At 38.0% G+C, this 72089-nt stretch overlaps 4 protein-coding genes and 2 non-coding genes across 9 annotated transcripts; 3 read left to right on the top strand and 3 right to left on the bottom strand.

The window, feature by feature from the left end:
• Window positions 1–18443: 18443 nt before the first annotated feature.
• On the top strand, window positions 18444–18551 carry LOC130958482 (small nucleolar RNA R71). Its single transcript, XR_009077601.1, has one exon. It is a non-coding gene; the product is annotated as a small nucleolar RNA R71 (small nucleolar RNA).
• Window positions 18552–24715: 6164 nt separating this feature from the next.
• LOC130957206 (uncharacterized) lies at window positions 24716–25216 on the bottom strand. Its single transcript, XM_057884079.1, has one exon. It carries the CDS (start codon window positions 25214–25216, stop codon window positions 24716–24718), a length of 501 nt encoding a protein of 166 aa, XP_057740062.1.
• An 8880-nt stretch (window positions 25217–34096) lies between these two features.
• Window positions 34097–34204, bottom strand: LOC130958767 (small nucleolar RNA R71). Its single transcript, XR_009077873.1, has one exon. It is a non-coding gene; the product is annotated as a small nucleolar RNA R71 (small nucleolar RNA).
• A 2423-nt stretch (window positions 34205–36627) lies between these two features.
• Window positions 36628–39639, top strand: LOC130955535 (uncharacterized). 2 transcript variants are annotated; one of them, XM_057882414.1, is made up of 3 exons: window positions 36628–36786; window positions 36893–36992; window positions 37823–39639. In XM_057882414.1, exon 3 carries the CDS (start codon window positions 37850–37852, stop codon window positions 39440–39442), a length of 1593 nt encoding a protein of 530 aa, XP_057738397.1. In that variant the 5' UTR covers window positions 36628–36786; window positions 36893–36992; window positions 37823–37849; the 3' UTR covers window positions 39443–39639. The 2 variants fall into 2 exon arrangements, with proteins under 2 accessions (XP_057738397.1, XP_057738396.1); XM_057882413.1 differs by having other exon boundaries at window positions 36679–36992.
• Window positions 39640–39759: 120 nt separating this feature from the next.
• LOC130955533 (probable receptor-like protein kinase At1g49730) lies at window positions 39760–45004 on the bottom strand. Of its 3 annotated transcripts, XM_057882411.1 has the most exons (10): window positions 44872–45004; window positions 44631–44716; window positions 42644–43192; window positions 41918–42211; window positions 41559–41820; window positions 41426–41478; window positions 41083–41150; window positions 40895–40984; window positions 40661–40745; window positions 39760–40551 (listed from the first exon to the last, which is right to left on the bottom strand). In XM_057882411.1, exons 2-10 carry the CDS (start codon window positions 44701–44703, stop codon window positions 40007–40009), a joined length of 2019 nt encoding a protein of 672 aa, XP_057738394.1. In that variant the 5' UTR covers window positions 44704–44716; window positions 44872–45004; the 3' UTR covers window positions 39760–40006. The 3 variants fall into 3 exon arrangements, with proteins under 3 accessions (XP_057738394.1, XP_057738395.1, XP_057738393.1); XM_057882412.1 differs by lacking the exon at window positions 44872–45004 and having other exon boundaries at window positions 41918–42205; window positions 44631–44841; XM_057882410.1 differs by lacking the exon at window positions 44872–45004 and having other exon boundaries at window positions 44631–44839.
• Window positions 45005–48159: 3155 nt separating this feature from the next.
• Window positions 48160–49431, top strand: LOC130957205 (uncharacterized). Its single transcript, XM_057884078.1, has 2 exons — window positions 48160–49088; window positions 49218–49431. Exons 1-2 carry the CDS (start codon window positions 48160–48162, stop codon window positions 49429–49431), a joined length of 1143 nt encoding a protein of 380 aa, XP_057740061.1.
• Window positions 49432–72089: the final 22658 nt, after the last annotated feature.

Here is a 72089-nt window from a genome sequence, read left to right as displayed (position 1 = left end):
GAAGCCTAAGAACTTTCCGGCTTCTGCGGCGAAGGTGCACTTGGTCGGGTTAAGTCTCATGTTGTGTTTCCTGAGGGTGCCGAAGACACTTGTGAGGTCGGGAACCAAGTTTCTGTCTTCTTGTGTCTTTACCAGCATATCGTCGACGTACACTTCTAGCTGTAGCCCGATGTGCTCTGAGAATACTTTGTTCATTAGCCTCTGGTAGGTTGCCCCGGCGTTCTTCAGCCCGAAGGGCATTACTACGTAGCAGTAGTTTGCCCTTGGGGTTATGAACGAGGTCTTTTCTTGGTCGGGTCCGTACATCGGGATTTGATTGTATCCCGAGTATGCATCCATGAAGGAGAGATATCTGTAGCCTGAGGCTGCGTCGACTAAGGCGTCGATGTTTGGTAGTGGATATGGGTCTTTGGGGCAGGCTTTGTTGAGATCCGTGTAATCGATGCACATCCTCCATTTTCCGTTGGGCTTTTTTACCAGGACCACGTTTGCGAGCCATAGGGGATATTTTACTTCCCTAATGAATCCTGCATCTAGCAGTGCTTGTACCTGTTCTTCTATTGCCTGCATGCGCTCGGGTCCGAGCTTCCGGCGTCTCTGTTGGACGGGTCTGGATCCCGGGTATACTGATAGCTTATGGCACATCAGGTCGGGACTTATGCCTGGCATGTCGGAGGCCTTCCAGGCGAAGAGGTCGGAATTCTCCCTTAAGAGGGTTATGAGTTCCTCCTTTAGGCCTGCTTCGAGGTTTGCTCCAATGTTTGTTACTTTTTCAGGTGTGTTCCCGATTTGGATCCTTTCGGTTTCTCCCTCTGGTTGTGGCCGAAGGTCTTCTCGGGTTTGAACTCGCCCGAGTTCTATTGTGTTGACTTCTTTCCCTTTTAGGCTTAGACTTTCGTTGTAGCATCGCCGTGCTAATTTTTGGTCGCCTTTTAGGGTGGCGATTCCCTTTGCGGTAGGGAACTTCATACAGAGGTGTGGGGTTGAGACCACAGCTGCCAGTCTGTTTAGGGTTGGTCGCCCAATGAGGGCATTGTATGCTGAGGTAACGTCGACTATAATGTAGTCGATGCTTAACGTTTTAGATTGCTCGCCTCTTCCGAAGGTAGTGTGTAGCGAGATGTATCCTAAGGGGTGGATCGGGGTGTCCCCTAGCCCAAATAGGTCGGAGGGATAGGCCTTTAGCTCTTTTTCTTCAAGTCCGAGCTTGTCGAAGGCCGCTTTGAACAGGATATCTGCTGAGCTTCCTTGGTCAATCAGGGTTCGATGTAAGTTGGCGTTTGCTAGGATAATGGTGATCACCATAGGATCATCGTGGCCGGGTATTATCCCCTGAGCATCTTCTTGGGTAAATGAGATGGTTGGCAGCTCGGGCAGGGGATTGTCTTCTCGGACATGATAGATCTCTTTGAGGTGTCTTTTTCGCGAGGATCTGGATGTTCCTCCGCCTGCAAAACCTCCGTTTATCATGTGTATGTGCCTTTCAGGGGTTCGCAGGGTCTGTTCGGCCCGATCCTCGTTATCTCCCCTCCTTCTCTTTTTGGTCTCTTCTCCTTTTTCCGCTATGTATCTGTCGAGTTTTCCTTCTCTGGCTAGCTTTTCTATAACATTCTTCAGGTCGTGGCAGTCATTAGTAGAATGACCGTAGAGCTTGTGGTATTCACAGTATTCGGACCGATCTCTCCCCGCTCTCTTGTGTCCCTCTTCCTCCATAGTGACTCCCAAATCTTCCTCCACTACTTTCTCTCCAACTATTCCCTTGCCTCTTGCTTCCCTCCTTAGCCTAAGGAAGGTCCTCTCAGATTCACTATCAAAAGAGGATGAGGTTTCTCCTCTTCTACTTGTCATACAATGAACAAATACAAGCAACAGCAAGTGCAGAATTCACTAGAACAGATTATAGTCAACTTGGTTATAGCAATTTATCAAATGGTTATTGGATTAGTATGGAAATATAGACAGTGAATAACGAAAATTAAAATTCCAAATGAAAAGAAGAAAATGATAAACTGAAGTTAACAGAATTAGTAAGGAAATTAAAATTTCTTAATATAACTGTCCATCAATTTAGTCATTGTCAAATTCAAACCAATCCCCGGCAACGGCGCCATAAAACTTGATGACCGAAATTCACTCACTAATAAATGAATTCGTTCATTGGCAAGTGCACCAAACTTTCGTCAAGTAATAACCCACCAGGAGTGGGGTCGAATCCACAGAGATTGGTAGATTTGAGCAACTTTAATTAATGGATCAATTAGTCAAGCTAATCAAGTGTGATTGTGAGTGCAGAATTCTAAACGGCAGAATGATAAATGATTTAAAAATAAAAGAAAGTTGTAAAGTGCAGTAACGTAAAGAGCAAGAAAATAAATGGGATAAACATAAATGAGTGAATGTAAATGGGAAGTGGGATGATAACAAAAATTAAAGTAAGCAGTAAAGAATGGGTAAAATAAGAATAGGGAAAATTCATTGGAGTTGGGAGATATTGTTCTCTTTGGATTAAAATCAGATCATCTCATCTTCAATCATGCAACTCATTGACCTCTTGGCAATCATGATTGATTGAACCCCAATTTCTTGGTGATTCAATCTCTCAAATCTTGATAATAAGCCAATTTCTTGGTCTAATTGCTTATGAAGAGAGATATGCTTGGTCCCTGATTTTACCACACATCATCGTAGATCCATTTAATTGGGTAGATTTTATGTCACTGTACCTAATCCCAAAAACCCAGATCTACTCAATGTGAGAGGGAATTTCAAGCATGGTTTTTTGATCCCTCTTTCAAGGTTCACATAAAACCCAATTTGTATTCAGCCTCTTTTCCAAGATGACTAAACACTAAGAATGAAAACGAAATTCCTTCTAGCAAATTAAAGAGAAGATGAAGAGAAGAAGAAATTCACTATCAATTAATCCATCAAGTACAATAGAGCTCCCTCCCCCAATGAGAGTGAAGTTAGCTACTCATAGCTCAGTACAGAATGGAAGTTCAAAACTGGAAGTAAAAAATTAAAAAATTAAAAAAAATAGAAACTCCAAAGTCTCCAAAAGCTAAAAGTGTGTAAAAGTTCTGAAGTCCCAAAAAGTCCCTTCTCAATTCAAGTCACCACCTATTTATACAAGTGTTCTGTGAGTCTTCAGGTGTACTTGCATGATCTAAAAGTGGGCCTTTCTCATTTGCAATCAGTACGACCCATTTTGGCTGAAAAGAGTGCTTCCAGGAGAACGTAGCATTCGTTTTGAGAACGGAGCGTTCGGGCACCCACGCGTACGCGTGCTATACACTTGTGCGTCCCTTGCATTTTATACCATCGATGCGTGCGCGTACTGCATGCGTGCGCGTCGATATGATCTTCAGCTTCAACCATGCTTGCGCGTACCATGCGTGCGTGCGCGCCCTTGGTAGTGTTCATTGAATGAACGCTACGTTCACGCCATTAACGCTCCTCACGCGTGCGTCCTGTGCACGTGCACGTGGATGGAAAAATGCTGCTTTTGTATTCCAGCATCATGTACGCGTCTGCGCCAATCACCAATAGTATCACATTGATGCGTGCGCGTCGATGACCAAATTCAAATCCCAACTCTGAAAGTATCGTAGGCATTCATTCAGAGTGAACGTTGCGTTCTTGGCTTGAGAACGCTGATCCTCCATCCACACGTGCGCGCCTTGCGTGCGTACGCGTGAATATCCAAAATTGCTTCCCCACGCGTAGGCAACTTGTATGCGTACGCTTCACTTGTGAACGTGGCGTTCACCAATTGAACGCAGCGTTCATCTAATCCTTGTATTTCTTTCTTCATCTTTTCACCTTGCAAGAACATAGCGCCACTTGTGTTCCCTATTTCATCCCTTTTTTGTTCTTTTTCACTTGAAATTTCAGCCAAAACTCATTTCAAAGCAATGTTCATAAATTAATCATATAGCTCATATAATTGCATCTTTGAATGAGATTTCACCCATTCTATGGTCCTTTTAAATAAGAGAAAGAGGTAAATGATGTAAGTCATCAAATAGCATCAGAAGTGAGTTGGATTTGGGCCTGGGAGGCCCAGAATTCACCCTCAGTATTTTCACTTTAATGAAGTTACGTGTGAACATCGACGCGTACGCGTGGCTCACGCGTACGCATTGCTTGACGATTTGCTATCCACCCGTACGCGTCATGTGTGTGTACGCGTCGCCTTGCAACCTCAATTCCACACGTGCGTGTCTATTGCGCTTGCGCGTCGATCTCAGCATCCCAAATCCTTGGTTTTCCATAATTTCTCCACTTGCATGCTTTTCTCTTAATCCCTTTTTGATCCATCTCTAGCCCTTTCAACCTGAATTCACTAACAAACACATCAAGGTATCTAGTGGAATCAAAGGTGAATTAAAATTGATCAATTAAAGACCTAAAAATATATTTTCTCACTTAAGCACAAATTAGGAGACAATCATGAAATTATACTATTTTCTTGAATAAATGTGGGAAAAGTGGATAAAATCCACCTAAATTAAGCACAAAATGTACCACGAAATAGTGGTACATCACTCGCCCTCTTCGTTTGGTGCGTACTCACGGAGAGGCCGGTCAACATCCCTCTCCTCATCTGACAAGCGATGGGTCGAGTCCATGCCAAGGGTAATCTACCATTTCCTGCGTTGGTATCCAACTTGGTTGCCGCTGCTGGTGTTCCTTGCGAGGCTATGGACATGAGAGCTGCAATCCCAGTGGAGGGCGCTTTCGTCCCAAGCGAGAAATATCTTCTACCTCCCGTGGACACCCCATGCCTTGACGTAGCCCCTTCTTCCACCATTCCTACCACTTCATCCGCACCGCCTAAGTCGACCCATAAATTGCTTGTAGAGCTCCATGAGAAGGTAGATCGGTATGAGAGGCGCAACAAGCGCCGATTTGCTTACTACAAGAAGCTCTTGGATTTTGTCAACCCAACTATGGATGCTCCGGACATCTCCATATCTGCTTTGGACCACAGTGAAGCGAGTACTCAGGACACGGATGATGGAGGTGCCTCAATTCCACTTTGCGTATCACCCAAGGCACGGAGGACTGTGCGAACTTTTAAGTGTGGATAGGTCAGTTACCGACTTCTGTAGGTAACATCTCTTCTCCTTTCAACTCCCATGATTTTGATTTTTCTTTCATTAGTTAGAATAGATTGCATGTTTAGTTTTTGTATTTGAACACTTTTTGCATGTTAGGACTACTTGGTAAGTTAGGGTGATAAATTCTCTTTTCCAAGAAATCAACTATAGGGCACCCTACCAATTTAAAATTTTTTTGTTTTAATCTTGCTTGAAGAATGTATTTTGGAACAAGGTTTTGAGCTAAGAACACAAGCTAGTGAGATTTGAGCCTAATTATCTGGTTACATCTTATAACCACTTTATCCTCCTTCTTGTGTGCATTGTTCTCTTTCTATGAGTGTGATATTTGATTTGTTTGATTCTTTATGTCCACTCTTCCTTGTATGAATACATATATATGATTGAGGCCATCATTCCATTTAGCTCACTCAACCAAGTAGCCTACCTTTCGTCAACCCTTGTTAGCCAATTTTGAGCTTATTTTAAATCCCCTTTGTTCTTAATTTAGCACATTACAAGCCTTTAAGCGAAAAATAATAAATGTTCTTTATTTGGATCTTTGATTAGCTTAGGCTAGTGAGAGTGTGTATCATTCAAGTGTGGGAAAACTTGGGACATTGGTTGGGAAAGGATGTATGTTTTTGTATTTTGTTGAAAATATTGGGAAATTGGATACATACTCATGTGTCAATTAAATGTTTGAACCATATGCATTGATACCTTTGTATATAATGACATCAAAAAGAAAAAAAAAGATAAGAAAGAGAAGAAAAGAAGAAAAAATATATACAAAAAAGAAAAAAATTAAATATAGAAAGAAGAAATAAAAAAAGGGACAAAATGGTCCAAGGTGAAGCTCAATAATGATCAATGCATATGTGTTGTGATAAAAAGAAAGAATGCATGAGTATGTGAAAGGGTGAAGAATCGATAGTTAGGCTTGTCTTAGATTGTTATAGGTTGTTGTATAGGTTAGGTGGGAAGCTTATGTTGATCAAAGATTCAAATTTTGAGCTCACTTATCCATATATATAACCCTACCTTGACCCTAACCCCATTACAACCTAAGAAAAGACCTCATGATATGTGTACGCATGCATTGAATAAGTGTTGATTGTTAGATGAGGAACAAATCTTAGAAAGCATGATTAGAGGAGGATTGAGTGAATCAACCCTAAACACTTGAGCGACTAGAGTGCAAACACTTCCGGTGAGGGTTTGATGCTCAACTCCTTATTCCCGGCTTTCACAGGCTTTCTTCATGCAAGTCATGCACACTTCACTTTGATTATCAGATTGGTAGGCTCATGAATTGTTGTCACTTTAGCCCTATGTGCTCATTTGCATATTCTCGGGAATTGATTCACCTTTGACCAAGTAGGTGGATACATTTTCATTAGTTGCATGCATATAGGTAGATTGCATACCAATAAACTCATTCTCCTATGTCCTTTGGTCTTTAATCTTTAGCATGAGGACATGCTTGGTTTAAGTGTGGGGAGATTTGATGCGCCACTATTTGATGGTATATTTTGTGCGTAATCTAGAGGATTTAATCAACTTCCTTCACACTTATCTACATAAAATGCATGGTTTTGTGTTTCCTTCCTAGTTTTACTTAATAATTGAAAACATGCTTTTTAAGCTCTAAATAAGCTATATTTTAATCTCCTTTTATTTCCATTTGATGCCATGATCTATTTGTTAAGTGATTTCAAAGCTTATAGGGGTGAGAATGGCCTAGAAGAGAGGAGGAAAGCATGCATAAATGGAAGGAGCATGGAAATTAGAGCTTTGGAGCTTAGGCAGCGACGCGCATGCGTACCTTACGCGTACGCGTGGATGTGCGCTACTAGAATCGGCGCGAAGAAGCCAAAGCTAGAAGCCGGCACATTCGCATGGCTGAGCCAGAACCTCATGGATGCGCACGTGTGCTTTACGCATGCGCGTGGATCGTAAAACTCCAGGGACGTACACACGTGATGTATGCATACGCATCGATGCTCGCACGTTAGTTTTAACTGAAAACGTGCTTGGCGATTTCACAGAGGCTCTGGGGCCTAATCTGAACCAACTTTAGCGCCAAAACACTTAAAAGGACCAAGGGATGAAGGGATTCTCATGGATTCACACATTTAGATATTTTTAGGAAGTTTTTGGAAGTTACATTTTTGTAGAGAGAGAAACTCCAACTTCTCTCTAGGTTTTTGGCTTTCTCAAGCTCAATTATACTTGGATTCTTTGATGAGATCTGAATTTGATTCAATTCTACATTGTTCTAGTTGTAGATCTTCTTCTTCTACTCTCAGTTTAGTGTTTTTGTTACTCTACTATTGTAGATCTTGGATCTAGACTTTGTTACTTTGATTTCCATCAATGAATTGAGGAATTTCATGTTAATTGTTATTAATTGTTGATTGTTGTTAATTGTTTGCAATAGATAGCTTTAATTCAATTTCCTTTCTCAATTTCATGATATCTCCCATTGTTGCTCACCAATTGTTTGAGAAATGTCAACTTTAGCTATGGAGTAGAATTTCACTCTTGGTTTAGGGGTTGGATAATTGGAGACACTTGAATTGACAAAGCTTTTGTTGATTGATAATTGGAAATTACTAATTGACTTGAATGACACTAACTCTAGTTTCTCACTAGGATTTGACTAGAACTTGTGGACTCAAAATGATTATTTCCACTTAACTTTCCTTCATTGTTAGAGGTTAACTAAGTGGAGCAATAACCAATTGATATCACAATTGATAGAGATAATGATGATAGAAATTCCAATTTCCAACCCTAGCCAAGGCTTTTATATTGATTGATTGTCATTTACTCTTGCTTGATTCCAAATTCTTGTGTCCTCTAGTTTCATTGTTATTTGTTGATTACTTCTATGCAAGCTTGTTTACATTCTTCATACTCAATCTCAAACACCAAGAGACTCCTAGCCAATGATGTGCACCTTAGGACAACTCCTAGGGAGAACGACTCGAGACTAATACTCTCGGTTATTGATTTAAATTATGCACACACACCTTCTTTGTTTGATGCGTTATAGCTTGTTGGTTTAGACTATACTCACAACACAATTCTATTGGAAAATTCTATACCGACAAGATATAGTTCATCAATCAGCTTACCCTTAGTACAGAAGGAAGACATTGAAGAAAAACAAAAGGGCCATGGGGATAAGAAAGCTGAGGAAGAATTGCAAGGGGAGGCTACAAATTTGATCACTAAGAAGAAGGATCCTAACATAAAGACTGTTGCCAAGAAAGGAAAATCATCAAAAGAGGGGGAAAAGAACAAGAAACAGATTCAAAAAGGGTGAAGAAACAAAAAATCCCAACTGAAGGGTTCTCAGAGGAAAACAAAGTGAAGCTAATTTACCAACAATGGGACATATCTCCACATTTTGATGATTATTACATTGTGAGCAAAATACTCTCATTGGAGTATGCAGAAATTGTTCATCAAAATCCACAAAAAAGGCTCACAGTGAGAGGAGACAAGCTGAGGCACTATGATCATCAACCACCCTAACAGAGAACCAATGTCAAGCTAATGACAATAAAAGAGCGCTCCATGGGAGGCAGCCCATGATTTAGTATTCTTGCTTTTATTACTTTAATGCCAATAATTAATGGTTTTCATAGCATGAATTTGGGCCTTCAAAGATGAATTTGATGGTTACATACAACATTTGAAAGCATATGCCTGATTTCTAAGTTTGGTGTGCCTGAGGGCACCCTAAAATGGTTTTCCAAGCATGATGATCATATAACCATCTTAGGATATATACTCATTCATTTTCTTGAAGTATATAGCCAAACATTAAGTTGGGTGTTCTACATATGCTATGAGTTTAAAGAAAGTCAAATTTGCTCTAAGGCTAAAATTCATGAAAAGATAAACCATGTCTTGCGTCATTTTTTTTTGAATTCATGTTATTAAAATAGAAAATAAAATGTTCCTTATGCTGAATAAACTAACGGTGATAGAAATTTGTTTGGGTCTCACATGAACTATTTAATATAAAACAAGTTTAGTGTCCACCAAAACTATGTTTACTTACATGCGGCATAGTTAGTTGTTCATATATAAGGAACAAGTGGCTTAAAATTTTAGTTTCCTTTATCTAGTTATTAATTTTCAATGGCTCACTGCTTGAATTCAATTTTTGTTATTTTGTCAGGATGGATAAGTATGAAGAGGAAAAGATTGAGAGAAATGACAAAACCATGCTATACGGTTATTACAAGGGTGAATGGCATGTCACATGTGCTTAGAAATGGATTATTGGGAAATACGAATCTGCACAATAGTAGGAAAGGCTCATCACCTAGAAAACCGAATCCATGTGCCCAATAAAGAGGTGATCCTTGTCCTTACTAAACTACACATGCACACCATTCATTCCCATGGTCTCAACAATATCTTCACCCTTCATTTTAATATGATCGAACCACCAACCTTGTTGTCTTGCTTCAATAACTCATTTTCTTACTATAAATTGTCAAGTAACACTCTTTGTGATCACATACTTTTACTTTATTCATATAATCCTCCCATGCAATCTACACCATTCTTCTTTTAGTCAAGAACATCACGCTGCGCCTATTCTCTTCTATTTTCATTCTAAGCCTTGTTCTAACCAAAATCTTCCTTTCATACTTCATTTTTTCCAAATTTAATGGCCTCACCAAGCTCCAGAAGAAGAAAAGGGAAGCAATTAGCTGAACTACCCACCTATGATGAAAAGAGATTCAAATCTCAATTTCATGAGCGCCAATATCATGGTTGGATAGAGGAAAAGAAAATGATCCCAGAGGTCAGATTTAGAATGAAAGATGGTGAGTATCCTATGATGAGGGACAAATTGTTGAGATGACAATGGAATATAGTGCTATTCTCCAAAGAGTGTTGCTAGAGAAGAAAGATGATCCTGGGAGTTTTTATATACCTTGCACTATAGAAAACATAACAATTGAGAAGTCATTCTATGACCTTGGTGCAAGCATAAACTTGATGCCTTTGTCTCTAATGAGGAAACTCCAAATTTTTGAGCTGAAATCCACACGAATACTTCTTTAAATGGCTGACAAATCCATTCAGCAAGCACTTGAAGTTGTAGAGAATGTACTGGTAAAAGTGGGAAAATTCCTTCTCCCAGTTGATTTTGTCATCTTGGATATAGAGGAGGACCCTAACACTCCCATCATTCTGAGGAGGCCTTTCCTAGCTACGGGCAGAGCACTGATAGATGTTGAAAAAGGAGAATTGTTGCTAAGGGTGCATGATGAGTGATAGGCAAAATTGTGACTCATACTTTTCACAACTCGAATAATTCCTAGCGATGGCTCCAAAAACTTGGTGCACAATACTATGGTTCACACACATTCTTCACAACTTCACAAAATTAACCAGCAAGTGCACTGGGTCGTCCAACTAATAAACCTTAGTGAGTAAGGGTCGATCCCACGGAGATTGTTGGTATGAAGCAAGCTATGGTCATCTTGTAAATCTTAGTCAGGCGGATTCTAATGGTTATAATGGTTTTCAAATATAAAGATAAATAAAGCATAAAATAAAGATAGAGATACTTATGTAATTCATTGGTGGGAATTTCAAATAAGCGCATGAAGATACTGTGTTCCTTCTGAATCTCTGCTTTCCAACTGCTTTCATCCAATCATTCTTACTCCTTTCCATGGCAAGCTGTATGTTGGGGGATCACCGTTGTCAATGGCTACCGTTCATCCTCTAAGTGAAAATGGTCCAGGTGTGCTGTCACCGCACGGCTAATCATCTGTCGGTTCTCGATCATGTAAGAATAGGATTTACTATCCTTTTGCGTTGTCACCACGCCCTACAGTCGCGAGTTTGAAGCTCGTCACAGTCATTCAATCCCTGAATCCTACTCGGAATACCACAGACAAGGTTTAGACTTTCCGGATTCTCAAGAATGCTGCCAATGGATTCTAGCTTATACCATGAAGATTCTGAATGGAAATCTTAGAATAAGAATAAGCGTGAATTGAATAGAAGAACAATAGTACTTTGCATTAATACTCGAGGTACAGCAGAGCTCCACACCTTAATCTATGGTGTGTAGAAACTCCACCATTGAAAATACATAAGCGATAAAGGTGTTCATTGGTTCCGGCCCCAGAGAGGGAACCAGGATGACTAAGACTCCTAATACAATAGTAAAAAGTTCTACTTATACTAAACTAGTTACTAGGGTTTACAGAAATAAGTCTAAGTACAGAAATCCACTTCCGGGGCCCACATTGGTGTGTGCTTGAGCTGAGCTTGAGCTTTACACGTGCAAAGACTTCTCTTTGGGTTAAACGCCAAGTTGTAACGTGTTTTTGGCGTTTAACTCTGGTTTGTGACGTGTTTCTGGCGTTTTACTCCAGAATGCTGCATGGAACTGGCGTTGAATGCCAGTTTGCGTCATCAAAACTCGAATAAAGTATGGACTATTATATATTGCTGAAAAGCCCTGGATGTCTAATTTCTAACGCAATTAAAAGAGCGCCATTTGGAGTTTTGTAGCTCCAGAAAATCCATTTCGAGTGCAGGGAGGTCAGAATCTAACAGCATCTGTAGTCCTTTTTCATCCTCCTATTAGATTTTTGCTCAGGTCCCTCAATTTCAACCAAAAAATACCTGAAATCACAAAAAAACCCACAAGCTCATAGTGAAGTCTAGAAATGTGAATTTTGCATAAAAACTAATAAAAACAACCCTAAAAGTAGCTAGATCCTACTAAAAACTACCTAAAAACAATGCCAAAAAGCGTATAAATTATCTGCTCATCACAACACCAAATTTAAATTGTTGCTTGTCCCCAAGCAACTGAAAATCAAATAGGATAAAAAAAAAGAGAATATACTATAAATCTCAAAATATCAATGAATATTAGTTCTAATTAGATGAGCGGGACTTTGTAGCTTTTTGCTTCAGAACAGTTTTGGCATCTCACTTTATCCTTAGAAGTTTAGAATGATTGGCATCCATAGGAACTCAGAGTTCAGACATTGTTATTGATTCTCCTAGTTAAGTATGTTGATTCTTGAACACAGCTACTGGTGGACGAAATTGTGATTCATCAATGTTGTATTCTTTGTTGTTGTATGGAATAATTATAATGGCTCTTTGCTATGTGCGGACACAACTCCGTTCAACTTAACCAGCAAGTGTACTGGGTCATCCAAGTAATAAACCTTACGTGAGTAAGGGTCGATCCCACAGAGATTGTTGGTATGAAGCAAGCTATGGTCATCTTGTAAATCTCAGTCAAGCAGATTTAAATAAATTATGGAATTTGGAAAATCAAATAATAGTAAATAAACATAACATAAAGATAAAGTTACTCATGTATTTTCATGGTGGGAATTTCAGATAGGTGTATGGAGATGCTGTGCTCCTCCTGAATCTCTGCTTTCCTACTGCTTCATCCAATCCTTCTCACTCCTTTCCATGGCAAGCTGTATGTAGGGCATCACCGTTGTCAATGGCTACATCCCATCCTCTCAGTGAAAAAGGTCCAAATGCTCTGTCACAGCACGGCTAATCATCTGTCGGTTCTCAATCAGGTTGGAATAGAATCCCTTGATTCTTTTGCGTCTGTCACTAACGCCCAGCCTTCAGGAGTTTAAAGCTCATCACAGTCATTCAATCTCGGAATCCTACTCGGAATACCACAGACAAGGTTAGACTTTCCGGATCCCCATGAATGCCGCCATCAATTCTAGCTTATACCACGAAGATTCTGATTAAGGAATCCAAGAGATATGCGCCCGGTCTAAGGTAGAACGGAAGTGGTTATCAGTCACGCGCGTTCATAGGTGAGAATGATGATGAGTGTCACGGATCATCACATTCATCAAGTTGAAGTGTAACGAATATCTTAGAATAGGAATAAAGAGAATTAAATAGAAAATAGTAGTAATTGTATTGAAACTCGAGGTATAGCAGAGCTCCACACCCTTAATCTATGGTGTGTAGAAACTCCACCGTTGAAAATACATAAGTGAAAGGTTCAGGCATGGCCGAATGGCCAGCCCCCCCAAACGTGATCAATAGTCTCTTAAGATGAAGAATAAAACAAAAATGAGACCAAAGATGTCTAATACAATAGTAAATTATCCTATTTATACTAGACTAGCTACTAGGGTTTACATGAGTAAGTAATTGATGCATAAATCTACTTCCGGGGCCCACTTGGTGTGTGTTTGGGCTAAGCTTGATCTATCCACGAGCTGAGGCTTCTTTTGGAGTTGAACACCAAGTTGTAACGTGTTTTGGGCGTTCAACTCCGGGTCGTGACGTGTTTCTGGCGTTTTACTCCAGACAGCAGCATGGAGCTGGCGTTGAGCGCCAGTTTACATCGTCAATTCCCGAATAAAGTATGAACTATTATATATTGCTGGAAATCTCTGGATGTCTACTTTCCAAGGCCGTTGAGAGCACGCCATTTGGAGTTCTGTAGCTCCAGAAAATTCATTTCGAGTGCAGGGAGGTCAGATTCCAACAGCATCAGCAGTCCTTTGTCAGCCTCCTATCAGAGTTTTGCTCAAGTCCCTCAATTTCAGCCAGAAATTACCTGAAATCACAGAAAAACACACAAACTCATAGTAAAGTCCAGAAATGTAAATTTAGCATAAAAACTAATGAAAACATCCCTAAAAGTAGCTTGAATTTACTAAAAACTACCTAAAAACAATGCCAAAAAGCGTATAAATTATCCGCTCATAAGCTACTTTTATGAGTCTTGGGCGTGGCCCTAAGCACTTTGTTTTCCAGTATTACCACCGGATACATAAATGCCATAGACACATGACTGGGTGAACCTTTTCAGATTGTGACTCAGCTTTGCTAAAGTCCCCAGTTAGAGGTGTCCAGAGCTCTTAAGCACACTCATTTTGCTTTGGATCAAGACTTTAACTACTCAGTCTCAAGCTTTTCACTTGGACCTTCATGACACAAGCACATGGTTAGGGACAGCTTGATTTAGCCACTTAGGCCTGGATTTTATTTCCTTGGGCCCTCCTATGCATTGATGCTCAAAGCCTTGGATCCTTTTTACCCTTGCCTTTTGGTTTTAAGGGCTATTGGCTTTTTCTACTTGTTTTTTCTTTTTCTTTCTCTCTTTTTTTTCGCAAGCTTTGCTATTCACTGCTTTTTCTTGCTTCAGGAATCAATTTTATGATTTTTCAGATCATCAATAACATTTCTCTTTTTCATCATTCTTTTAAGAGCCAACAATTTTAACATTCATAAACAACAAGATAAAAAATATGCACTGTTCAAGCATTCATTCAGAAAACAAAAAGTATTGTCACCACATCAATATAATTAAACTAATTTCAAGGATAAATTCAAAACTCATGTACTTCTTGTTCTTTTGCATTAAAAACATTTTTCATTTAAGAAAGGTGAATGATTCATGGAATTATTCATAGCCTTAAGACATAGTTACTAAATACTAATGATCATGTAGTAAAGACTCAAAAATAGACAAACATATAGAATAAAACTAAAAAACAGAGAGATAAGAACAAGGAAGTTAAGGAATGAGTCCACCTTAGTGAAGGTGGCGCCTTCTTCTTGAAGGACCAATGGTGTTCTTGAGCTCCTCTATGTCTCTTCTTTGCCTTTGTTGCTCCTCCCTCAGAGCTCTTTGATCTTCTCTAATCTCATTGAGAATGATGGTGTGCTCTTGGTGTTCCACCCTTAATTGGTTCATATTATGACTCAATCCTTCTAGAGAAGTGTTGAGTTGTTCCCAATAGTTATTTGGAGGAAAATGCATCCCTTGTGGCATTTCAGGGATTTCTTGATGATGAGCTTCCTCATGCGTCTCTTGAGATCCATGAATGGGCTCTCTTGTTTGCTCCATCCTCTTCTTAGTGATGGGCTTGTTCTCTTCAATGAGGATGTCTCCTTCTATGACAACTCTAGCTAAGTTGCATAGATGGCAAATGAGATGAGGAAAAGCTAGCCTTGCCAAGGTGGAGGGCTTTTCGGCTATCTTGTAGAGTTCTAGAGAGATGACTTCATGAACTTCTACTTCCTCTCCAATCATGATGCTATGGATCATGATGGCCCGATCCACAGTTACTTCGGACCGGTTGCTAGTAGGGATGATGGAGCTTTGGATGAACTCCAACCATCCTCTAGCCACAGGCTTAAGGTCTAGTCTTCTCAATTGAACCGGCTTGCCTTTTGAGTCTCTTTTTCCTTTGAGCTCCTTTCACACATATGTTCATGAGGACTTGGTCCAACCTTTGATCAAAGTTGACCCTTCTAGTGTAGGGGCGTGCGTCTTCTTGCATCATAGGCAAGTTGAACGCAAACTTTACATTCTCCGGACTGAAATCTAAGCATTTTCCCTGAACCATTGTAAGCCAAATCTTTGGGTTTAGGTTCATGCTTTGATCATGGTTCCTACTGATCCATGCATTTGCATAGAACTCTTGAACTGTTAAGATTCTGACTTGTTGAATGGGATTGGAGAGAACTTCCCATCCTCTTCTTCTAATCTCTTATCGGGTCTCCGGATATTCGCCCTTTTTAAGCTTAAAAGGAACCTCAGAGATCACCTTTTTCTTGGCCACAACTTCATAGAAGTGGTCTTGATGGGCTTTTGAGATGAATCTCTCCATCTCCCATGACTCAGAGTTGGAAGCAATTGCCTTCCCTTTCCTTTTTCTTGAGGTTTCTCTAGCCTTAGGTGCCATTAATGAATATGGAAAAACAAAAAAAGCTATGCTTTTACCACACCAAACTTAGAATGTTGCTCACCCTCGAGCAAAAGAAGAAAGAATAGAAGAAGAAGAAGAAGATATGGAGGAGAGGGAGAGAGGTGTGGGTTTCGGCCAAGGGGGAGAAGAGATGGTAGTGTTGTGTGAAAATAAAGAAGGATGAAGGGGTTTATATAGTGGAGGGAGAGGGGTTTGGGTTCGGTCATTTAGGGTGGGTTTGGGTGGGAAAGAGATTTTGAATTTGAAGGTAGTTGGGGTTTATGGGGAAGAGTGTATGGATGTGATTGGTGAAGGGGTAATGGAAAAGAGAGATTGAGGTGATTGGTGAAGGGTATAATGTTTTTAGATTGTGTAAAGAAGAGAGAAGTGGGGTAGGTGGGGATCTTGTGGGATCCACAGATCCTGAGGTGATCCTATGGGGTCCACAGATCTTGAGGTGTCAAGGATTTCTCATCCCTGCACCTTTTAGGCATTTAAAACGCTCTCTGTATGCAATATTGGCGTTTAACGCCAGACTACAGCTTGTTTCTGGCGTTAAATGCCCAAATATGCCTACTTCTGGCATTTAACGCCAGCCTGATGCTTGTTTCTGGCGTTAAACGCCAGCTTGGTGCTTGTTTCTGGCGTTAAACGCCAGACAGATGCTTGTTTCTGGCATTTAAACGCCAGACAGCTCTTCCTCCATGGTGTGCTTTTTCTTCTGCTGTTTTTTATTATGTTTTTAATTTTTGCAATTGTTTTGTGACTCCACATGATCATAAACCTAATAAAACATAAAATAAAAATAGAAATATAGATAAATAAAAATTGGGTTGCCTCCCATTAAGCGCTTCTTTAATGTCAATAGCTTGACAGTGAGCTCTCATGGAGCTTCACAGATGTTCAGAGCATTGTTGGGACCTCCCAACACCAAACTTAGAGTTTGAATGTGGGGGTTCAATACCAAATTTAGAGTTTAGTTGTGGCCTCCCAACACCAAACTTAGAGTTTGATTGTGGGAGCTTTGTTTGACTCTGTATTGAGATAAGCTTTTCATGCTTCCTCTCCATGGTTGCAGAGGAAGATCCTTGAGCTTTAAACACAAGGTAGTCCCCATTCAATTGAATGACTAGCTCTCCTCTGGCAACATCAATCACAGCTCCTGCTGTGGCTAGGAAAGGTCTTCCAAGGATGATGCATTCATCCTCATCCTTTCCAGTGTCTAGGATTATGAAATTAGCAGGGATGTAAAGGCCTTTAACCTTCACTAACACGTCCTCTACCAATCCATATGCTTGTTTTATTGACTTGTCTGCCATCTCTAATGAGATTCTTGTAGCTTGTACCTCAAAGATCCCCGGTTTCTCCATTACAGAGAGTGGCATAAGATTTATACCTGACCCCAGGTCACACAGAGCCTTCTCAAAGGTCATGGTGCCTATGGTACAGGATATTAAGAATTTACCAGGATCTTGTTTCTTTTGATGTAGAGTTTGCTGAACCCATGTATTTAGTTCACTAATGGGCAAGGGAGGTTCATATTTCCAAGTCTCATTACCAAACAACTTGGCATTCAGCTTTATGATGGCTCCTAGATATTGAGCAACTTGTTCTTCAGTTACATCTTCATCCTCTTTAGAGGAAGAATAGTTCTCGGAGCTCATGAATGGCAGAAGGTAGTTTAATGGAATCTCTATGGTCTCTATATGAGCCTCAGATTCCTTTAGGTCCTCAATAGGGAACTCCTTTCTGTCTGGAGGACGTCCCATGAGGTCTTCCTCATTGGGACTCACGTCTTCCCCTTTCTTTTTGGATTCGGCCAGTTTGATTATATTAATGGCCTTGCACTCTCTTTTTAGATTCTCTTCTGTATTGCTTGGGAGAGTACTAGGAGGAGTTTTAGTGATTTTCTTACTCAGCTGACCCACTTGTACCTCCAAGTTTCTAATGGAGGACCTTGTTTCATTCATGAAACTTAAAGTGGCCTTAGATAGATCAGAGACTATGTTTGCTAAGCTAGAGGGGCTCTGCTCAGAATTCTCTGTCTGTTGCTGAGAAGATTATGGAAAAGGCTTGCTATTGCTAAACCTGTTTCTTCCACCATTATTAAAGCCTTGTTGAGGCTTTTGTTGATCCTTTCATGAGAAATTTGGATGATTTCTCCATGAGGGATTATAGGTGTTTCCATAGGGTTCACCCATGTAATTCACCTCTGCCATTGCAGGGTTCTCAAGATCATAAGCTTCTTCTTTAGAAGATGCTTCTTTAGTACTGTTGGATGCATTTTGAATCCATTCAGACTCTTAGATATCATATTGACTTGTTGGGTTAATATTTTGTTCTGCGCCAGTATGGCATTCAGAGCATCAATTTCAAGAACTCCCTTCTTCTGAGGCGTCCCATTACTCACAGGATTCCTCTCAAAGGTGTACATGAATTGGATATTTGCAACCATGCCAATGAGTTCTTGAGCTTCTGCAGGCGTTTTCTTTAGGTGAATGGATCCACCTACAGAATGGTCCAGTGACATCTTAGAGAACTCAGATAGACCATCATAAAATATATCCAAAATGGTCCAATCTGAAAGCATGTCAGAAGGACACTTTTTGGTCAACTGCTTGTATCTTTCCCAAGCTTCATAGAGGGATTCACCATCTTTTTGCCTGAAGGTCTGAACATCCACTCTAAGCTTGCTCAGCTTTTGAGGAGGAAAGAACTTGGCCAAGAAGGCCGTGACCAGCTTATCCCAAGAGTCCATGCTATCTTTAGGTTGTGAGTCCAACCATATTCTAGCTCTGTCTCTTATAGCAAAAGGGAAAAGCATGAGCTTGTAGACTTCAGGATCTACTCCATTAGTCTTAACAGTATCACAGATCTGTAAGAACTCAGTTAAAAACTGATAGGGATCTTCTGTTGCATTAGAGCAACTAGTTGAGGCTTTAGCTCAAAATTGTTTACTCCAATGGCAGTGATTGAGATGCTTCTTCCATAAAAATTGGAAGTAGGTGTAGTATAATCACCAAGCATCCTCCTTGTATTATTGTTGTTGTCATTATTTTTGGCTGCAATCTTCTATTCTTTTTCGAAAATTTCTGTAAGGTTTTCTATGGATTGTTGTATTTTAGCTTCTTTTAGTTTTTTCTTCAGAGTCCTTTCAGGTTCAGGATCTGCTTCAACAAGAATGTTCTTGTCCTTGCTCCTACTCATATGAAAAAGAAGGGAACAGAAAATAATAATAGGGATCCTCTTTACAACAGTAGAGAAATTCCTTTATGTGAGTAGAAGAAAATAAGAAGAAAATCCAAACACAGGTAGAGGGGAGAAGAGGGTTCGAATTTTAAGTAGAAAAGAAGTGTTAGTAGATAAATAAATAAATAGAAGAAGATGAGAGAGAGGAGTTTTCGAAAATTAACTAAAATAAAAGAAAAATATTTTTGTTTTTATTTTAAATTAAAGTTAAAATTCGAATTTATAAAAAGGAATAAAATTAAAATTTAAAACAATTAGTTAAATAAAAAGATTTTTGGAAAATAGGGAGGTGATTTTCAAAAATTAGAGAGAGGAAAGTAGTTAGGTGGTTTTGAAAAAGATAAGAAATAGTAAAACAAACAAAAAGTCAATTAGTTAGTTGAAAAAGATTTGAAAATCAATTTTGAAAAGATAAGGAGTTAGAAAAGATTTTTGAAATTGATTTTGAAAAAAGATATGATTGAAAAGATATTATTGAAATTTATTTTGAAAAAGATTTGGTTTTTAAAATTAAAATTGATTACTTGACTAACAAGAAACTAAAAGATATGATTCTAGAATTTAAAGATTGAATATTTCTTAACAAGTAATAAATTTCAAATTTTTGAATCAATCACATTAATTGTTAGTTAAGTTTTCGAAAATTATGAAATAAAATTAAGAAAAAGATTTTGAAAATCAATTTTTAAAATATTTTCGAAAATACAAAAGAAAAATGAAAAAGATTTGATTTTTGAAAAAGTTTTGAGTAATGATTGAATCTCAAGTGATGTCCTGAGTCTCTGCATGTTCCCTGACTTTAATCTGTGTTTCTGGGCCAAAAACTGGGTTGAAATGCAGCCCATAATCTCTGCCAGCGACTTCTGTAATTCTGCAAATCGTGCACGTCACGCGGCCGTGTCGTCCACGCGATCGCGTCACTCAGCATTTTTCGTACCACACGTGCGCATCGTCCACGCATTTGCGTCGTTCGTGCAGCTTCCAGTCCGTGCGGTCGCGTCAGGCACGCGGGCGCGTCACTTCGATTTCTTCCAATTCGCGCGGTCGCGTGAGCCGTGCGACCGCGTGACTTCTCGCTGGTCATCTTCTCAATTCCTTGTGTTCCTTCCATTTTTGCATACTTCCTCTCTATTATCTCAGCCATTTCTGCCCTATGAAGCCTGAAACACTTAACATACGTATCACGGCATCGAATGGTATAAAGGAGAATAAAAATATACAATTATAAGATCTTTAGGAAGCAAGTTTTCAATCATAGAACAATTTGGGAAGGAATTGTAAATACATGCTAATCATATGAATAAGTGGGTGAAAAGCTTGATAAAACCACTCAATCAAACACAATATAAACCATAAAATAGTGGTTTATCAGTCAACCCAAAGATTTCGAAATTTATGAGTGAAATAAGGAAAATATATTTTTTTATTTTTTTTAATTTAATGAGGAAAGAGAAAAACCACAAAATGACTCAACACATAAAAGTTTTGGATTAAAACAAATGATGCATGAAAGAACACTATGAATGTCAAGATGAACACCAAGAACACTTTGAAGATCATGATGAACATCAAGAACTTTTTTTTGAAAAATTTTCAAGAAAAGAAAGACATGCAAGACACCAAACTTAGAGATTTTTCATGTTTAGACACTATGAATTCAAAAATGCATATGAAAAACAACAAAAGACACAAAACAAGAAAATATGAAGATCAAACAAGGAAACTTATCAAGAATAACTTGAAGATCATGAAGAATGCAATGCATGAATTTTTGAAAATAAATTTTTTTAGAAAAATTAAAACATGCAATTGACACCAAACTTAAAAAATTGACACTAGACTCAAACAAGAAACACAAAACTTTTGGTTTTTATGATTTTAAGAAAAATTTGAATTTTTCGAAAATTATTTTGGAAAAACGAAAAAGAAGAAAAAAATTTTGAAAGATTTTTGAAAACTTTTTGAAAATAAAATAAAGATTGAAAAAAAAAAGAAGAAAATTACTTAATCTAAGCAACAAGATGAACCGTCAGTTGTCCAAACTCGAACAATTCCCGGCAACTGTGCCAAAAACTTGGTGCACGAAATTGTGATCTCAATGGCGCCAACAACTTGGTACGCACAATTGTAATCTCAACTCTTTTTCATAACTTCGCACAACTAAGCAGCAAGTGCACTGGGTCGTCCAAGTAATAAACCTTACGTGAGTAAGGGTCGATCCCACGGAGATTGTCGGCTTGAAGCAAGCTATGGTCATCTTGTAAATATCAGTTAGGCGGATTCAAATGGTTATAGAGTTTTGATAATTAATAGATAAATAAACATAAAATAATGATAGTGATACTTATGTAATTCATTGGTGAGAATTTCAGATAAGCGTATGGAGATGCGTTATTCCTTCTGAATCTCTGCTTTCCTACTGTCTTCATTCAATCATTCATACTCCTTTCTATGGCAAGTTGTATGTTCAGGTATCACCGTTGTCAATGGCTACCTCCCGTCTTCTCAGTGAAAATGGTCTAGCTACGGGTTACGTAGGGCTAATCATCTGTCGATTCTCACTTGTGTTGGAATAGGATCCAGTGATCCTTTTGCATCTGTCGCTATGCCCAACAGTCATGAGTTTGAAGCTCGTCACAGCCATCCTATCCCGGATCCTACTCGGAATACCACAGACAATGTTTAGACTTTCCGAATCTCAAGAATGCTGCCAATTGGTTCTAGCTTATACCACGAAGACTCTGATCTCAAGGAATTGAAGGCTCTGTTGTCAGGATAGGCAATCAAACGCATGGACCAGGAATCTAAGAGATATGTGTTCAAGCTTGTTTTCATGTAGAACGGAAGTGTTTGTCAGGCACGCGTTCATAACTTGAGAATGGTGATGAGTGTCACATAATCATCACATTCATCATGTTCTTGTGTGTGAATAGATATCTTAGAACAAGAATAAGCATGAATTGAATAGGAAATAGTAGTAATTGCATTAATACTCGAAGAATAGCAAAGCTCCACACCTTAATCTATGGTGTGTAGAAACTCCACCGTTGAAAATACATAAGTGATAATAGTGTTCATTGGATTCGGTCCCAGAGAGGTAACCAGAATAACCAAGACCTAGATCTAAGGACAGAACGTCCAAAGATGATCTAACAATAATCCAAAGATGTGAGTACAATAGTAAAAAGTTCTATTTATACTAAACTAGTTACTAGGGTTACAGAAATAAGTAAATGATGCAGAAATCAACTTCCGGGCCCACTTGGTGTGTGCTTGGGCTGAGCATTGATGCTTTCGTGTGTAGAGACTTTTCTTAGAGTTAAACTCCAGCTTTTATGCCAGTTTGGGCGTTTAACTACAGCTTCTATCCTGTTTCTTGTGTTTAACGCAAGAATAGGGCAGGAAGTTGGCGTTTGAACGCCAGTTTGCATCGTCAAAACTCGATCAAAGTATGAACTATTATATATTAGTGGAAAGCCCTGGATGTCTACTTTCCACGCAATTGAGAGTGCACCATGTGGGTTTCTGTAGCTCCAAAATATCCATTTCGAGTGCAGGGAGGTCAGAATCCAACAGCATCAGCAGTCCTTCTTCAGCCTCTGAATTAGATTTTTGCTCAAGTCCCTCAATTTCAACCAGAAAATACTTGAAATCATAGAAAAATACACAAACTCATAGTAAAGTCCAAAAATGTGATTTTTTCTTAAAAACTAATAAAAATATACTAAAAAGTAGCTAGATCCTACTAAAATCTACCTAAAAACAATGCCAAAAAGTGTATAAATTATCCGTTAATCACCATTCAACAAACTGCAATCCGAACCATCCCTGTTCCTGAGAGTTCTCCGAAAAGAACTCAGAAAAGAAAAGCTGAGACTGCTCGACCACCACCAGCAAAAAGCAGGAAAACTCCTACTAAAACTTCTCGAAAGGTAATTTTATAATTCTTTTCTCTATTCGAAACATATTTCAACTTTTGTCTTTTTTTTAATCACACTTAATTTTGGATTTCTTGTCAGTTGATACTGCTTTCATCAACCGAGAGTTCTGAGGAAATCGAGCTAGCCAACAGAGATACTCCTGCTGTTTCTTCCCAATCAGAAGATGCAGCCGATTCTGATTCTGACCCCCAATTGATCCGCAAGACCAGAACTTCTCAGGTAACACATTCATCACTACAAACTTCACTTACTTTAACACAAAAATTAAACTCACAAATGTGTACCTTTTGTACTAGCTTGCCCACGTCATCCACTCAACTACCTCTGCTGAAGAATTTAACCCATTAATTTTGTCACAGCAACATGGTCAAGAACAATCAACGTCATATGACTCGATTCAATTCTCAGGATCCAGAGTGATTCTAGCCGTTTTTCCACCTTATTCTCACACAACACAAATAGTTGATTCAACAGGCAATCCTTTACAACATTCTCTAGAAGAGACTCAAAGAATTGAATCGACTTCACCAAACAATCAAGTTATTCTTTCCGAAAAGAATCTAATAGTTCCTGACTCTGATTCTGCTTCCAAGGCTGCTGACACCACCAATTCAGACTCTTCTAAATCCAAGGTTTCAGAAACTCCACCAGAATTGCAACCACCACCTTCAGATTTAGTACAACTTTAGACTCCTCCAGGATCAAGACCAAACACGTCGATTGTCCCAACAACTCCATCTAGCGCTACTTTGGATGACTTGACTTCTATTTTGAATAAAATTATCCAGAAAACCAAAGTGCCAGTACCTGTTCCAGCCATCTCGAGACCAGTTTTGACAAGACCTCCAATCAAATTGGATCCTGACACTCAGGAACAACTTCGATCACTCATCAAGCTTTTGGATCATCCTCCCCCTCCTGCCACTTTGGTTAATGACTCGATTCTTAATCAATTCCTAACCTCTCTTTTGAACTCCTATTTTGAACTCCCAACCAAAATTTCCAATTTTGATTTAATTCGAGGATTTAAACAACTCCTCGAAGAAAGTGTCGCGTTCCATTTTCAATTCCAAGAAATTGAGAATCGAGAAACCACAGCCATATCCAAAATTGAAAATTACCTAGCAACTGCTCAACCAATCAAAGTTGCTCATGACAAGTTTGATTTGAAGATTGCCTATGTTATTTCTGTTCAAGCCTTTCATGACCAAGAAGAAGCAAGGCTCAAAATGGAATTTGCTCGAATTCAAGAACAACTCACTACTATAAGCGAAGATCGGATCACCTTGGCCAAGCCTTTGGCTACAGCACAACAAGAGCAACATCTCCTTATTCAAAAACTCGTCTCGATTGAAATTAAGCGAGAGAAAGTAAAAAAAAAACTTGAAGAGATCCAAATTGAAAAATCCAAGCAAACTGGGATGCTCACAACTCTGGAAGACAAAAGGACAAAACTGCGCTCTGTTCTGGAAAAATTATTGGCGCCTTGAACTTTTTCCTTTTATTTTGCAATCACTTTTGTCTCTTCTAAACTTTATGCATGCTGAAATTTCTATGTTTGCCAGCAATAGAAAGGTTTTAAATTTTTTCCATTAATCGAATTAATCACTTTTCCTGATTCGATATCTTGAATTTGATAAGCATTTCCAGAGTATGTCCCTATCACCTAGAAGGGACCTTCCCAATTATGGGACCACTTACCCAAAAATTTCGATTTCTTTTCCATAGGTAAAATAACTTTCAAAACTAACTCGCCTATCTTAAAATACTTTTCTTTAATTCGACGATTATAACTCCGAGCAATACTCTCCTTCTGTCGAATAACATTTTCGAGCGCCAAGATTCGTTCTGAATCTAACTCATTCAACTCATCAAACATTTCATTCCAATAATCATCGACCGGAAATTCATTTTGTCTTAATACTCTTAAAGTATTCAAATTAATTTCCAATGGCAATACTGCATCATGGCCAAACACCAACTTATAAGGCGAAGTCCCTGTCGAACCTCTTGGTGAATTTCGATAAGCCCATAATATTTGACTTAAAGTTTCGTGCCATGTTCGAGGCTTATTTCCGATATGCTTTTTAATCAGGCCTATTAATATCTTATTCGCCGCTTCTACTTGCCCGTTAGCTTGTGCATAACATGGAGTCGAAGTAATCATATTAATATTTCTCGAAGCTGCAAAATTCTTAATTTGCTGGCCAGTAACATAGTTCCATGGTCAGTACTCAATGTCTAAGGAATCCCAAATCGATGAATAATATGTTCTTCGATAAAATCAATTATTTCATTTTGACCAACTTCCACCAGTGGAACTGCTTCAACCCATTTCGTAAAATAATCAATAGCCACTAAAATAAATTTGTGGTGTTTTGATGAAGGAGGATGAATTAATCCAATTAAATCTAAAGCCCATCCTCTAAACGGACACGGCTTGATTATAGAATGTAACTCAGTTGCTGGAACTTGTGGTTCAGAACCATGTTTTTGACATTCTTGACATGCTTTGGCATAATTGATACAATCCTTTATCATTGATGGCCAATAAACATAATTACGATATAGCACCCATCTTATTTTCTTCCCTGCTTGATGGGCCCCACATATTCCATTATGAACTTCACCCAAAGCAATATTCTGGTCTTCTCGACTTAAACATCTCGACAAACTTCCATCAACCCCCTTCCAATATAACTCATCAGCCAATAAAACAAAGTTCATTGCTCGTAATTTTATTTTCCTATCAACCATAATACTGGGATCTTTTAAATATTGAGCAATAGGCTTTCTCCAATCAGAATCCTCCCATTCATCTATATATAGCACTTCCCTTTCATTTGCTGGCACCAAAATTTGATGGATACTAGATAATTTCTTGATAGCTTCCAGACTAATTCGATATTTTGAAGTGATTTGGGCTAACTCATTAGCAATTTCATTATGAATTCTAGGAATATGTACCAAAGAAACTTTATGAAAAGACGTTAACAACTCCCAGGTAGTTACTAAATATTTTTGTAACGTCTCATTATTACACTTAAACTCCTTTGATAACTGCTTCAAAACCAACTATGAATCCCCTAAAATTTGAACTTCTAAAGCTCCTTTGTCGATTAAAATTTTGAGACCCAATATCAAAGCCTCATACTCCGCAACATTATTCGAACAAGGATATTTTAATTCAAACAAAAATTCTAATGGGATACCCTCTGGTGAAATAATGAGGATTCCAACCCCTGCACCATCTTTATGTTTTGAACCATCAAAATACAATTTCCAATAGTTAACTTTGATTTCAACTATATTTGCCCCCTGGTCATGAAGATCTTTCAAATTATTGACCAGAAAGTCTGCAATGACCTGTCCTTTAACAGCCTTCGCTGGAACATATTGTAAATCAAATTCTGTCAATGCCAACATCCATTTCCCCAAACGTCCTCTTAACATAGGAAAACTTAGCATATATCAAACAAGATCAGTTTGTGCTATAACTTTTATCGTCTTTGCCACCATGTAGCATTTTAACTTCATACAAGAATGGTAGAAAGACAAACATAATTTTTCAATCGAAGAATACCTTGTTTTAATATCTGTTAAAACTCGACTAAGGTAATATACTTCCCGCTCGTGCCCATTCTCATCATCCTGGGCCAACATACATCCAATAGTACTTTCAGATGCAGTAATATATAACTTTAAGGGCTTAGACGAACAAATGTTTACCGTAATCGAAGTTTTCGATAAATAAGTTTTAATCGAATCAAACGCCAATTGATGTTCTGTAGTCCATTCAAATCTTGAACCATTTTTTAACTTGACTAAAGGTGCAAATACCCTAGTTCGATTTGATAGATTCAAAATAAATCGTCGAAGGTAGTTTACTTTACCTAAGAAAGATTGCACCTCCTTTTTCGACTTAGGCGCAGCCAATGCTAGAATTGCATCTGCTTTGTTCTTAACGATCGCTATTCCTTTTTTGTGCACAACAAAATATAGGAAATTCCCCACAGATACCCAAAAAGCACATTTTAAAGGATTCATTTTTAACCCTTTTTTCCTCTTAGTAAGAAATACTTTTCTCAAATGTTCGATATGTTGATTCACCGAAACTGATTTGACCACAACATCATTGATATATACTTCCATGAACTTTCCAATAAATTCATGAAAAATGGCATTTATCGCTCGCTGGTATGTAGCTCCAGCATTCTTTAAGCAAAAAGGCATAGCTACCCACTCATATGTGCCTAAAGCACCAGGACAACGGAAGGCAGTTTTAGCCACATCATCCTCAGCAATGAAAATCTGGTTATATCCAGAATAACCATTCATGAAACTAAGAATTTCATTCCTTGCTGCAGAATCGATCAACATATTTGCGATGGACATAAAATTCATCTTTTAGAGTAGCATTATTTAAATCACGAAAGTCAATACATACTCTCAATTTCCCATTTTTCTTCATTATTGGGACAATATTCGAAACCCAGTTCGCATATCGTGCAGTTCGAATAAACTTTGCTTTGATCAAGCGTTCTATTTCTTCTTTGATTTTTACATTTATTTCAGGAGCAAAACGCCTTGGAGTTTGTTTCACAGGCCGAACATTAGGTTTTAATGCTAATCGATGTTCTATCAACGATCGATCATGACCAGGCATTTCATGATAATCCCAGGCAAAAAATCTTTAAACTCATGCAACAAATCGAAGAGTTCAGTTCGAAAAGGATCACGAAGACCTTTACAGATATATGTAATTTGAACATCATCAGAAGTCCCTAAATTAACTTCTTCTAAAGGGTCTTGAGATTCAAACCCTTTATAATGTTCATCTTCGATAATTGAATATATTTCAAATCCCAAAGGCTCTAAATCATAAATGCAGTCAAAAGTAAAATAAATAGAATTATCGAAAGTAGAAGAAACTTGATCTTTGATAATATCACTATTATTTTTATTTTCAACACAATGAGCTTCTGCTATTAAATCGGCAGTCCGACTCACATTACTAGTTTCATTACAAGCACTAAAGACATCACTACTAATTTCGACTGAAACAGTCGAATCATGCTTACTACAATTAGTAACTATACTAATCCTATCAGACTCAACTTTATCATAAGAATCATCTTTATTTTCAACGACTTGAAAATTACTTAAATATTTATGCAATTTTACCAGGTATTCGGACACTTCTTCAACCCGGCCCATTGTTCGAACATCGAAATCTTCAAGACAAACAATCCCAACCTGTTGGTTCAAAACCCACATCCGGATAGCGTAGCTTCACCGAAAGGCCTTCAGAAGTCAAATAACAACCATCACAATTATAAGGATTCAGAGATCGATCAACATTCAAAGGCTTCAAATTTCAATTATAGATCCTAAAATCGACATGCATTTGTTCGACGTATAAACTCGAGTCTGCTTTGACAATTTCAGGCTTGCCTTCTTTAGTCCACAAAAGCACACTTTGATGCACAGTAGATGGCACAACACCTACACCATGAATCCAATCTCTCCCAAGTAAGGAGTTGTAACTAGCCTTTGATGGCACTACCACAAAAACAAAATGCCTTTCCGACGATCCCACCTTCACAGTTAATGTGACCAGCCCTTTTGCTGGTGTCAAGGCTCCACTAAAATCAGTCACAGCGATGTTAGTAGGAACCAAATCATCAAGATGTTTGCCTACTTTTCCCAACATTCACTTAGGAAGCAAACTGATTGCTGCACCTCCATCGATTAACACCTTGTTTATTTTGAATCCATTCAAAACAGCAATAACATAAAGAGGATGCAGATGAGACATCTGCCTCTCCATTGGCCGAGAGAAGTACCCTGGTTCATCCTCGATTCGAATAAAGGAGAAAGTTCCTTCCTCCTCCTGATCATAATCTTCATCTGGGTTACTTTCACACTCACCCAAGTATTCAGACGGAATGATCGAAATTGTCCCGATCATGTCATCATCTCCCTCATCAAAATATTCCTCATCAACATCAACATCCTCTGTTTATTGATACTAGAAGATTGAGCAATTGCCTTACCCTTTTCCATCTTAGCTAGCGATGGAACTTCTTTAGGATAAGTCTCTTCATCAGAAGGAAAGACAATTCGGGAGTGCACAGAAAGATTTGCCCCCTTGCTTACTTCCTTACTTGCCTCGATTTGAAGCTTCTTCCCCTGATTAAAAGCAGCATATTGATTTCGGGAAGGAGCCCGATGCCCCCACTGAGGGTTGCGTCGATATAAATGATCGCGCTTTTGGAACTCGTGACAGTTCCTGATCCATTGAACACCTATAGCCTGAGATCGGCTCAATGGTGTACACACATCATGTTGAGGGATCCTCGAATCAGAACCCTCAACACGCCGAATTGGCTGTCTCTGGCGCGCTTGTTCCTCCTTGTGAGCCAATTCTTTTTTCATTCTTTCTTTTTCAAAGATGGTAGAGGCTTCGACATCGAAAACAGCATTGCACCGTGGACATAGAGATACGTCTCGGTCCTTGATCTTTTGTTGAACAAAAAAATCCAGTAAACCATCTCCTGTTCTGGGATGAACAGGCCTCACTTGTGACTCGAAATCATCGAGAGCCACATCAAAATCATAAGCCATACCAACCATGTTCACTCCGAAGTAAGGATCAACACAGCTAGCATCAACCTCGAAGGGATCTACATCCACCTTCATCTCTTTCTTACCATCGTCGAATTTCAAACGTCGTTCCATTATTGCTTCTTGAATTAAATCCCTGAAATGGACACAACTGTTAGTCGAATGACTTGTTGCTTGATGAAATTTACAATAAGGCTTTCCTTTTAAATCTTTTACAGAAAACAAAGATCTACCCTCAGGCAAAACCAGTTGTTTATCTTTAAGCAACACATCAAAAATCTGATCAGATTTTGAGATATAAAAACTATACTTTTTTCCACTTTTAAGTTTTGCATCATTCGACTTTTCGTTATTGGGAAGCTTTTTCAACAAAGAACAAACATATGGAGGATCCTTTTTAAGTTCAGCCAAATCAACTTCCGTTTCGAACTCGAATTCCTCATCTGACGATTCCATGGTCACATAGGAAACCATTTCCTTTCGAACAAAAGGCTAATTTTTTTAACCTCTGCTCACTTCTATGTTTTTCTTTCTCCTTTTTCATAAGTTCAGTCTGTCAAACTTTTTCAACCAAATGCCCCAAGTCAGGAATATGTACATTAAGCAGTTTCCTGCGCATATAGAATCCCAACCCCATGATTGCTATTTTCACTATCTCACTTTCAGGTAATATCACATAACATCTATGATGAGCGGATAATTTATACACTTTTTGGCATTGTTTTTAGTATGTTTTTAGTATGTTTTAGTTAGTTTTCATTGTATTTTTATTAGTTTTTAATTAAAATTCACTTTTCTGGACTTTACTATGAGTTTGTGTGTTTTTCTGTGATTTCAGGTATTTTCTGGCTGAAATTGAGGGACCTGAGCAAAAATCTGATTCAGAGGTTGAAAAGGACTGCAGATGCTGTTGGATTCTGACCTCCCTGCACTCGAAGTGGATTTTCTGGAGCTACAGAAACCCAATTGGCGCACTCTCAATTGCGTTGGAAAGTGGACATCCTGGGCTTTCCAGCAATGTATAATGGTTCATACTTTGCCCGAGATTTGATAGCCCAAACTGGCGTTCCAAATCAGCTCAAAACTGCCCGGCGTTAAACGCCGGAACTGGCACAAGAATGGGAGTTAAACACCCAAACTAGCACAAAAGCTGGCGTTTAACTCCAAGAAAAGTCTCTACACAAAAATACTTCAATGCTCAGCCCAAGCACACACCAAGTGGGCCCGGAAGTGGATTTTTATGTCATTTACTCATCTTTGTAAATCCTAAGCTACTAGTTCTCTACAAATAGGACCTTTTACTATTGTATTCTTATCTTGGTAGCTATCTTTGATCAGTCTTATGCTATCTTAGATCATGGGGCTGGCCTCACGGCCATGCCTAGACCTTGTTCTTATGTATTTTCAACGGTGGAGTTTCTACACACCATAGATTGAGGTGTGGACCTCTGTTGTACCTCGAGTATTAATGCAATTACTATTGTTCTTCTATTCAATTTAGCTTATTCTTGTTCAAAGATACTCATTCGCACCCAAGAACATGATCAATGTGATGATTATGTGACGCTCATCATCATTCTCACTTATGAACGCGTGCCTGACAGCCACTCCCGTTCTACAAGCAAACAAGGCTTGAATGTTTATCTCTTGGATTCCTTAATCAGAATCTTCGTGGTATAAGCTAGAATTGATGGCGGCATTCAAGAGAATCCGGAAGGTCTAAACCTTGTCTATGGTATTCTGAGTAGGATTCAACGATTGAATGACTGTGATAAGCTTCAAACTCTTGAAGGCTGGGCGTTAGTGACAGACGCAAAAGAATCACTGGATTCTATTCCAACCTGATTGAGAACCGATAGATGATTAGACGTGCTGTGACAGAGCACGTTGAACATTTTCACTGAGAGGACGGGACTGTAGCCATTGACAACGGTGATGCCCAACATACAGCTTGCCATGGAAAGGAGTAAGAAGGATTAGATGAAGACAGTAGGAAAGCAGAGAGACGGAAGGGACAAAGCATCTCCATACGCTTATCTGAAATTCTCACCAATGAATTACATAAGTATCTCTATCTTTATTTTATGCTTTATTCATAAATCATCCATAACCATTTGAATCTGCCTGACTGAGATTTACAAGATGACCATAGCTTGCTTCATACCAACAATCTCCGTGGAATCGACCCTTACTCGCGTAAGGTTTATTACTTGGACGACCCAGTGCACTTGCTGGTTAGTTGTGCGAAGTTGTGATAAAGAGTTGAGATTGCAATTGAGCGTACCATGTTGATGGCGCCATTGATGATCACAATTTCGTGCACCAAGTTTTTGGCGCCGTTGCCAGGGATTGTTTGAGTTTGGACAACTGACGGTTCATCTTGTTGCTTAGATTAGGTATTTTTCAGAGTTCTTAAGAATGAATTCTAGTGTTTCAAGGTGATGTTCTTATCATCATCAAAGCTGATTGATTCTCATCAATTTAGCTCTTGAATGTAATGTCCTGCTGAAGCTTGGCTAGCCATGTCTAATTTCTTTAGACTAAAGCTTTAGACTAACATTGCATGATTCTTGGAATTCTCATTAAGAATTTTAATATCTTTATTTTCTTTTCCACTTAATTTTTGAAAAAAATCCAAAAAAAATTTACAAAATCATAAAAACCAAAAATATTTTATGTTTCTTGTTGAGTCTAGTATCTCATTTTAAGTTTGGTGTCAATTGCATGCATTTTTCGAATTCAAACATGTGTCTTCATTAATCTTCAAGTTGTTCTTGATGATTTTCTTATTCTGATCTTTAATTTCTCTTGTCTTTAGTGTTTTGTTGTGTCTCATATGCATTCTCATTTTGTTAGTGTCAGTAGTATACAAACTTCTAAGTTTGGTGTCTTGCATGTATTGTTTATTTGATTTTAGTTGCATTCTGATTATTCCTCATTATTAAAAATCCAAAAAGTTTTAATTTGTGTCTTTTCAAGTCAATAATACAGAGAATTAAAGATTCAGAACATACAGCAGAGGAATTACACAGAAAAAGCTGGGCGTTCAAAACGCCCAGTGAGGAAGGAAAACTGGCATTTAAACGCCAACCAGGGCACCTGGCTGGGCATTTAACGCCCAAAAGGGTAGTGTTTTGGGCGTTAAACGCCAGAATGGATACCATTCTGGGCGTTTAACGCCAGGATGGCACAAGAGGGAAGATTTTGTTTTTAACTCAAATTTTTTTCAAGTTTTCAAAATTTTTCAAAATCAAATCTTTTTCAAATCATATCTTTTCAATCATATATTTTCAAAATCAATTTCTTTCCATTTTCAAAAATACTTGCTATCAATTAATGATTTGATTCAACATTTCAAGTATGTTGCCTTTTCTGTTGAGAAAGGTTTAATGTCTGAATCATATCTTTCTTGTTAGGCAGGTCATTAATTTTCAAAATTAAATCTTTTTAAATTGTTTTTCAAATCATATATTCTCAATCACATCTTTTTAAAACCATAACTTTCAATCATATCTTCTTAATCACATCTTTTTTAAAATAGTTTTCATCATATCTTTTTGATTTCTAATTTCAAAATCTTTTTCAAAAATCACTTGATTTCTTTTTCCACTCTTAAGTTTTCGAAAATCAATTAGTATTTTTTCAAAATGTTTTTAAAATCTTTTTAATTTATTTTCAAAAATTTCTTCCCCTCTTCTCACATCCTTCTATTTATGGACTAACGCTACTCCTCAATGCACAATTCGAACTCCATCTTTCCTTGATAAGTTCGAATTTTCTACCTCTTCCTTCTATTTTTCTTTTCCTCTGACACCTCAAGGAATCTCTATACTGTGACATAGAGGATTCCATATTTTCTTGTTCTCTTCTCTTTCATATGAGCAGGAGCAAAGACAAAAGCATTCTTGTTGAGGCTGATCCTGAACCTGAAAGGACCTTGAAGCGAAAGCTAAGAGAAGCTAAGGCACAACTCTCTGTAGAGGACCTAACAGAAATCTTCAAAGAAGAAGAACTCATGGCAGCCGAAAACAACAACAATGCCAACAATGCAAGGAAGGTGCTGGGTGACTTTACTGCACCTACTCCCGACTTCTATGGGAGAAACATCTCTATCCCTGCCATTGGAGCAAACAACTTTGAGCTTAAGCCTTAATTAGTTTCTCTAATGCAACAAAATTGCAAGTTCCATGGACTTCCATTGGAAGATCCTCATCAGTTTTTAGCTGAGTTCTTGCAAATCTGCGACACTGTCAAGACTAATGGGGTTAACCCTGAGGTCTACAGACTTATGTTATTCCCTTTTGCTGTAAGAGACAGAGCTAGGACATGGTTGGACTCACAACCTAAATAAAGCCTGAACTCTTGGGAAAAGCTAGTCAATGCCTTCTTGGCAAAGTTCTTTCCACCTCAAAAATTGAGTAAGCTTAGAGTGGAAGTCCAAACCTTCAGACAGAAGGAAGGTGAATCCCTCTATGAAGCTTGGGAATGATACAAACAATTGATCAGAAAGTGTCCTTCTGACATGCTTTCTGAATGGAGCATCATAGGTATATTCTATGATGGTCTGTCTGAACTGTCCAAGATGTCACTGGACAGCTCTGCTGGAGGATCTCTTCATCTGAAGAAGACGCCTACAGAAGCTCAAGAACTCATTGAAATGGTTGCAAATAACCAACTCATGTACACTTCTGAAAGGAATCCTGTGAACAATGGGACAAATCAGAAGAAAGGAGTTCTTGAGATTGATACTCTGAATGCCATATTGGCTCAGAATAAAATATTGACTCAGCAAGTCAATATGATTTCTCAAAGTCTATCTGGAATACAAGTTGCACCAGACAGTACTAAGGATGCTTCATCTGAAGAAGAAGCTTATGATCCTGAGAACCCTTTAATGAAAGAGGTGAACTACATGGGAGAACCCTATGGAAACACCTATAATCCTTCATGGAGAAATCATCCAAATCTCTCATGGAAGGATCAACAGAGACCTCAACAAGGTTTCAACAACAATAATGGTGGAAGAGCATAAAGAGCATTTTTGCTCGCCACTTGGTGCAGGGATGAATTTTCCTTGACACCTCAGGATCTGTGGACCCCACAGGATCCCCACCTACCCCACCACTCTCTCTCTCTTCTTCACCCATTCACCAATCACCTCAACACCTCTTCCCCAAAAACCCCTCACCTATCAAATTCCACTATTCTCTTCACCACTCACATCTATCCTTCATAAAACCCCACCTACCTCACCATTCAAATTCACACCACTTTCCCTCCAAAACTCCCCCTTGGCCGAACCACAAAGCCACCTCCAAATTCAAGCAATCCTTTCGACTTGTCTAGTAAGACGCTCGAACCTCGTATCATGATCAGTCATCATGGAATTTAAAATTGTAGTCATCTGTTGAGTCAATAAATTGACTAGGTCATGATGACTTTCCTCCACTTGTTGTCGATACACTGCCATCGAATTCGTGGCATTCGAAGTAGAGCCAACGTGATACTCTCGAGAATATTCGGAGTTTTATTGTGGGTTTTGCACATTATTCACTCCATTTAGATTCCCAAAACGGATAGGCGGCATGAATCCACCCACCGGTGGAGTATAACCAGGAGGAAGACCATAAAGAGGCCAACTAGTGTTAATGGAAATTGATATGGTGTTGAGGGACTACGCGGACGAATATTACGTCCAACATTTTCAGTATGTATAGTCATAACGGCTATACTTTCAGTACCAATTTCACCTTCTGAATGTGAAGACACATCATCATGTTGCATAGACACTGATATGCTATTATTGGTGGAAGAAACACCATTCACATTTGACACTTTATCAGCCATGTGAATGATTTTTCCACCTCGTAATTGCATGCACCAAGTAATTACTGAAAAAAATAACTTTTTTGACACACTTTGATTTAAAACTGTCCCACCGGGCGTGTCAATTTGTTTTGTCGATTTTTAGCAAATCAATGGTGGTTCGATATCTAGTGATCTGGGAGCGAAACTTACTCTTCTGTGCGAGTACCAGTTTTCTAGAAATGCATCAAAGCGTCTTCGATTAGACAAATATTTTGAATAAAGACAAGATAAAATTGTAAATTGATAAATTAATCTTAGAAATTGAAGTTCTACAAATTGAATAGATGATAAATAAAAGGATTTGCATAAGAATCAAAAGGAAATAACAGAATAATAAAATGTAAAAAGATAAATCAAATCGAAAATGAAAGAGAGAAGAAATGCTTGATAAATGAAATTAAATTAAACATCAATTTTACAAAAAAAGTTGAAATTGAAACAACAAAAGAAAGGTGGAAGGAACCCTACAGGAAATTTAACTCGAATGCAAGATTAGGAAATCTTTGAGATGTGAAATTTTAGGAGTGTGTTTTCTGAATCAAAATTCCAACCTCTATTCTCTAATCCTTCCTAATATATATAAGCTATCTTACATAACGGTTAATTGAATTACATTAATTACAATTAATTACAATTAAAATAAATTACAAACATTTAAAATACAACTACCCTTGGTAACTGTTCCCACTTCACAATTGTAGATATTCACTATGTGATTAATTATCCACTAACCTTCTCACCTCTTTGATTACTCGACCAAATCTTTCAAAAGCCTTGCTCGATTTCTCAATTCGAACCTTTTCTCGATTCGGGCCTTCTCCTCGATTTAGTTGACTCGATTAACTTCCTATTTTCACAAAATAAATTTTGACCAACAATAGTTATTATTAGAAATTAATTAATCATAGTATTAATTAAATTTAGGATTAATTTATTTTTTTAATCTATTGTTCACATTGTTCAATAATATGATTGTCTATTTATACTTTTTATTTAATTAAATTTTTAAAAGTGCAATAAAAAGCTAATTCGTCACATATGGAAAATACCATTTTAAATGTGGGGAGTAATGAATGGCTGCATAGTGCATACACTACACATCTTGAGCTCTGTTTGTTTCTTTATTTCAGTATCACTTTTTTGGGTCTGAAAGAGAGTGAAAATATCAAGAGAATATAAGCAAACCCACCCAAACCCGTAATTTCTTTCCTCTTTCAACTCTTCTCGCTGTCTCCAAACCAGGTTTCTCATCTCCCGTTTCTTTTTGCGTCTTCATATTGGGACAAAACAATGATCACCATTGATTGGGATTCACTGTTTGATCGTTCAACTTAATTATTTCTTTCAGGGTTTCAATTAGATCTTAACTTTTCCAAGGATTCACCTCTTTATATCTGATTCAATTATTCTCCTACTCAACTCACCTCAATCGTTCTCCTACTTAATTGGTACTCTCTCTTGTTATTTTTTTATTTTATTTTATTTAGTTACCTACCTACATCTCTTCGCTTATAGTTTATGCGTGTTCAGTTATTTTCTTTTCGCAGCAAAGCTTAATTCTTTTCGTCTGGTTATTACAATTTCTGTTCAAAGAACAGAATTTAAAAGAAAAAAAAGGATTAATGTTTCTTTTACGTCGGTTACTTTTCATTCTTCATCTGGTTTTGGATCTGCAGAACTTCTTAATTTGACTGCACAGATTTTTGTATAGATTAAGTTCTAGACCTTAGAAGTTGCATAAAGTAAAGTCTTTTTGTTGTGGGGAATGGAGACGGTTAATCAGGTCTTATCCAATTTATGTATAATGTTGTTCATTGTGAGGGTTGGGATATTCAATGTGGAGTTGGTTTCGTCAGTGTTCTAATTGATACTCCGTGATTATATATATTCCGTGTACAATAGTGATCTAGTTTTACTTCCTTAACAGCGATTGATTCGTTTTGTGTTACTTTTGATGTATCAATCAGCCTCAGCTTGCTTTGGCACTGTCGCAGCTCTGCTTTTTCACTTTAGAGGTTTTGGTTAAAGGGAGGGAGTCTTTGATGATACAGTAGTGCTTACTAGTTTCTACAATTTTCGGATTGTTAACGGGTTTCTGGACTTGGAAAAAGAAAAGTAAAGAAAAAAAAAAACATGTTTTGTTTCCTTATTAACCTTTTATGCAATGGGGGTGTTTGTTTTGGGGGCTTATGCAATGGCCTTTTATATCACTATGTTATGAGATGTTTGTGGTGACTTGTTCTGTTTAATGATATCTCACTGTCTCCATTTTGTGCAGGAACTTCTGATTGCTTTTTCTTTGAAAATGATGGCTACTCCAACTAAACCAATGGCCGTAATGTTGTCTGAATCTTTGGAACACAAGGGAAAGGATATCACTGAATTAAATGGTAACATACATCAATCCCCTATAAGTCAACAGCCCAATAGCTCCTCGGATGGTTCAGTAGCTATTCTTTGGGACATTGAAAACTGTCCTGTTCCGAGTGATGTCTGCCCTGAAGACGTAGCAGGAAATATAAGGATGGCGTTGCAAGTGCATCCAGTAATTCAAGGAACTGTCATGGTATTTTCTGCTTATGGTGACTTCAACGCTTTCCCTAAGCGACTTCGAGAGGGATGTCTAAGAACTGGTGTTAATCTCATTGATGTTCCTAATGGGAGAAAAGATGCCGCTGATAAAGCAATCTTGGTTGACATGTTTTTATTTGCTCTTGACAACCCTCCCCCATCATCTATTATGCTAATATCTGGAGACGTTGACTTTGCCCGAGCACTTCACATTCTTGGACAACGGGGATACACTATAATTCTTGTCATCCCTTCTGGGGTGGGTGTTTCATCTGCTTTATGCAATGCCGGAAAGTTTGTCTGGGATTGGCCTAGCGTTGCTCGTGGAGAAGGATTTGTTCCCCCGGCAAAGGCTTTAGTACCACCTCGTGGAGGTTCAGTTGAGGTTGCTGGATATTTGATGGGGTGCCATATTAATGACAACTTCGAGGGACAAAATGAGGAAGAAGCAATAGTTTATAGAGGGATGTCACAGAGATTATATAACTCAAGGGATTTCTCTATGGTTTCACAATCTCTATCTGAATACAATTGTACCACATCGAACATGGCTGGCTTACCGACAACTATGAGATCACACAGCCTTCCACCTGGGATGATTGATGTTTCAGGAATATCTATGCCTTCTAGTGACAATAATGAAGGCCAGCTTTGGGGCCCTATGTCTAGCGATTTAAATGTTCTCAAAGGCCAGTTGGTAAAGTTGCTTGAACTTTCTGGAGGGTGCCTGCCTCTGGCTCGAGTTCCAACAGAGTATCAGAAAGCTTATGGGAGAACTCTTTATGTATCTGATTATGGAGCAATTAAGTTAGTCAATCTTTTCAAGAAGATGGGTGATACAATGGCAGTGGAAGGGAAAGGTCAGCGTAAATTTGTGTATCTCAGAAACTTCAAGGTAGGCCCGAGCGCTCCCCCATTGGCTCTAGCAAAGAAAGACAAGAAAGGAAAGGGGCTTCCAGAAGAGAATATGAATACTGTCACCGGTGGTGTCTCTTCAGATGAGTTCTCAGATGAAGAAAGACTAGTCATGGAAGAACCTGATGAGAGAAATTGTGTAGGAAAGGGCAGTCAAAGGAGAGCAGCTATCAATGACCGTGCTCTTGAGCAGTTCAAGTTCGAGCTTCAAGAGATTCTAGTCAGCTACTCATGCCGAATATTCCTAGGTTGTTTTGAGGATATATACCAACAAAGGTACAAGAGACAATTGGAATATCAGAGACTTGGAGTGAACAAGTTGGAGGATTTGTTTGAAAAAGTCAATGATATTGTAGTATTGGTTGAGGAACCAGGAAGCAAGAGGAAGTTCCTTGCTCCAGTGGGGGGTTAGAATGCTAAAGCAAATTGCTGCCTTGTGGTTTTAACTTAAAATATTTTTAAAAGAGAAGGAAAACTTGTTCTTTCTAGCAATCCCATCCTTATTCTAGTTTTATTTATTTTCCTTCTATATAGTAAAGATGATACGCTGGGAACATGTGTGTATTTTTTATTGTCACTGTCCCGCATGTATTTTGAATCTGTATTAAAGTTTCCTTGTCTTTAGTTCTTGCCTCTGCAACCTACCAGCTACTTGGAAGAAATGTAAAGTAGTGTCTTCTGTACTTCCCTTTTCCTATCATTCTCATTAACTTAGAATTTGAAGCATGATTCAAGTAGTTTATTTTTCAAGTTGTAGATTGAATTCTATCATAAATTATAAGATTCACAACAGGTCATCAAAGAAAGAATTAACAAGCATCATATATTTATGGTAACCTTGAAAGTACTATATTCCTCATCTCCAAAGATTTTATACATGGACCCTTGGAACTAACAAATCCAAACATTTGAAGTTAGTGTGAAGTAAAAATGAGAAATTCCTGTCAACATGATGAAGAGCCCTGATGATTTTTTCTTAAACTGAGAAAATATTTGGCGGCGACTGCGGAGAGCCACTCTCGAGTAAAAAGGTCCTACTGCAATACGATCGAGACGTGCTTGAGGACGAGGCGAGGTATCTTCCATCGCCGCTGTTGAAAATAGCTTCATTCCGGTGCATTTTCCCCTTGCTTCTTCTGCCTCTCTGCTGACTTCCCTGACAGTCTTCATCATCGCCGGATTGTAGGAAACCACTGTGCATCGGTTCTGACGTCTCATAAAGAAGCCGAAGAACCTGTTTTATTGAAGGCCTTGCCCTTCCTTCTCTCTGGGTGCACCATCCTACTATAGACACTAATGTATGGAGTTGATCCAAGTCAAAAGACTCCCTCGCGTTGGGATCTACTAGCTCCAATAATCTGGTTTCGGATTCCATATACGGTTGCGCCCATTCCACCAAGTTCTTATTATCCTGAATAGCTCGCCTTCCTGTCACGATTTCTAGTAGTAACACCCCAAAACTGTAGATATCGCTTTTCTCGGTGAGCTCTTGAGTAACAACATATTCTGGATCCATATAACCTGGGATGCATGACATCAGTGGAGAAAATATTGAATTTCAGGGACATACAGCCATCTTCTAAAGCATGTAAATGAAAGATGAGGAAGAAAGGTCAGAAGAATTTTATACCTGGAGTTCCTCGGATTTCAGTGTTTAGAGGTTCAAAGCATATCGAACCATTTTTTGATGCCTGTGCAAGGCCAAAATCGGCTATCTGTGAAACGATGTGACACAGGAAAAAAAATAAAGAATCAATTAACGCTTAAAAGGTGTCTGTGACTATCTAAATATTACTGCATCATAAAATTTGTGCTGTTTTTGAACTATTCAGTTCTGAAAAAAGAGGCTGAATAGTTATCCCACCTTAGCAACAAAATTCTCATCCAGCAAAGTGTTGCTAGACTTAATGTCTCTATGGCACAGAGGAGGATCACAATATAAATGAAGGTACTCCTGCATGTGACGATGCAAAGGCAAAGTGTGATTCAACAATAAAAATACCAAACAAGAAGATATTAAAGCTTGATATTAAACTAATCAATCATATGTACCAATGCATTAGCTACGCCAATCGCAATTTGGATTCTAGTTCGCCAACTTAGCGGTGTTCTACCAGGAGCTGCACAAGAAAAAAAGAATGAAATGTGAGATCGGGTTCGTTAGGGGGAACAAGCTAATAGATTCAGCTGCATTCCACAATTCTCTAAGGCTATTATTTTGTTGAATAGATAATTGTTACTAGAAAAAGATGCAGAAGAGCATAATAGTAATATCTTAAAGTGTACTATTATTGAAAACAATATATAGATAGAGGTGTCCTTTTAAATCCAACCAAATAATATCTTAAATGTACCATTGAAAACAATGTATAGATACTAAGACTAAGAGGCATACAATGAAGATGATCTTTCAAGCTTCCATTTCCCATGTACTCATACATCAGAAACCTGCCATTAGGGATGCAAAAGAGCTTGATTTACCGATATCTGGTGTTAAGAAACACAAAAAAAAGCAGATAAAGAGATACCGCTCGTGTTTTTTTATGCAGAAGCCTCTTAAAGAAACAAGATGCCGATGGTGCAGCCGTGCAAGAAGTTCGATTTCTCGGCAGAACTCATCCTCTCCCTGCTCTGACACTCTGTTCATGCGCTTCACTGCTGCCACCAGGCCATCACTAAAATGAGCTTTATACACTGTTCCAAATCCCCCTTGCCCGATGACGGTGCTAAAATCCTCTGTTGCCTTCTTTATCTCCTTGTAGCTAAATTTTCGGAACATAGTTGAAGAACCTGGTAGAAGAATGGAGAACAAGGTAGAGCTGGTTATGATGTGTTTCATAAAGAAAAGTTTCAGAAATGAAGCAGCAGATTCAAAACATAAACTTACCTTCCTGAAACTTCCATGTTGCAAAAGGAGGCATGGTTTTTGAAGAAGTTTTTCCGAAATCATCAGGATCATCTAGCTCTCTGCTTTTTTTACGAATTAGAACTATCAAGACTATGAGCATCCCAACAGCAACAGCGGTGACGGCAATAGCAATACCTGGAACTAATGTCAAGTGATATGTATGGTGGTTTCCCTTAAAAGGTGCACCTAACAATAGTTGGCTTGGACTATCAGCAACCACTGGACTTGGAGAAGCCTCGGGACTCGGCAAGGATGGGGACGATGACACTGAAACTAGCATCGTGTTTGCAAAATATGGTAAGTTTTACTCTGTCACAACAGTACACAGACTTCATTGTATATGTTAAATAAATATTTAATAGCAATATAATTGGAATAATATAAGCAGTCATCTGTTGCACATTATATAAAACTAGCCCTTCTCGAGATTTTTCGAGTCTAATTCAGCTGTGGAATAAGTATTCCTACAGTTTTCCATTCATCCTTTAACATGCCAACCATAAGGGGATTTTGCAATCATTGCTTATTAAAGTGGGAAGATGAGGAAAATCTAGAATATTGCTTCACAATATATCAGGACTCATACGTAATTGTGTATGTAATAGCATTAGCACATGTACAAACTCATGTATTCAAAGAGAGCCAAATGGGGAGAGCATCGCAACTATTCTATTGTAAAAACTTATAATTTAAAAATGTTCATACCAGGAGGCCCAAGAAGTCCTTGAACACCAAAGAAACAGCTTGCAATGTCAGTTGTAGATTGGTGATCAAGTTGGCTTGCAAGTGCAGCAAAAGTTGCATCACGACAAGTACTGAGTGTTATATTATCATTAATTCCCAAATGATGCAGATAACCAAAGCCTGCATTTAAGCACTTCCTACATTTTCTTTCCTCTCCAAGTGACACTTTGCAATTTTTTGTGACCTCCGCGAATCTAGGAGATTGCAGCATTTGCATGACACTAGTCCGTCCCTTACATTCATAATTAACAGGAATTTTGGTCCCAAAACCACAGAAAGCTGTTGCATTTTGTGGAACTCCATTAAGTTGCAACTTATCAGATATAGTTTGGAGACAGGAAACAGAGTCATTTGGAGGGACCCCCAGGATGCTCGTTGAATTAGCGAAACGAGCAACAGAAATTGCAACATTAGCATTAATGTAGCGGCAACAGTTTCCCCTATCACCTTGGTTAGAACATAGAGAGGAAGCCAGTGTAAAGTTTGAAGCGGAAAAATCCAAAGGGCAATCTGCAAAAGAAGCAGCATATCAGCATATTAGATCACTAAGCTGCATTTGGTATTCCTACGACTGTAAAGACAGCCATATACTGCGAGCACATTTGAAAGACACACAAGCATGTTAACTTGTTTTATTTTTTTATCCTTGTATTTTATTTTATTTCAGAACAATCATGCTAAATTAAATTAATATGCAAATGCAGTATTGCCATTGTTCTTAGTTTTGAGCACAAGCTTCTTTGATTATCTCTTCTGTTTCCATTCAATAATATATGCAACTTGAACAATTTTATGTAACCTACTCTATTCATAATTCCCATTGGTTGATCTTAAAATATGAGAAAATATTGTAGAAATGTATCTATCTCTTGAAACCAAGTTAAATGACTGGGTTACTAATAAGGTAAGCAAAACTCTAATCCTGATGTTCATAGGCTTATATCTTTTTAGGCCAATAATATATATTGACATATTTCTCACAAACACTTAAATGAATTGGAAGTTAGCCCATAAGATTGAAATAAACTTATAAACATGAAATCTAGATGGCTTTTGAATTTGCTTAAGAACAAATCAAGAGAGTAACGAGGTTCTGAAAATCTTGAGCAATCAAACTGAGGACTAGAAATGGTTTAAATTTCTGACATCCCCCTTCAAAATTTAAATCATGGACAGAACACAATCCCTCTTAGACCTTATTATAAAACTAAAATTTACATAGAATAATGAGGGGAAGCAAGGAACAAACTATAAATTAATAATCATGTTAAGGCCCTTATATGGTTGCAATTCATTCTCTAATCAAATGCCTCAAATTTTACAAGAAGTTTGGAACACTTCCATTTTAATGTAGCGTGTATGACAGTTAAAAAAGTAGTACAAAAGAGCATGGCATGCAGGGTCAATAATAAATGCGGTAAATAAAATGGTCCTGGTTTCTTCTCAGATGGTAACTCAAAGTCAACCACTACTAGAAGACCTAGATTTTTTAGCTGTTACTTTCATTTTTCAACACTGGTTTCTGCAACCAATTTAACTACCATTCTGGTCATAAAAAGACTTTGCTATATAGCCAGAAATCCATCACATGCTTCTTCCAGCTGTTTTGCAAGTTAGCAACTTTATTAAGGAAAATGTTACTCCATCCTTTCATAATAAATACACTTTTGACCAAGTCATAAATACAAATTGCCATAGCAAACAAACATAACAAACTATATGGAATTAGTTAATGCTACAAAAAACAACTAACAAACACATCATGTAGACCTTAGCTCCACAATTTCTTCAACTTTCCCCAAGATGGGTCATCGAAAAATGCCACAAAATTTGATTTTTTTTAATTTTTTTCAACAATGGGTAGCAGACACTACACACAAGGGTAGGAGAATAATGGAAGGAGGGATGGAAGTTAAGAAAGGAAAGAACTTTAAGATAGAAAACTAACCAGCCATTAATGAAGGGAAGTGCATTCCAAGAAAAACCGCAAATCCAAAAAAGAAGGGAAGGCAGCAGAGCATGTTGGTTGAGCAGCTGAGAGAGAAGAAAGAGAAGAAGAAGAAGAGAGAGCACAACGTGAAATGAAAGAGTGGGTTATGTTTATGTGAGTATGAAATATGATTAATTCGATAATTTGATTAACTGGTTTTGGGAAATGGGAACGGTAACAAGTAACAAACAACACATACCGTTCACTCGCTCAGAGTCACCGTGGTATACTGGTGTGTTTGGATGTCACATTGGTTTTGAGAAAGACTAGTGGGTCTGAAGAGAGAGAGAGAGAGAGGGTTAGGTACTTTTGTTTTGCACTGAATAAATGTGCATTGATGAGGAAGAACATTTTATTTTTTATAATTTTTGCTTTTAGATGCCTTTGGTGTGGGGTTCATTCATCTGTCGCTTCCTTCATATTCCGTAATCCATACAGCATGATCTTGACCCATTTCAAAGTTTTGGTCATGTGCCATTATTGCTCACAATTTCAACCCTAGTCTTAAGTAATTGGCATCACTTCCTAGTTTGTTTGTGCATTTAGATGAGTAATATATATGTTTAGAATAGATTGCGCATCACTTCACATCAAAAGAGAGCTAACAAACAGGGATGACAAAACTTTTCGAAGTGCAAAAATCGCTCTAAATGAGAATTTGAATATGAATTTTTTCTGTGAAAATGAATATGGAGCAAAATTTTTTCGAGGAAGATGTGGGACTCGAGCAAGGATTCCCGCTTTATTCTCATTAATCTTTGAATTATTAAATTTATTTAAATATCTTTAATAATTTATTTTTAATGTAAATTTTTTAGCCATTTCACATACTATATATATATATATATTAAAAAACTTAACCCTAATTTTAAAAGTGCCTTCTCTTCTTTCCATAACATTAACACTCTATCGTCCCACTCTCCGAGTCATCCGAAAAAGTCAAAATTCGTAAATTCCAATCTCTTATAGTGTCACAACCATACTCTTCGTCGCTACTACTTAGTGCTCTTCATGTCGTCACATTCTCGCCACCTCATTGTCTCCGATTTTGGTGTCATTTTCCCTTTTTACCGCTGCATGACTATGTTCTTATATTTTGTAATAATGTTTTTTGATTTATTTTCTTTAATTTTTCATTAGAACTTTCATATAAATAATCAATATAAGAAGATGAGAGGCCTTGCGAAAAATGAAAATTCGCAGAAAATGGAAATGGGAGACAATATTCCTCCACAACAGGAATTAGAGTGGAAATAAAAAGTAAATCTAGGAGTGGGGATGAAAAACGAAAAGGTATTTCCTGTTTCCGCCTCGTTGCCATCCCTACTATCAAATAAGGGTTGAATTAAAATTATTTAATTAATAGCTCAAATAAATAATAACGGGTTCATTATTAGAAACAAAATCTAAAGATGAAAACAGATAAAAAAAAAGTTTTTCAAAAGATATATAATATTTGCAAAAATAATTAATTGCGAATTATAAATGAGTCTTGTTAACAAATGTGAAGGACTTAAGGTTAATAGAAACTTTTTCTAAAAACACTACAAGAAAAAAGGCCTATGGCCACGCTTTTTTCTTGCCACGCTTTTGTGAGAGTGGCGATTAAATAAAGATTCGGCCACATTTTTTCTCGCCACGCTTCAAAAGCGTGGCAAAAAGGGTCAATGGCCACGCTTTTGTGAGGATGGCAATTGATTAGAGATACAACCACGTTTTTTTTCTGCCACGCTTTAAAAGTGTGGTCATAGAGAGAAACAGGGATATTTTAAAAGCGTGGCAATAGAATTTCATTATAGTAACGTTTATTAAGCGTGGCCATATCCTGATATTATTTTGGCACGCTTTAAAAGCGTGGCCAAAAGACTTAAAAAAACTAATAACCCCAAACCAAACATTCCTACTAACCATAGTTGTAAAAATCGGACCGGACTAGCCGGTTCGATCAGAAAACTGGTGAATCGGATCCCTAACCGGTCCGGTAGAGTAATATGACCGGACAAGGAAGAGAATCGTTGAGAACCGGGTTGAACCGACCAATTCTGATGAAAACCGAAAAACCGGCGGTTTTTGCTCAACCAATCGGTTCGGAAGCTTTTTTTTATTCATTTTTCAAAACGACGTCGTTTTGGTTTATTAAAAAAAAGAAAAGTCTCGTATGCGGTATCCTATCCCCCCTCCACCCCCAATCCCTATTTCCACTTTTCCCCAACCCTAATCCCCTAACGGCTAACCCTCCCCGTCACCACCTCACCCACTCTGTCACAGTGTCACTCACCCAGCCATCGTCGCCAGCCGCCCGCCGTCGTCTTTTTCGTTTCACCGCCAGACACCCATTTTGAAGTCTGAAGGAACAAAATAGACCCGCGGCTCCGCTTCATCCTGTCTCTCATCTCCATCGCCGTTGCCTCGCCGTTGCTGCGCCGTCGCCCTCGCTGTTGCCTCGCCATTGCTGCGCTGTCGCCCTCGCCATTGCCTCGCTTTTCTGCGCTGTCAAACAAATAGTTGAATATGTTGTTCTCCAGTTCTCCTCTGTTTTGCACTTCTGCTCTATGCTTGTTGAATATTTGAAATTATGAAGTTGTGAAAACTTGAAATTTCTGGGATGAATATGCTTGTTGAAAGCTTTAAACTATGAATAATGTTGTTATGTTGATTTGTTCTGTGTTGAATACGCTTGTTGAAAACTTGAAATTATGAATATGAAGCTGTTATGAGTTATGACCAATGTTTTTATGTTGTCTGTTCTGTTATGAATATGCTTGTGTTGTGAATTTAACTATTTAAGGTTGCTATGAATTTAACTATTTAAGCCTTTAAGGTTGTTGTCTTGCTGAATAGGGAATAAGAATTAGGGAATTTAGGATTGCTATTGTTTTATACTTTTGCTACTCCATATTCTTTTAGAATGGCTTCTGCGAATACACCATCAGAAACACCATCTTTGCAAGAATAAGGATCAACTCCTGATGCATCAATCAGAACCAAAAAATACAATAATAGAGCAAAAACTGATCTTGCGTGGGGTCATTATAAACAAGTTGTGGAATATGGAAAAACCATTCTACTATGCATATATTGTGAGAAGCTTATTAGGGGTGGAGGAATTCATCAGTTTAAGCTTCTTTTGGCTGGAAAAATAGGAGATATTAAGTCATGTTGAAAGGTGCCAGCTGTAGTGAGACACCCATTCCAACAAAGCATTGAAGAGCTTCGAAGCGAGAAAAGAAAAACTCAAGAATAGTATGCAAAAAGTTATAATGCTTGTGATGAAGTTGAAAGAGAATTTGATGAGATCGAACGTAATGAGATGCAACAACAACAAAAATCCAGAGTTCCAACACCTGGCTCTAGAAAAGGAAAACAAGTCAAAGGTTTACAATCCTATTTTCCATTGGCAACAACACCCGGAGCTCAACCAACTATCAAAAGCGTTCTTCAAAGCAAAGAAATTATGGAGAAGTGTGATATTGCTATTGCGAAATAGATGATTGATGCCTCTGTTCCATTTATTGCGGTTAATTTAGCTTATTATCAGCTAATGATTAATGCTATTGCAAGCATGGGTGCAGGGTATAAAGGGCCAAATTATCCAAGAGTCCGTGGGTATTTGTTAAGTAAAATAGTTGAGGATGTGAGGAAAATGATTGATGGTTATCATGAGATTTGGAAACAAACTCGATGCACTATTATGGCCGATGGATGGACTGATCGTTGTAGGTGTACTTTGATTAATTTTTTAGTTTATTGTCCTAAAGGAACTCTTTTTCTAAAGTCAGTTGATGCTTCTAATGTCTCAAAAACTGCTGATGCTTTGTTTAAGTTGTTTAGGGATGTTGTATTATTTTTTGGTCCTGAGAATGTTGTGCATATTGTAACGAATAATGCTGCAAACTATTTTGCTACGAGAAGGTTGTTGGAGGCTGAGTTTTCTAAATTGTATTGGTCCCCTTGTGCAGCTCATTGTGTTAATCTGATGTTTCAAGATATTGGGAAGTTACAAGAAGTGAGTGAAACTTTGTCACAAGCTTCAGTGATCACCAAGTATATCTATAATCATTGCTATCCACTGTTCTTGATGAGAAAGTTTACAGGTGGGCGGGAAATACTTCGTCCAGCTCTAACTCGGTTTGCCACTAATTTCATTGCTTTGCAAAGTATTTTAGCTCAAAAGGATCCTTTGAGAGCTATAGTGACCTCTAAAGAATGGATAAGCTCAGCTTACCCCAAAGATGCCAAAGCTAAGAAATTTGTAGATCAAGTCTTGGATTCTAAATTTTGGAGTCAATGCACTAATATTGTTAAGCTTACTGAGCCTCCTATTTGTGTTTTACGTATTGTAGATAGTGAAGATAGAGTTGCCATGGGTTTTCTTTATCAAGCTATTTATAAGGCTAGAGAAGAAATGGTGAAGAGGTTTTAGAAAATAAAGAAGGTTACTGATCCTTATTAGAAGATTTTAGATACCCGTTGGGATGCACAACTTAAGAAAAATCTTCATGCCGCTGGTTATTGGTTCAATCTAGCTTTTCGATTTAACGCTAGAGAATTTGAAAAGCACAAACAAACGACTTCTGGCTTGTTGGATGTCATTGAGAAATATGCTTATGATGATCTTGTATTGAATTCTAAGCTGACAAGTGAGAAGAGAATCTTTAAGAATGCTGAACAAGATTTCGGAAGACAATCTGCAATACGTCAACGAACCACTGTTATGCCAGGTGAATTTCTTCATAAATTTGGTCTTTTACGATTGTGATGTATTTATTATGTGATATTTATGATTGTGATAAATTATATTTTTGTTTTTATGTTAAAATAAATGGTGGGAATCTTATGGTTGTGGAGCACCAAATTTGCAAAAGTTGGCTATTTGTGTTTTAAGCCAAACTTGTAGCTCTTCAGGTTGTGAGCGTAACTGGAGTATTTTTTAACACATTCACTCAAAGAAGAGGAATCGGTTAGAGCATAAAAAACTTAATGATCTTGTTTATGTTCATTACAACTAAAGGTTACAACAAAGGTACTTTCTTGACTGTTTTAAGTTGAAAACATTATTTTAAAATCTTAATGATGATTGGATTTTTGACGGTCTAGAATTTCACAATTGAATTCTCATTGCAAGTATAGTTTCTAAACCAATCAATAATCCTTTCATACAAAAAGTTGTTTGTCACTAGTGCAAAAATTTATAAACCGAAGTATTGAACCTTGGGTCGTTCTCCCTAGGAATTGTAATGAAGTGTCTTGTTATTAGTTGTGAGTTATATTTGGGGTTTTTAAGATTTTAGACAAGAAATACAAATGGCAAAGAAAATAAACTAACAACTAACAGAGCTCTTGGCAAGATATGAGAACTAGAAATCCTATCCTAGTTATCCTCCTCAATTGTGATGACAAATTGTTCATTCCTACCACTTAGTTAACCTTTAACCATGGAGGAAAGACAAGTGGATGAATCAATTTGATTCCTCAAGTCCTAATCAACTCCTAAAGGAAAGACTAACTTTAGAGGCATCCAAATCAATTAGCAACTTCTAATTATCAATCAACAAAGGAATTAGACAACTCAAGAGTCACTAATTACTCTACCGAAGTCAAAAGGAGCAAAATCTATACTAAAACCAAAAGAAGCATTTTATCAAACACATAAGAGGCATAGAAGGAAAGCACATGAAATCTACAACAAGAATGAAATCTAACAACAACTATTGAAAGAAATTAACAACAACAATAAAAAAGAAACACAATTATTATGAATTACCTTGAATTGAATTGAAAGAAAATGGAAGGAACAATAGTAGATCTACAACAAAGTATAAGAACAACATAAAGGAAATTACAACAAAAGAATAGAAGAATGATGAATGTAACAACAAGGAATTGAGAAGAAGAAGTGAAAGAAGATATGAACTAAACCCTAGATCTAAGAACTAAGCCTAATCCTAATCCTAATCCTAGAGAGAAGTGAGAGCTTCTCTCTCTAAAACTAACTAAAACTAATCCTAATGAGTGTGAATGATGCTAAGTGTTGATTCCCTTCAATCCTTGGTCCTTTAAATGCATTTTGGTGCCAAAGTTGGTTGTAAATTGGGCCCCACAGCTCTCAGAATTTGCTGGGCACATTTTCTATTTGAAAATCACGCACGCCCTTCGGCACGGACGCGCACAGTGCACGTGCGCGTCCATGAGTTAGTTTACAATCCGCGTGGGGGCGTACAGTGTGCGTGCGTGTCCTTGGCGTTTTCCACATCTTTGGCTTTTCATGATTTCTCCGCTTTGCATGCTTTCCTCTTCACTCCTTTGATTCATTCATAGCCTTTTCAACCTGAAATCACTTAACAAATAAATCAAGGCATCTAGTGGAATCAAAGGTGAATTGAACTTAGCCAATTAAGGACCTAAAAAGCATGTTTTCACACTTAAGCACAAATTGGGAGACAATCATGAAACCATGCTATTTCATTGAATGAATGTGGGTAAAAGGTGGTAAAATCCCCTAAAATCAATACAAGATAAACCCTAAATATGGGGTTTATCAACCTCCCCATACTTAAACCAAGCATGTCCTCATGCTTAAACCAAGAGAAAGCAAAGGGATCAGCATTTATTCGATGAAATCTAACTAAATGCAATCTACCTATATGTAACTATCTAAATGAATACAATTGTTTAGTCAAAATAAATCAATTCCCAAGAGAACATATATGCATAAAGGATGTGGGTGTTAGCAACCATGCCAAACCACAATTGAATTGAGCTATTAAATATTTTTACAAACTTACATGAAGAATGATGATCATAGGGAAAACATGTAATTGAGCAATCGAACCCTCACCGGATGTGTTTACGCTCTATTCGCTCAAGTGTTTAGGGTTGATTCTCTCAATTCTCCTCTATTTCATGCTTTCTAAGATTTGTTTTTTTCTTCTAACAATCAACATTTATTTCATGCATGCATACAATTATCATGAGGTCTTTTCTTTAGGTTGTAATGGGGTTAGGGTCAAGGTAGGATGCATATATGGTTAAGTGAGCTTGGAATTTGAATCTTTGATAAACCTAAACTTTCCACCTAACCTAGGATATCCTATACAATTAAGCACTAACCTAACTACCCATTTTTCACTTTTTCACATACTCATGCATTCTTTTCTTGATTAAAACTCATATGCATTGACTTTTATTGAGCTTTACTTTGGTTTGGGGCCTTTTGTCCCCTTTTATTGTTTTTCTTCTTTTTCTTTCTTTTTCTACTTTTTTTTCTTTCTTTTCTTTTCTTTTCTTTTTCGCTTTTTTTTTTTCTTTTGTTTTTCCCATTTTTCTTTTTTTCTTCAAACTATATACAGGAACATCAATGCATAAGGTCTTTACATTTAATTAATACACGAGTATGTACCCAATTCCCAAATATAAAAATACAAACACACCCTTTTATCCCAACTAATGTTCCCAATCCTCACTAAACTTGAAAATAAATACTCTCACTAGCCTAAGCTAATCAAAGATTCAAATAGGATATTTATTATTTTTCGCTTTAAGGCTTGTAATATGCTAAAATAAAGAACAAAGTGGGTTAATCATAGGTTCAAATTGGCTAACAATGGAAGATCAAAGGTAAGGCTATTTGGGTAAGTGAGCTAATGAAATGATGGCCTCAATCATATAAATGCATGTATACACAAAATAATGGACATAAAAAATCAAACAAATCAAAGATTGCAATCATAGGAAGAGAACAATTGCACACAAGAAGGAAATATAAGTGGTTATAAGATGTAACCACACCATTAAGCTCAAATCTCACTTGCTTGTGTTCTTAGCTCAAAACATGATCCATAATATATATAATTCAAGCAAGTTCTAGGAAAAAGTTTCACTCAAATCAATTGAGGTGTCCTATAGATAGAAATCTTGAAAATTTTCGTTATTTTGACTAAGCTTATTTTGTATATGTATGCAAAAATAGAAAAAATGCAAACAAAAATCCTAAAAACCTAAGATGAAATGCAAAAGTGTTGGAATTAGAAATTCGTCACCCAAAATCGTCGATTGGTCGGACGACCTCCCCACACTTAAAAGTTTACACCGTCCTCGGTGCATTCAAGGATGAGCAAGGGGGTACGGCGAATCTCCGGATTGCTACCTTCAGCTGGTAGGTCAACCGGTGTTGCGTGTTCTTTGTCTTGCTTCCATTATTGCTTGTGGTGCATCAATCATAAAAAGTAGAAAACAACACCATAAGATGAGAAAACAAAAACAAGGAAGCATACAATGTTGGAATGAGGTAAATCACTAGAATTGAGTGAGTGAATTAGTGTGACATTAGGAAATATTAGGTATGTGAATTCTGAATTACGCGGTTTAGAACACATATTAGCATAAAAGTTATGTCATGAAAGAAGCAAGCTCTTTACTCATTCTAGTGTGCTTGAAATGCTTTAAGTAAACTTGTAAGGTAAAATAAGCATTAAAGAAGCATGAAAGCATGAAAGCTAAAGCATATGGATGCATATGATCATAACACAAGGCATTAAGGTAAATACACAACATCATCCATCAAGAGTTGCCTAATCACAGAATAAGGCTCAAATCACATGGTGGCCAAATCATGTAATTCAAGAAGAGTTACAAGCTCGAAGGCAATTCTCATCACTTGGCATTCTTAAAAGGTGAGCATGAAAAATACAAAACCAAGTAGCAAAATATAACCTCAACAATAGAATCCAACAAAGATTATAAACATAGTGATGTTAAGAAAACTTCCCTTTTTAATACTCAGCAGCAATTAATGGTAAACAAGAATAACAATCCAACACATATAATGAAGAAGAGAAAACTAAATGAAAACTAACTAAAACTAACTAATCAACTAACTAACTAACTAATTAGTTAACTAAAATAAATGGTTATCAATGGTGTTTGGGAGTGTTGAATGAAGGGTAGGAGAGGGGAAGAAGAAAGTAGGAGGAAAGAAATGGAAAGGGGAGAAGAAAAAAAATATAGTGAAGGAAGGACATCCGCGCGTATGAACGCATGGCGCGCGCGTGCGGGTGGTGGTGTGATGGACGCAACGCGTACATGTACAGAGTGCGTCCGCATCGATGGATTATTCCTAGAGTGGCGCGTACGCGCGAGTAAGTTTGTGCCAAAGGCACAACGTTGGCGCAACGTGGGCATGACTCTCTGAAAAATGTACCATGAGTGTAGATGAGCGATCGGCGCGCACGCGCACAGTGCGCCTGCGCGTCAATCCGCAAGTTGCCAAAAGAGCGTGTATGCGCCAGGTGTGCGTACGCACGAATTGGTTTGTCCCTTAGGCCCAATTTTCGCACAGTGCAGGCCTAACTCTCGGGTTTTTGGCTGGGGGTAGAATTTGTGCATCCGCACGTACGCGTACGTGGCGCGTCTACGTAGGTTGGCGAAAATGCTTGATGCACGCGTATGTGTGCAGTGCGCATACGCGTGGATGGGGCTCTGTTTTTTTCAAAATTTTTCTATCTTTTTGCACCAAACCAAGCATTCCAAACCTCCAAACAGCTACCCAAAACACCCTAAAACCTTGTTTAACATACTAAACTACCAAATGTACTCAAGAAACCAATCAAAACAATAATTTAAACTAATTCTACCAATATTTACAAAAGAAAAAATGAAAAGATATTACCTTGGTGGGGTGTCTCCCACCTAGCACTTTTGTTTATTGTCCTTAAGTTGGACTTATGGGGAGCTCCTCTCAAGGTGGATTGTGCTTGAAGCTATCCTTGCCACCAATGCTTGAATCTCTAATAAGCTCCATTCTTCAATTTTAACATCTTCAAGCTTTGATGGAGTTCCGCACAAGCTATGAGCTCCCAAATTTGATTTTCCTTATGCGATCCGGGGTCCCACACTTTGTTTTGACACTCGTCCTTAAATTAATCATCATTATTCCATCCGGGTGGCATGGCCTTGGAATTCTCAAAGAAGCTTCCAAACAACTTCCTAGACCCATGCCATTTGGTTCCACACCAACCATTGCTCTTGAATTTTGAGCTTGCAACCGTCATGAGCTTAGAATGATGTTTCCAACCACTACACAACTCTATTCTACTTTTAACTCCACAAGGAGCTCTAAGTTGACCATTATTTTGAATTAAACCTTATTCAAGCAAGAAAGTAAAGCTTAGGGATAAGGATATTACCCACTTGAATGTTGTGTTGGATGGTGACTTGGGAAGGGAGACCTCCCCACACTTAGACAATGCAAGGTCTACTTCCTTGTGCTCTTCTTTGTGTATTTCCACCTCTTTGCGAGCTTTCTCAATTTCAACATTTCCCCTTTTATCACATGGCTTGGTGTTGTCTTCAAGAACTTCGATTTCTTGCCCAATGAGAGGTGATTCAATTTTGGTTAGGAATTCATTGATGAATAAATCCATCTCTTGATCAACCTCTTCGTATTCTTCAATTTCGATATACACCATGCCAACTTTTTCCTCTTGGTAGCTCTCTTTCGATTCACTCTCTTTCTCATTGCTCACCAAGAGTATGGGAGGTTGTACACACTCTTCTATAACTTCAACTTCATGTCCAATGGGAGAGGATTCGATTGTAGATAGAAATTCATCCATGATTGAATCCATCTCTTGATAGGCCTCTTTCAAGTCTCCAACTATGACATGCCTTGGAGGTTGCGCACCCTCCTCATCATCAATTTCAAGCTTCTTGGAAGAAGGCTCCATGATGCTACATTCCCATGGACTTTCAACATCTCCTAAATCTTCAACCACTTCTTCCTTTTCTTCAATGATCATAGGCTCCTCCAATTGTTCCAACACAAAATTCGACTCCTTCTTCTCGACCAGATTTTCCAATTTCTCCTTCATGCTTTGCTCTTCTTTTAACTTTTCACATGTGGTCACGGAAGTACCTTGAGTATTCAAACATTGGTGGGCTAAAGTGTGCACCACCTTGGTCAAATTGGTCACAAACTCAAGTGTATCCCGCTTCATGGCCTCTTGTTCTTGAAGTAACAAAGTGAGAGAATCGTCTATTGGGGTTTGGGGCGGGTAGGAAGGTTCATTATTTTGGAGAGAGGGTTCATGGTAGGAAGGTGGTTCTTCTTGGTAAGGGTATGGAGATGGTGAGTATTGAGGTGGTTCTTGGTAATAATCATGATAGGGTTGTGGTGGTTCTATAGGTTCTTGCTCATAATGGTCATAAGAACATGGTATGGGTGATTGGTCATATGGTGGATATGGATCATAGGAAGGTGCTTGGTATGGAAGGGCTTGTGAGTATGGTTGAGGTTCATGTTGAGAATAAGAGTCATAGGCATATGATGGTAGTGATTAATTGTCGCAAAAAGATTCACTATAGCCGTTGAATTGACATGCATTAGGATGGTGATTATACCTATGAGTATCCGGAGGTTGTTGCCAATAGGAGTGATCAATTCCTTGAGGCTCCTCCCATCTTTGTTGGTTCCATCCATAATGAGTGTCATCATTGAAATGCACATTTCCTACAACACAATTAGGACCAAACTCATAGCCAAAGTGAGAATTCATAGTGGAAAAACAAAATAAAACTAACAAAATCTAGTAAACAAGCAAAAGACAAGCTATTTACAATATTTACATATGTACAATAACCAATAACATAACACCATTGCAAGTCTCCGGCAACGGCGCCATTTTGATGACTGGATTTTTGACGGTCTAGAATTTCACAATTGAATTCTCGTTGCAAGTATAGTTTCTAAACCAATCAATAATCTTTTCATACAAAAAGTTGTTTGTCACTAGTACAAACCCCTAAAATTTATAAACCGAAGTATTAAACCTCGGGTCGTTCTCCCTAGGAATTGTAATGAAGTGTCTTGTTATTGGTTGTGAGTTATATTTGGGGTTTTTATGATTTTAGACAAGAAATATAAATGGAAAAGAAAATAAACTAACAACTAACAGAGCTCTTGGCAAGATATGAGAACTAGAAATCCTATCCTAGTTATCCTCCTCAATTGTAATAACAAATTATTCATTGCTACCACTTAGTTAACCTTTAACCATGGAGGAAAGTCAAGTGGATGAATCAATTTGATTCCTCAAGTCCTAATCAACTCCTAAAGGAAAGACTAACTTTAGAGGCATCCAAATCAATTAGCAACTTCTAATTATCAATTAACAAAGGAATTAGACAACTCAAGAGTCACTAATTACTCTACCAAAGCCAAGAGGAGCAAAATCTATACTAAAACCAAAAGAAGCATTTTATCAAACACATAAGAGGCATAGAAGGAAAGCACATGAAATCTACAACAAGAATGAAATCTAACAACAATTATTGAAAGGAATTAACAACAACAATAAAAAGAAACACAATTATTATGAATTACCTTGAATTGAATTGAAAGAAAATGGAAGAAATAATAGTAGATCTACAACAGAGTATAAGAATAACATAAAGGAAATTACAACAAAAGAATAGAAGAATGATGAATGTAACAACAAGGAATTGAGAAGAAGAAGTGGAAGAAGATATGAACTAAACCCTAGATCTAAGAACTAAGCCTAATCCTAATCCTAATCCTAGAGAGAAGTGATAAACCCATATTTCATGAGTTATTTTGTGCTTAGTTTGAGTGATTTATTCAATCCTTCACCCACTTATTCATATTAATTGCATGGTTTTACTTTCCCTTCCTTATTATATGATGTATCTGAAAAACATGTTTTCTAAGCTTTAAAAATTAATTATTTTAATTACCTTTATTTCCATTCGATGCCGTGATTAGTGTGTTGAGTAGTTTCAGATTTTCTAAGGCAGAATGACTTAAAGGATGGAAAAGGAAACATACAAAAATGGAAGGAAAGTGCGAAACGGAGCTTTGAAGAAACTGGCACCCACGCGATCGCATGGACGACGTGATCGCGTGCCAGAAGCGAAGATGCAGTGACGCGGCCGCATGACTGACGCGACCGCGCGCCTTAAGCAGAACACATACGACGCGGACGCGTGAGTGATGCGACCGCGTGGCAAGGAAAAGCTCCGAATGACGCTACCGCGTGACCCACGCGGACGCGTGACAGAGGCCACGAATCAGAATTTACAGAATACGCCTCCAGCGATTTCTGAAGCCCTTTTTGGCCCAGATCCAAGTACAGACAGCATAGACTAGAGGTTATAAAGTGTGGGAATGCATCCATTCAGAGGGGGCTCGCATTTTTGTTACTTCCGATGATTTAGATTTAGTTTTGAGAGAGGTTCTCTCCTTTCTCTCTTAGGATTAGGATTTAGGACTTCTCTTAGCTTGTAAGAGTGACTCTCGATCCAGGTTTTTATGTTCCTTTGTTTTTAAGCTTCCCTTTCACTTTATTTATTTATTCCAGCATTTGAGTTAATTATTTACTTTTATAATTTAATTTATGAATTATTCCATGTCACAGATTATTGTTTGAATTAATGATAATTGAGGTATTTTCAGTTTATGATTGCTTGCTTTTATTTACGTTACCATTGCTTCCGATCTAAAGATATTTTATTCCAGCAATTTACTTTTCCCCCCTTTTGGTCTTGGTTAAGAAATCAGTAACTCAACAGTTATCAAACTTAGCGTAAGTGATAATCGTTATCTTGCTAATTGAACTGAACTTCAATAATCCCAACTTTTTCTTAGGAAATAAATAGGATTCGAAGGTCAAACTAATTAGTCCCTTGACTTACCTTTGCTTCAAAGGTTAACTAAGTGGAATTAAGATACAACTTTCATTATTGTTGAGAGGGATAACTAAGTTGGACTTCTAATTTCTCTCACCTTGCCAAAAGTTGCTTTACAGTATTTATTTATTTTAATTGCCATTTATTTTACTTGCCATTTATATTACTTATTCCTCATTCTTGAAACCCCGAATTCACAATCTCTATAGCCAATAATAAGAACATACCTCCTTGCAGTTCCTTGAGAAGACGACCCGAGGTTTGAATACTCGGTTAACAATTTTTAAAGGGGTTTGTTACTTGTGACACCCAAAACGTTTGTATGAAAGAACTTTTGAAGGTTTAGAAACTATACTTGCAACGAGGATTTATCTGCAAATATCTAGACCACGCAAAAGTTCTCTCATCAAAATGGCGCCGTTGCCGGGGAACTACTAACGTGTGCCTTATTATTGGTTATTGTAAATATTTTTCTTTTGTTTGTTTATTTCTTTTTAATTTTCCTTTTTAATTTTATTTGCTACCATGAACTCTCACCCCTCTCGCTTTGAGTTTGGTTCTAACTTTGTTGAAGGAAATAGAAGTTACAGCAGGAATGTGCATCAAGGTCAGACCAATCAAGGATGGATGGAGCCAAGAGGATCTAATCAACCCTTTAGGCAACAACACCCTTCGAGATATCCTGGACAAAGACCATTCTACAATGCATACCCAGCTAAAAGATATGATGGACAACCTTGTAACTACCAACAAGCCCCACTCCGTGCATATAGGCCACCCTTTCAATATAACCTCGAACCACCACACTCACAAGCTTCTTTTCACCATTCGCCACCATATGATCCTTCCTTACCCCACTACCAATCCAATCACTCCCAATCACCACCACTTTATTATGTATCATGTCCAAGTCCGGCAACCCGAGAAGCAGAGGTTCGCCTAAAGGAAACAGTAGATAATCTTCAAACCACTATTCGACAACTGGAGCAAGCAGTAATTCAATGGGTTTCTAGGCGCTCAAATATACAAGGATCAACCACAACTCCATGTGGACAGTCTAATGAAGAGTGGAGCATGAAAGAGATACCAGAAACTCCAGTGGACAAGACAGGAAATGAATTTGTACTAGAACAAGTAGAAGAAGCTGTCATTGTTCAAGAAGAAGAGTTGGTTGAAGATCTAGGAGATGCTGAACCTCCATGGGAATCCAGAGCTGAGGATAACTCCATTAGGGACGTTACAGTTGATGCTAAGGAGGATAGTACACAACCCCCAAGGCAAGTCGCTTATGAAGAATCAAACGGAATAATCCAAGAAGCGAATTCCCTTGATGATGATAGTCACAAGTCTAGCTCTCTTAGTAATGAACTTGCATCCACAAGTGAATTCTCTGAGATCGAAGAATCTTCCCCAAGTGAATGCGAAGATGATGCGGAGGTAGATTTCTCTCAACCTCCAATCTATGACTCAAGTGATGAGGAAGACATAGGAAACTTTGACCAGGACACAGATACATTTGAAGACTCTTGCAATGAAGTGGAGGAATTCATAGAAGAGCACGAGGGAGTAGAACTTACAGAACCACCAAAAACACCCATCCCAAGGCCATTACCACCTAATACAAGCTTCAAGTGGGTAGAATCCTTAACCTATAACTTTACTTATTCACTTGAATATGGTTTGCTTGAAACAGATGGCCAGCTTAGAGCTCTTTGCGGCTTTAAGAGTAAGAGGGAAATGGCTCGTACTCAGAGTTGGTGCACAAGGTTCAATAAGGTTCCACGCTTCACCTCAAAGTATACGGATTGGTATCATGCTCAATTGCTTGGATCACAGAGAACATTTGGTCACCATGGTGAGATTCTACTTTTTAAACCGCCCGGGTGGAAACATATAGATCAAGACGGAGGCGGATTTAAAATCAAGGTTTGGAATCCTGGAGTTTATTCTGACATTTGTCACCCCGGGAGCCTAACAATCTGTTTGAAGCTGCTCAGAAGCTTTACATGCCTAGTTTGGGACCCCGGAGGCTATTGACATTCCAAGCACTGGTGGAGATTTTTGGACGAGCTTAAACATAAGCCGCCATAACAGGAAGCTCCTCCACTGTCCAACTTAAGGACTTTAACTAAAACTGCTAGGTGGGAGACAACCCACCATGGTATGGTCGCTTCTTTTTCAGTTTATTTCATATTATTTGTTTTTATTTTTATTTCCTTTTTATTTTATTTTTATTGAACCTTGCATCATGCATAGCATTCATATTAATCATTGCATTTTGCATTTTTCATGCATAATAAAAACAAAAAAATAAAAAACAAAAGGGGTGCACGATGCGACCGCATGCCCCATGCGATCGTGTCATATTACGACAACACAACCCGCGCGACCGCGTCACTGATGAGCGGATATTTTATACGCTTTTTGGGGGTAATTTCATGTAGATTTTAGCATGTTTTAATTAGTTTTTAGTAGAATATTATTAGTTTTTAGGCAAAAATTATATTTCTAGACTTTACTATGAGTTTGTGTGTTTTTCTGTGATTTCAGGAATTTTCTGGCTGAAATTGAGGGAGCTGAGCAAAAATCTGAGTTAGGCTGAAAAAGGACTGCTGATGCTGCTGGATCCTGACCTCCCTGCACTCGAAATTGATTTTCTAGAGCTACAGGAATCCAATTGGCGCGCTCTCAACAGCGTTGAAAAGTAGACATCCAGGGCTTTCCAGCAATATATAATAGTCTATACTTTGCACGAAGATAGATGACGTAAACTGGCGTTCAATGCCAGTATCATGCTGCTGTCTGGCGTCCAGCGCCAGAAACAGGTTACAAGCTGGAGTTCAACGCCAGAAACAGGTTACAACCTGGCGTTGAACGCCCAAAACAGCCCCAGGCACGTGAGAAGCTTAAGTCTCAGCCCCAGCACACACCAAGTGGGCCCCAGAAGTGGATTTCTGCATCATCTATCATAGTTTACTCATTTTCTGTAAACCTAGGTTACTAGTTTACTATTTAAACAACTTTTAGAGACTTATTTTGCACCTCATGACATTTTCAGATCTGAATTTTATACACTTTGACGGCATGAGTCTCTAAACTCCATTGTTGGGGGTGAGGAGCTCTGCAGCGTCTCGATGAATTAATGCAATTGTTTCTATTTCTCCACTCAAACGTTTGTATGTTCCTATCTAAGATGTTCATTCGCGCTTAATTATGGAGAAGGTGATGATTCGTGGCATTCATCACCTTCCTCAACTCATGAACGTGTGCCTGACAACACCTCCGTTCTACATCAGACTGAATGAGCTTCTCTTAGCTTCCTTAACCGGAATCTTCGTGGTATAAGCTAGAACTGATGGCGGCCACTCTTGAGAATCCGGAAAGTCTAAACCTTGTCTGTGGTATTCCGAGTAGGATTCAAGGATTGAATGGCTGTGACGAGCTTCAAACTCGCGATTGCTGGGCGTGATGACAAACGCAAAAGGATCAATGGATCCTATTCCAACATGATCGAGAACCAACAGCTGATTAGTCGTGCTGTGACAGAGCATCTGGACCGTTTTCACTGAGAGGATGGGAGGTAGCCACTGACAATGGTGACACCCTACATACAGCTTGCCGTAGACGGGCTTTACAAACAATTGAGTTGAATATTACATTGCAGAAATTCAGAGGACAAAGCATCTCCAAAACTCCAACATATTCCCCATTACTGCACAACAAGTAACGATTTTATTCTCTTTTATTTTTCCAATTTAATAATTCCCATTGATAATTTTGATTGATATCCTGACTAAGAATAATAAAATAAACATAGCTTGCTTCAAACCAATAATCTCCCTGGGATCGACCCTTACTCACGTAAGGTATTACTTGGACGACCCAGTGCACTTGCTGGTTAGTTGTACGGATTGCAAATTCGTGCACCAAGTTTTTGGCGCCGTTGCCGGGGATTGTTCGAGTTTGAACAACTAAAGGTTTATTTTATTTCTTAGATTAGGAATAGTTTATTTTTGTTGTTATAGAGTCATTAAATTCTGATAGGATAATTTCTTTTTAAAAAACTTTTCAAAAATATTATTTTTCTTTACCAATTTTAATCTTTTTCGTGAGTTTAGTGTCTTGTTCTAAGTTTGGTGTCAATTGCATATTTTATATTTTTTTCTTTAAATTTTCGAATTTGTGTTTTTTTTTTTGTTCTTCATTGATCTTTAAGTTGTTCTTGTTTATTTTTCTTGTTTGATTTGAGTTTTTCTTGTTCTGTGTCTTTTCTTATTTTTCTTGTACTAATCCAAAGCATTAGTCTTCCAAAAGAAATATACCTATTCAGAACAATTGTTACCTTTTCTGCCCAATTGGCTAGAGCGTTGGTCTATGTTCTTGGTAATTGGGTATCTTCTTTTTAAAATCTTTTTCAAAAATAATTTTTCTTGATTTAATCTTGTGCCAAACTTTAAGTTTGGTGTTTTCTTGTTAATTTTAATATAATTTTCAAAAATTTTTTAAAGTTTTCTAAAAATTTTAAGTTTGGTGTTCTTTCTTTTGTTCTTGGTGTTCTTGTGAATCTTCAAGGTGTTCTTGAGTCTTTCTTGTGTTTTGATCTTAAAATTTTAAGTTTGGTGTTCCTTGGTGTTTTCCCTCCAAAATTTTCGAAAATAAGGAGCATTAGATCTAAAAATTTTAAGTCTTGTGTCTTTTATGTGTTTTTCTCTTTCATCGTAAAATTCAAAATTCAAAAAAATATCTTTTCTAACTAATTTTAAACTATATTTTCGAAATTTTTATATAAAAATTCAGATTTCAATTTTAAAATTTTTCAATTCTTATCTTTTTAAGTTTTTTTTTTGAAAAAAAAAAGAAGATATTTTTAATATATATTTTATTATCTTTTTCAAAAATATCCTAACCACTTTCTCTTTTTCCTCAAATTTTTCGAAAATCTTCATAAACTTTTTCAAATTTTTATAAATTTTAATTTTTAATTTTCTTTCTTTATTTATTTTATTTATATTTCGGTTTTTGTTTTATTTTATTATTTCAAAAATTATTCTTATAATAAAATAGACAATATCAACATCCATACCATCTCCCTTGCTCCATCATGGAACTAAGTGGAAATGAACAGTCCAGGAGGACTCTGGGGTCATATGCTAACCCCACTACTGCTTCATATGGGAGTAGTATCTATATACCCTCCATTGGAGTTAGTAGCTTTGAGTTGAATCCTCAGCTCATTATCATGGTGCAGCAAAGCTGCCAGTATTTCGGTCTTCCACATGAATAACCTACAGAGTTTTTGGCACAATTTTTACAAATTGCTGACACAGTGCATGATAAGGAAGTAGATCAAGATGTCTACAGATTATTACTGTTTCCATTTGCTGTAAAAGATCAAGCTAAGAGGTGGTTAAATAACCAACCTAAGGGAAGCACAATTCTGGCATTCAGACGCCAGTAACAGATAAGGAGTTGGCGTCTAACGCCACTCCAGCTTCCACCCCTGGCATTCAAACGCCAGTGGGGGATCAGTCACATACAAGTGCTGATAACAACCCTTCTAAAAAGGCTTCCCAACCCACTTATGTAGGTAATAAACCTGCAGCAACTAAGGTTGAGGAATATAAAGCCAAAATGCCTTATCCTCAAAAACTCCGCCAAGCGGAACAGGATAAGCAATTTGCCCGCTTTGCAGACTATCTCAGGACTCTTGAAATAAAGATTCTGTTTGCAGAAGCACTTGAGCAAATACCCTCTTATGCCAAGTTCATGAAAGAGATCTTAAGTCATAAGAAGGATTGGAGGGAAACTGAAAAAGTTTACCTCACTGAGGAATGCAGTGCAGTTATCCTGGAAAGCTTACCTGAGAAGCTTAAGGATCCCGGATGCTTTATGATACCATGCACATTAGAGGGTACTTGTACCAAGCAGGCTCTATGTGATCTTGGGGCAAGTATCAACTTAATACCTGCATCTATTATCACAAAGCTTGGTTTGACTGAAGAAGTCAAACCAACCCGGATATGTCTTCAACTTGCTGAAGGCTCCATTAAATACCCATCAGGCGTGATTCAAGACATGATTGTCAAGGTTGGGCCATTTGCCTTTCCTACTGACTTTGTGGTGCTGGAAATAGAGGAGCACAAGAGTGCAACTCTCATTCTAGGAAGACCTTTCCTAGCAACTGGCCGAACCCTCATTGACGTCCAAAAAGGGGAAGTAACCCTGAGAGTCAATAAGGAGGAGTTCAAGTTGAATGTTTCCAAAGCCATGCAACATCCAGACACCCCAGATGACTGCATGAGTGTTGATATCATTGACTCTCTGGTAAGAGAGGTCAATATGGCTGAGAGTCTCGAATCAGAGCTAGAGGACATCTTTAAAGATGTTCAGCCTGATTTGGAGGAATTAGAGAGAATAATAGAACCTCTGAAAATCCCTCAGGAAGAGGAGAAACCTCCCAAACCTGAGCTCAAACCATTACCACCATCCCTAAAATATGCATTTCTGGGAGAAGGTGATACCTTTCCTGTAATCATAAGCTCTACCTTAGAGCCACAGGAAGAGGAAGCACTAATTCAAGTGCTAAGGACACACAAGACAGCTCTTGGGTGGTCCATCATTGATCTTAAGGGCATTAGCCTAGCCAGATGCATGCACAAGATCCTATTTGAGGGTGACGCCAAGCCAGTGGTCCAACCACAAAGGCGGCTGAATCCAGCCATGAAGGAAGTTGTGCAGAAGGAGGTCACTAAATTACTAGAGGCTGGGATTATTTACCCTATTTCTGACAGCCCCTGGGTAAGCCCTGTCCAAGTCGTCCCTAAGAAGGGAGGCATGACAGTGGTTCATAATGAAAAAATGAAATGGTTCCTACAAGAACAGTTACAGGGTGGCGTATGTGTATTGATTATAGAAGGCTCAATAAAGCCACCAGAAAGGATCATTTTCCTTTACCATTCATAGACCAGATGCTAGAAAGACTAGCAGGTCATGAATACTACTGCTTCCTGGATGGATATTCAGGTTATAATCAAATTGCAGTAGATCCCCAGGATCAAGAGAAAACGGCATTCACATGCCCATCTGGAGTATTTGCATACAGAAGGATGCCATTTGGCTTGTGCAATGCACCTGCAACCTTTCAAAGGTGCATGCTCTCTATCTTCTCTGATATGGTAGAGAAGTTTCTGGAAGTCTTCATGGATGACTTTTCAGTATTTGGAGACTCATTCAGCTCCTGCCTTAACCATTTAGCACTTGTTTTGAAAAGATGCCAAGAGACCAACCTAGTTTTAAACTGGGAAAAATGTCACTTTATGGTGACTAAAGGGATTGTCCTTGGGCATAAAATTTCAAACAAGGGAATAGAGGTGGATCAAGCTAAAGTTGAAGTAATTGAAAAATTACCACCACCTGCCAATGTTAAGGCAATCAGAAGCTTTCTGGGGCATGCAGGATTCTATAGGAGGTTTATAAAGGATTTTTCAAAAATTGCAAAACCTCTGAGCAATCTACTAGCTGCTGACACACCATTTGTGTTTGACACAAAGTGTCTGCAGGCGTTTGAAACCCTGAAAGCTAAGCTGGTCACATCACCAGTTATTTCTGCACCAGAGTGGACATTACCCTTTGAACTAATGTGTGATGCCAGTGACCATACCATTGGTGCAGTATTAGGACAGAGGCATAACAAGCTTCTGCATGTCATTTATTATGCTAGCAGTGTTTTAAATGATGCCCAGAAAAATTACACAGCCACAGAAAAAGAATTACTTGCAGTGGTTTATGCCATTGACAAGTTTAGATCCTACTTAGTAGGATCAAAAGTGATTGTGTACACTGACCATGCTGCTCTTAAATATCTACTCACAAAGCAGGATTCAAAGCCCAGGCTCATAAGATGGGTGTTGCTTCTGCAAGAGTTTGATATAGAAATAAGAGACAGAAAAGGAACAGAGAATCAAGTAGCTGATCACCTGTCCCGGATAGAACCAGTAGCAGGAGCATCCCTCCCTCCTACTGAGATCTCTGAAACCTTTCCGGATGAGCAATTGTTTGCTGTTCAGGAAGCTCTGTGGTTTGCAGACATTGCAAACTATAAGACACAAGGTTCTCCTTTTGTAACCATGGAGAGGAAGCATGAAAAGCCTCTCTCACTGCAGAGTCAACCAAAGCCCCCACAGTCCAACTCTAAGTTTGGTGTTGGGAGGCCACAACCAAACTCTAAGTTTGGTGTTGAACCCCCACATTCAAACTCTAAGTTTGATGTTGGGAGGTCCCAACCTTGCTCTGATTATCTGTGAGACTCCATGAGAGCTCACTGTCCAGCTAAGGACAATAAAGAAGCGCTTGCTGGGAGGCAACCCAGCCATTCACAAAATTTAATTTTATTTGTTTTGCTAATTAATTTTTACAGGTATATGTCAAAGTATCTTCAAAAGGTAAAATAGCAATTGATTGGATTCACAGAGTTACAAGGGAATTTGGAAGCTCACTGGCGTGAAAAAGCCAGTAAGAAACATTTTGGGCATTGAACGCCCAAAAGAAGCACCCACTGGGCGTTCAACGCCAGTAAGGGTAGCCATCTGGGTGTTAAACGCCAGAAAGGAGCATCTTCTGGGCGTTGAACGCCAGAAAGAAGCACCTTCTGGGCGTTTAACGCCAGATTGACAGCGTCCTGGGCGTTCAGAAAAATGCCCAGTGACAAAGGACTTCCTGGCGTTCAACGCCAGAAAGAAGCAACAGCTGGGCGTTGAACGCCCAGGAGAAGCAGCAATTGGGCGTTAAACGCCCAAAACAAGCAGCATTTGGGCGTTTAACGCCAGAATGGTAGGGAGGAGGTAAAATTCGTTTTTCTTCACAAATTTTCTAATTTTTATGTTTCAATTCATAATTTCTTGCATAAACATGTTTTAAAATATCATCCTTCAATTCCAAAAAATTTTTCCTAATTTCTAAAAACACTAATTTCTAAAATCCCTTTTTCAAAAATGTCAAATGTATCTTAATTCATAAACACAAATCTTTTTTTCCAATCCAAATCTTTTTCAAATCTTTTTCAACTCATCATATCTTTTGGATTTCGAAATTGCCTCTCCCTCTATTCCTCTCCTTTCCTTTCTTTTGCTTGAGGACAAGCAAACCTCTAAGTTTGGTGTGATTTGCCATGATCACTGAACTAAAACTCATCAAGATCATGGCACCTTAGGGAATAGGAAGAGCAAGGATGTGAACTGAAGGAACTAAAGCATCAGAAGCTATTCCTTGAGGGACCAAGCACCCCACAGACTAGAGGAACATCCACTTCCCAAAATACAGGTTGTTAAGTTCTAATTTTAAGCTTTAACTCTGTGATAGTATTATTATAGAAATTTACCTTAGAAGTTATATAGGAGTAGTAGTAATTAGCATGCCTATTTTGGTTTTATTTCCAATTAAGTTATAATTTATTTTTCTCATCATCATCAAACATGAATAAAATAGTAAATTTGTAGAATAAAGAGGCAATTTAACTTTTTCGAGTTCTTAATAAGGAAAATTCTAATTATTTATATGTGGTGGCAATACTTTTTGTCTTTTGAATGAATGCTTGAACAGTGCATATTTTTGATATTGAATTTTATGAATGTTAAGATTGTTGGCTCTTGAAAGAATGATGAACAAGAGAAATGTTATTGATGAGCTGAAAAATCATGAAATTGATTCTTGAAGCAAGAAAAAGCAGTAAAAAAAAAGAAGAAGAAGAAAAAAAAAAGAGAGAAAGAAAAAGTAAGCAGAAAAAGCCAATAGCCCTTAAAACCAAAAGGCAAGGGTAAAAAGGATCCAAGGCTTTGAGCATTAATGGATAGGAGGGCCCAAGGAAGTAAATCCAGGCCTAAGCGGCTAAATCAAGCTGTCCCTAACCATGTGCTAGTGGCATGCAGGTCCAAGTAAAAAGCTTGAGACTGAGTGGTTAAAGTCGTGATCCAAAGCAAAAAGAGTGTGCTTAAGAGCTCTGGACACCTCTAACTGGGGACTTTAGCAAAGCTGAGTCACAATCTGAAAAGGTTCACCCAGTCATATATCTGTGGCATTTATGTATCCGGTGGTAATACTGGAAAACAAAGTGTTTAGGGCCATGGCCAAGACTCATAAAGTAACTGTGTTCAAGAATCAACATACTACACTAGGAGAATCAATAATACTATCTAAATTCTGAGTTCCTATGGATGCCAATCATTCTGAATTTCAAAGGATAAAGGGAGATGCCAAAACTGTTCAGAAACAAAAAGCTACTAGCCCCGCTCATCTAAATTAGAATCTGAGCTTCACTTAAAACTCGGAGATTTTATTACTCCTTAAATTCTATTTATCCTATTTTATTCATCTAGTTGCTTGGTGACAAGCAACAGTTTAAGTTTGGTGTTGTGATGAGCGGAAATTTTATACGCTTTTTGGGGGTAATTTCATGTAGATTTTAGCATGTTTTAATTAGTTTTTAGTAGAATATTATTAGTTTTTAGGCAAAAAACATATTTCTGGACTTTACTATGAGTTTGTGTGTTTTTCTGTCATTTCAGGTATTTTCTGGCTGAAATTGAGGGAGCTGAGCAAAAATCTGAGTTAGGCTGAAAAAGAACTGCTGATGCTGCTGGATCCTGACCTCTCTGCACTCAAAATGGATTTTCTAGAGATACAGGAGTCCAATTGGCGCTCTCTCAACGGCGTTGGAAAGTAGACATCCAGGGCTTTCCAGCAATATATAATAGTCCATACTTTGCTCGAAGATAGACGACGTAAACTGGCGTTCAAGGCCAGTATCATGCTGCTGTCTGGCGTCCAGCGCCAGAAACAGGTTACAAGCTGGAGTTCAACGCCAGAAACAGGTTACAACCTGGCGTTGAACGCCCAAAACAGCCCCAGGCACGTGAGAAGCTTAAGTCTCAGCCCCAGCACACACCAAGTGGGCCCCAGAAGTGGATTTCTGCATCATCTATCATAGTTTACTCATTTTCTGTAAACCTAGGTTACTAGTTTACTATTTAAACAACTTTTAGAGACTTATTTTGCACCTCATGACATTTTCAGATCTGAATTTTATACACTTTGACGGCATGAGTCTCTAAACTCCATTGTTGGGGGTGAGGAGCTCTGCAGCGTCTCGATGAATTAATGCAATTGTTTCTATTTCTCCACTCAAACGTTTGTATGTTCCTATCTAAGATGTTCATTCGCGCTTAATTATGGAGAAGGTGATGATTCGTGGCATTCATCACCTTCCTCAACTCATGAACGTGTGCCTGACAACACCTCCGTTCTACATCAGACTGAATGAGCTTCTCTTAGCTTCCTTAACCGGAATCTTCGTGGTATAAGCTAGAACTGATGGCGGCCACTCTTGAGAATCTGGAAAGTCTAAACCTTGTCTGTGGTATTCCGAGTAGGATTCAAGGATTGAATGGCTGTGACGAGCTTCAAACTCGCGATTGCTGGGCATGATGACAAACGCAAAAGGATCAATGGATCCTATTCCAACATGATCGAGAACCAACAGCTGATTAGCCGTGCTGTGACAGAGCATCTGGACCGTTTTCACTGAGAGGATGGGAGGTAGCCACTGATAATGGTGACACCCTACATACAGCTTGCCGTAGACGGGCTTTACAAACAATTGAGTTGAATATTACATTGCAGAAATTCAGAGGACAAAGCATCTCCAAAACTCCAACATATTCCCCATTACTGCACAACAAGTAACGATTTTATTCTCTTTTATTTTTCCAATTTAATAATTCCCATTGATAATTTTGATTGATATCTTGACTAAGAATAATAAAATAAACATAGCTTGCTTCAAACCAATAATCTCCGTGGGATCGACCCTTACTCACGTAAGGTATTACTTGGACGACCCAGTGCACTTGCTGGTTAGTTGTACGGATTGCAAATTCGTGCATCAAGTTTTTGGCGCCGTTGCCGGGGATTGTTCGAGTTTGAACAACTAAAGGTTTATTTTATTTCTTAGATTAGGAATAGTTTATTTTTGTTGTTATAGAGTCATTAAATTCTGATAGGATAATTTCTTTTTAAAAAACTTTTCAAAAATATTATTTTTCTTTACCAATTTTAATCTTTTTCGTGAGTTTAGTGTCTTGTTCTAAGTTTGGTGTCAATTGCATATTTTATATTTTTCCTTTAAATTTTCGAATTTGTGTTTTTTTTTTGTTCTTCATTGATCTTTAAGTTGTTCTTGTTTATTTTTCTTGTTTGATTTGAGTTTTTCTTGTTCTGTGTCTTTTCTTATTTTTCTTGTACTAATCCAAAGCATTAGTCTTCCAAAAGAAATATACCTATTCAGAACAATTGTTACCTTTTCTGCCCAATTGGCTAGAGCGTTGGTCTATGTTCTTGGTAATTGGGTATCTTCTTTTTAAAATATTTTTCAAAAATAATTTTTCTTGATTTAATCTTGTGCCAAACTTTAAGTTTGGTGTTTTCTTGTTAATTTTAATATAATTTTTGAAAATTTTTTAAAGTTTTCTAAAAATTTTAAGTTTGGTGTTCTTTCTTTTGTTCTTGGTGTTCTTGTGAATCTTCAAGGTGTTCTTGAGTCTTTCTTGTGTTTTGATCTTAAAATTTTTAAGTTTGGTGTTCCTTGGTGTTTTCCCTCCAAAATTTTCGAAAATAAGGAGCATTAGATCTAAAAATTTTAAGTCTTGTGTCTTTTATGTGTTTTTCTCTTTCATCGTAAAATTCAAAATTCAAAAAATATCTTTTCTAACTAATTTTAAACTAATTTTAAACTATATCACCCCCATTTTCACCCCCACCACACGATCGCATGCTCCACACGGCCGCGTGAATTTCAAAATATAACCCCCCAGGGCACGCGAGACCCTATCCTCGCGCCCCACCCCCAACCCCAACCCCAACCCCTTCTCTCTCATCTCTCAACCACCACCACCCAGCCACTATTACCGCTGCCCCAACCACCGCCGGAAACCACCGACCACCCACCGCCGCCGTCCGCCCCCAGCCGCACCCAACAACCCATTCTTTCTTCTTCTTTCTTCTTCCTCCCCCCTCCTCACCAACCAGCCATTTTTCTGCCCCGTTCTACTTCTTTCGCCTTTCCAGGTTTCGCAACACGCGATCCCTTTTTCCGTTCGTAGTTTTTCTTATTTTTTTTTCCGTTTATGTTCATGTTTAGGATAGCTAGATATGCATGTTGTAGTGGATTTTAGGATGTTAGGTAGATTAGGCTATGGTTAGTGGATCTAGGTCTGTTTATTTGCACTGTTCTTGCTTCTATTTTATCATATTTGCAAATCTGCTGTTGCTGTGATCTTGTTCATATGCTATATTTCTTGTATATTGCTGCTCTTTACATTGACTTTTCATGTTTATATTCTTTATATGTACCTGCAGCTTGACTTTTTAATTCATATGAACTGCTTTGATTGCTGTTTATTTTCCGGGATAATCCAATTTTAGCCGGAATGCTGCCCAAATTTTTGTAAAATGTTTTCATTCATGTTTTGGTTTGGCAATTTAAACTCTGTTGTCCTCTGCTTTAACCAAACCATTTCATGAATACCATGGCAGGCTTTCTTATCCTCTTTGATTTCCTAGTTTATAAACTGCATCTGTGATGCTCTGATTCCAATTCTTCTTTATATCTCTTTGAATCAGCATCCAATTGTTTTCCTTGTTTGGTTATGAGTTACTTCTATTCTT

This window comes from Arachis stenosperma, chromosome 10 (assembly GCF_014773155.1).
Source record: "Arachis stenosperma cultivar V10309 chromosome 10, arast.V10309.gnm1.PFL2, whole genome shotgun sequence".
NCBI lineage: Eukaryota > Viridiplantae > Streptophyta > Magnoliopsida > Fabales > Fabaceae > Arachis > Arachis stenosperma.
The sequence above is the reverse complement of the archived record's forward strand: the minus strand, read 5'-3'. Positions and strand labels throughout refer to the sequence as shown.

Excerpts from the sequence above, each read along its gene's own strand:
- LOC130957206 (XM_057884079.1), bottom strand. The coding sequence starts at position 25,216 with ATGATTACTTCGACTCCATGTTATGCACAAGCTAACGGGCAAGTAGAA.
- LOC130955535 (XM_057882414.1), top strand. The coding sequence starts at position 37,850 with ATGATGGCTACTCCAACTAAACCAATGGCCGTAATGTTGTCTGAATCT.
- LOC130955533 (XM_057882411.1), bottom strand. The coding sequence starts at position 44,703 with ATGCTCTGCTGCCTTCCCTTCTTTTTTGGATTTGCGGTTTTTCTTGGA. Across the intron at positions 41,479-41,558 it reads TGCATAAAAAAACACGAGCG|GTTTCTGATGTATGAGTACA; the intron begins GTATCTCTTTAT and ends CCCTAATGGCAG. Across the intron at positions 40,746-40,894 it reads ATGAGAATTTTGTTGCTAAG|ATAGCCGATTTTGGCCTTGC; the intron begins GTGGGATAACTA and ends ATCGTTTCACAG.
- LOC130957205 (XM_057884078.1), top strand. The coding sequence starts at position 48,160 with ATGATTGATGCCTCTGTTCCATTTATTGCGGTTAATTTAGCTTATTAT. Across the intron at positions 49,089-49,217 it reads AGAGAAGAAATGGTGAAGAG|AGAATTTGAAAAGCACAAAC; the intron begins GTTTTAGAAAAT and ends ATTTAACGCTAG.